This window comes from Gracilinanus agilis, chromosome 1 (genome assembly GCF_016433145.1).
Source record: "Gracilinanus agilis isolate LMUSP501 chromosome 1, AgileGrace, whole genome shotgun sequence".
NCBI lineage: Eukaryota > Metazoa > Chordata > Mammalia > Didelphimorphia > Didelphidae > Gracilinanus > Gracilinanus agilis.
Genome location: NC_058130.1, coordinates 263,014,254 through 263,086,342, shown reverse-complemented (window position 1 = coordinate 263,086,342; position 72,089 = coordinate 263,014,254).

Genomic DNA, 72,089 nt, shown 5'->3' with positions numbered 1-72,089 from the left:
AGCTATGGATCTTTGGGATTTGGGAGACGATTGGAGATACCGTCTATCAAGGCAAACGTAGGTAGAGAGAAGAGTCTGCGTCTGGTGGACAACTTGTAGACAGCCTTCCCTCCGTAGCTACTGTTCAGTGGATTACTGGCTGAGCAAGAATTTGGTTCCTGTACCCTAAAGTCATCAACAGATCAGCCTGGAACAGTTGTGAGAATCCCAATATCCCAGCCCTCTCTAGCCTACAGCCAAGGTTGCCTGCCTGCCTGAAATTAGTTTAGCAGAGAAGCAGAAAGCCAGCTCAATCCTTAAGATTCTAACTGACAATTGGCTGTTCCCCATGTTTTAGAAATATCTTATCCACTTCCCTTACCCTGAAAACATTAAACCTTGTTTTACAGACTTCCTGTTTATTCTTCTTCTTAGCCACTTGAACCCACATTGAAATATTTGTCATCCCTTGTGTCTCTAGCAAGTTTGGGGACAGTTAAACTGTCAACTGACATTACCCATTTTCCATATCCCTTGTATGGTTTAGTCTGTGTTAGCCTGTTGTCCTGTCCCTTGTGGGGTGTGGGAGTGTTCCCAGCTTGTGTGATTCCCTGGCAGGCACTTGTTTGTCCCCTATCCTCTGTTATTTCTCCTTCACTAGCAAAACTGATTAGTACAGGTATCTCTGTATCATTTTTGTATATGTGAAACTCTCAGTGTTTTGCATGTGATTAATGATCCCAAAAGATGAAAGTATGTAATGAGAGGCTGTGCTTCTATTCCTAGAGAACCAGATCCAGATTAACCTATTGAGTGCCAAGTAGGATTCTATAGAAACTAGAAATTGTCAATTCTCAGGTGAGATCAAAAGGGAGAATGTGGGTAACTATATCCCCATATATATGTTTCCTTTTTTTTTACCTATACTGCTTTCTTCATTCAGCTAAGAGAATATGTCTAAGAAAACTTCCTAACTAATATTGGAGAGGGGAAGAAACACTAAGGGGTAAAAGAGGACTTCATTAGAATGACTAGAAATAACTGCTCTACTTCAATTAAGCCCTGAAAATGAGATGAGACTGTCAACTGCTCATATTCGAACACTTTTTGTCCAGAAAGCAGCCTCAGTACAGGCAGAAGAAAATATAGTAGTTGAATTCACCTCTCCTGAATCCCATTATATATCTTTCAAATTCAGACTAAGTTGTCCATAGTGTCTAGACATGGCCTGTTTTAATAAATCTGTCTCATCAGAGGCTCTCTCCCACTTTATATTGCAACATTGATATCCCATGAGTCACACAATCATGACAGTAATTATGATATATGAAACTATGAAATAATTGTATTCCCCTCAGAATGACAAGGAAAATAATTCCCTAGAGAGGAATTGCTTTTTCAGAAACAAAGAAAAATATAGTATATCTTTTTTTTAAATCCCCACACAAAAAGTAAAACACGTGCTTCAACAAAACTAACTTGAGCAGTCTAGTGAACTAAGTTCAAGGAACTAAGACATAGCTCCATACTCAGATTGTTCTAATTATTGAACTGCTTTTTGTTTGTTTCTGGATCTATGACTTTATTGTCATAAGAAGCTCCCAGTAAGGAAACGCTCTTTAACCAAGTAGATCATCAACTATTTTGCAATTTATTAATCTTAGTTGCTACCTGGGATTATGTGGTTTACCCATAGCCACACAGCTACCACATTTCAGAGATAAGATCTGGATTCATATCTTTCAGAAACTGGTTAGTTCTCTATTCACATCACCATACATACATATATATATATATATATATATATATATATATATATATATATACACACACACACACACACACACCAAGATACAAGAAGCCATGTGCTAATACAATTAATTGATAATTGATGGTTTTGCAAGATGTTCTGAGAGAGGAAGTAAATGATAATGAAAAGTCCTGTGAATTGTTTTTACCAGAATTGTAGGCTGATTCTGATCAACACCCTTAAGGTTATGACTAGCAAGTACCGTTTCATACCTAGGAAAACAAAGGGAAACATTTACAAATATTTCAAGAATATACCCTTGACAAGACTCTTGATACCTTTAAATGAACTAATTATGAGTAAGCAAGATAGACATGTACACATTAGTAACCATGAAAGGGGTTACATTTATATAATTATCCATTATTCTATTTTTTATGTCTTTATATTCCCATATCCCCTATATGGGAGGAAAGGCTCTAGTCTGAAAAGACCCATAGGTAAATAGGTAAAAATAATCTTTCTAGAGGCCATCCAATCACTTTTTTAAAACTTCAATAAGGTAAATTAAGAAAAAGAAACAGCTCTTGTACTTATCTTTCCTTAGAATCCAGAAAGGATTATGATAATTTTATGAGATGGTTAAAGCCTGAAATATTTCATATAATCCCAGCTTTTCTTCCAGTAAAGTCCTATTCCAATTCCCTATTGAAGTAAAGAAGTGAAACTAGATTCTCAAAGGCTATTCCAGCAGAACATAACCTCTAGCAGGTTCTAATAAGCTAGGAAGGCTAGTTAATAAAACCCTTGGCTTCAAATATTTCTATTCAAAAGCACAGAGAATACATAATAATTAATGTAAGCTAGAAATTCTAATACAGTGAGGCAACACCCTCAGAAGTTTCATGGAGACTGGTGACATGATAACTACCAAGACTAACTTGACCTCAGAGGTATTTTTGAGATTTTGTAGCGCAAGAACTATTAAGGTCAACTTGACTTCAGAGGGTATAATTGAGACTTGGTGGAGTAAGAACTATGGACAATCTGGAATGAAGCTAGGATAGCATTCTTTATTCAAAAGAAGAAATTATGTAAAATGGAAATTAAGCAACTAAATGCATTAAGAATACTTATTTGTGAAAAGAAATTCAGGAACCAGAGTGGAAGAAAAATGGTGGAAAGTATTTAGGTAACTATCAAGGGAGGTAGAAATAGAAGTGCATACAGACTAATATGGAATTAATGACCAAGATAAGTAAGGAGATATAAGGGAGCATCTAGCTGCCCATGATGAGTTAAAGTCACCAGACTTACCTGAAGTACAGCATAGGGTCCTGAAAGAATAAATAAATGTGATTACTGAGTCAATGTAGGTAATCTTTGAAAGATCGTGGGGGATTGAAGAGGTACTTCAGGACTGGTGGATAATTGTTACAATTTTCCGAAAAGGGAAGAAAATGGAGTCTGGAGACCAAAAGTCAATGAGTTTGACTTTGACTTTAGAAGTATATAGCATGTTATTTAAACAATGGTTAGTGAATATATGGGGGAGGGGGAAGCAGTTATCACAGAGAGTCAACATGATTTTATCAAGAACAGATCATTTCAGAAGCAACTAGTGACCTAGTAGATAAAGCCCCAAGCTTGGAATTGTGAAGACATGGATTCAAGTATGGCCACAGACAGTTCCTAGTTGGGTGACCCTGGGCGTGACACTTAACCCCATTTACCTAGCCCTTTCCCTTCTGTCTAAGAGTTGTAAGATAGAGAGTAAAAGTTTTTAAAAACTCAGATGTTTTCAGACTAAATTTTTTTTAAAGGCTTGCTAAGCTAGTATACTCTAGGAATACTTTAGATATTTGCCTTAAATTTTAACAAAGCACTGGACAAAGTGGATCTCACTATCTTTCTCCCGAAATTTTCCCCTCTTCACACACACACAGAGTAAATTCCAATGGCTCTCCATCACCTCTAGGATTAAATATAAATTTCTCTCTTTGGTGTCCAAAGGGCTTCATAACATACCCTTCCACACACAGACATGCCTTTCCAATTTTCTTAAACCTTATATTACTCCACTTACTCAGTGATCCAGTGACACTGGCCTCCTTGCTCTTCCTCAAATAAGATACTCCCATATATCCCTGGTTCAGACTTATTCACTGGCTATCTCCTGTAACTGGAATTCTCTAGTAGGCTATCTCCTATAACTGGAAGGCTTCTAGTTCCTGGCTTCCTTCAAATCCTCAGCTAAAATAATATTCTCTACAGGAAGCCTTTCCTGAATCCTTATAATTCTAGTATTTTCCCTCTATTGATTATCTATCATTTATCTAGTATGTAATTTGTTTTTTACATAGTCATTTGTATGTTGCCTCTTCAACTAAACTCCTTAAGACAGGGACTGTCTTTTTTCTTTCTTTGTATCTCCAGGGCTTAGCACAGTGCCTGATAGTGGTAAGTACTTAATAAATGTTTATTGACTGATTGGCTATTGTTATGGAAAAAATAAATGGGCTAGACCATAATAGTTAGGGGGGATTCAAACCTGGATGGATGTCCAGTGTTCAATGGTTCAACAATAGGCAATAATTCAGTATCATTTTGAAAGGAAGTCTCTAGGAAATTTATGTCTACTATTGCACTATTTAAAATATTAATCAATAATTTCAAAAAGACATAGATGCCATCAAATTTAATGATGAAATAAAGCTTGGAGAGATAATTAACCCATTGAATGGCAGATTTGGAATCCCAAAAGACTTGAGAGGCTGAATATAAAAAGAAGAAATTTAATACAGACTAAGGAGACTTACTTTTAATATATACTGAGTTGTCTCCATATTAGGGTTTAGAATTAGAAGTTCAAATTGTACTCTAAGCCTTTGCTCCACCCAGAGAATTTTCCCCATCATAAGTAAAATAGGAAAGTGAGATCATGGGTGGCATGTGAGATATGCCTTATTCAATAAATAGACCAAATGTGTCCTTGAGCCACTCATTAAGAATCACTGGAGAAGGAGATTTATGATTAGGCAGACCTAGTTTTGCCTCCCGTTAGTTGAGGAGCAGGAAACTTATATGTGACTGGCCCACAATCAGCAGGGGACAGGGAGGATTTGAGTTTTGATGGACCACCTTCTCATTGACTGTTCACCAATTAGAAATGTCTTGAAATGTCCAAAGGAAGTGTTGACCAATGAGCTCCCAAGTTGTATTTATGGACCTGCACAAGGGGACTTCTGGGTCTTTCATTATCAAGAGGATCATAGACTATTAATTTATTGGTTAATGTTAGCCTAATCTATAAATTGATTTTCTTACCCATAAGCCTGTCTCTCAGAATTTTTATTTGTCACAGGACAAATGTAAATGGGGGTTTAAATATCAACTTCACAAGTACATGACAAAAAAGATATGGCTAGATAAAATTCATCTAAATAGAACATCTGAAACACTAAGTGATCTGCATTCTAAAGGTGAGTCAGTTATGGCAGCTGAAAAAAAATTCATACAAACTCGGACCTCATTAAAAGGCATAGAGTCCAATGCTGGGGAGGTGACTGACTCTAAAGAGAATTACTCTGCCCTAATTAGAGAATGTCTGAATTATTCCATTTAGTCGTAAGTCCCCTAAAGAGCATTTAGAAGCAACTAGATTGATAGTTATCCTGAAATCATGTCATATAACTATCCATTGAAGGAACTTGGCATATTTAGCCTAGAAAAGATTTAGGCAAGAAATGATAGCTTTTTTCAAATATTTGAAGAATTGTCCCATGGAATCGTTATTCTAACTTGCCCCAAACGGTTGAATTAGAAGCAACAGGTAGAAGCAAAATGTAATCTATAGACTCCGTCTAAGGAAAAACTTTCTACCAATAATTGCTATCCAACAAGTTGAATGGGCTGTGTTAGGAAGAAATGAATATCTATTTCCTTCAATGAGGCCTTTAAGCAAAGACTGGAGAACCACTTGTCAATTGTTATTGAATGAGTTCTTATCCTGCTGGGGTTAGACTAGCTGACTTTCAAATTCTGAATTTTGTATTCGGTATGGTATTCTGTATATTGAATTGCATTGATAGACAAAGTGAGAGATAGTTTAGGCATGGACCTGCCTGGAAGGAAGACATTAGCCTATTTACTCTGAAGATCCCTCCCTACTCTTTAATTCTATGCTTCATCATGTCATTTTCCTTCTTGCTTTCCCCTTGGTTTTATGAATACTCTGAGACAGGGTTTGAATTAAGACTCAATTTTTTTTCACTCAGTATTTCAGAAACCATTGCATTGAATTTCAGTGAATGGAAAAAGTCATAGGATGATGATTACTGATCCTTTTGTCACCCTGGGAAGAATTTGTGCTTATTGGCTGCAGACTAATCTATATCCTACTTCAGAACTCACAAGACAAATAGTCTCCTCTGGCCTTTTACTAAATAGACCTCAACTCGATAGTCTAGCCAAGACTTTTTCAATAGCCTAGTGACTAGCAAGGAATGTAATCTAACCCTGCCGTGTTTAGTCAGCATTCAGCTTGTAGGTTCAGTTCCCTCCTCCTCCCCCCTCCAGGAAAACATATGGTGAGAGCTGGATTGTTTTATTTTATTTTATTTTTTTGAGCAACCCCTTAAGGAAAAACAAACTTTTCTTCTAAATTGAAGACTTGCAGCAAACTCTCCTTACTGATCTCTGAGAAACCACTTCCGAGCTCAACTTCATGTATCCCATAGGACTAATCAATTCTATAAGAGGAAGAACTGCAATGGCTAGATTTTCTATTTTGAACAGTCAGCTCTTATGGCCTTGTGTGCCAAGATGTGTATTTGGAAGGGAGAGAAGTCAAGGGTTGTGTGCATGTGGGTATATGTATGATTTTAGTCATCAATAATTTATATACCAAAGAATCAACAACTCTTTTCCCAAACATGGCAATATTATTAACACTATTGAAAAGAGAGATGAAACTTTGGGCCCCCAAAATGACAGGTGTTTGTTCTTATATCTTCTCTCATAACAGTAGCCCCCAAATACTAAAATTGGCTTCAGGGAGGTAGGTCAGGTTAGGATTGAGAAAAGGATAGGGGTGGGTGGTTATAGTGTTTCTCTGGAACAAAAGGAAATAAATTCAGAAAGGGCAATCAAATATCATGCCTGAGAATATGTATACATTTGTAATTAGCATAACTATTAAATATGCAGAAGCAGAATTATTGACCTCACTTTTGTCCTGGGTTTTATAGGGGATTTTTTGTGTGAAAGTGAAGTATTTCTGCCATATGTCAATCACCCATTTTCTTTTAATACCAGTAGAAACTCTAGCAGATATTTTTGTGCGTTTGAAGAAAGCTAGAGTTAAAACACTCTCCCTTTCCCTGTCCCTCTAACTTCTTTCCAAAAGCCTGTGAATAGTTCCATTTCTGTTGGCTACTACTTTAATTTGACTTTTTAAGATATAAAAAGTCAGAATCAGATTTTCTGTCTCAATGAAACTAGCCAGAATTGTGCCCCATTAATTTGCTAGAAGTGAAATTCAGTCTTCAAGTTCACTCTCATTTTCTTTCAAATATCTGATGGTATGTCATGTGAAAGAAGAATTAGATTTTTTTTCTATTTGGCCTTAAAGGGAAGAAAACTAGGGGCAAGGAATGAAAGTGTCAGAGGCAGATGTCAGTTCTATATAAGGTAAAACTCTGATAACTAGAGTTGTCCCAAAAAGGAATGGGTTGTCTTGGTATGTAATGAATTCTCCCTCACACTTCTGGTTTTGAAGAGGCCAGATGACCACTTGTCAGGTCCGATCTATATTGGACTGAATGACTTTTAGCTTTCCTCTGACATTCTAGGATTCTATATTAGATAGATGGGCAGTTAGGCGATATAGTGGATGGAGCACTGGGGCTAGAGTCAAGGAATACTTGTCTTCCTAAGTTTAAATCTGGCTTCAGACCCTTACTAGCTATGTTACCCTGGGCAAATCACTTAATCTTCCTTACCTCAGTCCCTAATACATAAAACAAGAAGGGAATGGCAAACCACTTCGATATTTTTGCCTAGACAGCCTAGATGGGGTCATGAAGAGTCAGACACAATTGAAATGATAGAACAACAAAAATAGTGGATAGAGCCTTGGAACTTGAAAGATGTGAGTCTGAGTTCTGCCTCTGGCCCATACTAGCTGTAGGGCTAGGCAAGGCTTCTAACCTCTTAGCACCCCCTAAACAACTCTCTGAGATTACAATTTACTGCATTGGTGAGGGATTTCACATGAATCAACCAAATTTATTAAGCATCTACCACTAAGAATCAGACACTGTTAAGTACTAGGGACTCTCTCTCTCTCTCTCTCTCTCTCTCTCTCTCATACACACACACACACACACACACACACACACACAAGTCCCTCTCCAGTATTCTACTTCCACTATCAATTCTCTCTCTTTCTCTCTTACACATAAACCAGTCCTCTTAGCCAAACTCTACTTCCACTTCCTTAGCTCTGCATCAACAAACTTTTCCTGGATTACTCTTTCCTCTTGAGAACACGCTTTGCTCTCAGTTCTTCTTGTCACATACACAAGGGCAATTCCACATGGTACCTCTAATACCACCAATGCAGAGAATATTTTTCAATGACCCTTGAATGTGCCTGGGGACATAAGTGGTAGCTGCAACCAGCTGGGTGACCTTGCTGCTTTCACTTGCAGCTGTTTGCTTTCCCCCTGCATTCTCCCACTCGAACACCATGTTATACAAGAGAGATATGTTCCAGGGAGGCCTGAATTCAAACCATAAACACATAAAATTAGTCTTTACAAAGACATGGAACCATAACAGAGAATCAAAGTACCAGCCCTGAGGTGAGTAGAGTTGACTGGGGGTGGGGAATTCTGGAATCGGTTATGCTGGCTGGGCTAGATGGGTGGTCTAAGGGATTGTTACAGTCACCTGCAAGCTAAAGCCCTAGAGACTAGGAAACGGACAGACACATTTTGGAGAGAGGGTTTTGTTTGTGAATTCCATCTACCTCTTCTGGCTTGGCAAGAAGATGAGCCCCACACAAAGGAACAGGAAGCCACAAAAGCAATTGTGGAGCTTCTCACCTTTCTAGCACCCAGGCCTTGAATCTGAGGAAGGGCAGAATGTGGTCAGGTTCTCAACCACATCCCAGAACAGGAGGAGAGTCTACAGAGGACCTTAGCATGCAGGGTTCTGGGGCAGGCCAGTGGTGGCATTTAATTTACTGTCAGAATTCATCAGGACAAGTATAGGTAAGTTAGAATTCTCTCTACCAAGGGACCACCCCAGTTTCTTCTTGATTGAAGAACAAATGCACTTTATACTTTCTTTTTGAAAGTAATGATCCAGTTTCTGTCTCTGGCATTAAGCTGGCTGTACAACATCATAGTTAGCTAGTTTATTATAATATATTGCTGATGTTATTTTGAAACAAAATTTTGGGAACAATGTTACAAGGGCTGAGCTGTTACTGTTTTCATGAAAAGATTGTGCAACTACATATTTATTTTCCTTTGTTTTAGTTATCGTCCTGATAGAAGACTTCAACTAGCAATAGCTAAGGTTGACAAAGAGTTAGAGAAAGTAGTGCTCTAAATACAAAGTTTGGACAAATGGTGAGGGCTACCATCTTGATAAAGGCTCTGTTCTTCTGACATAATTCTGTAAAGATTAAAAGTTGTCTTTAGATTTGGGATTTTTTTCTTCTTTTTTTATGTGGGATCTTTTTCTAATAATGTGAGGATCTAATGAGATAATGTATGAACAATGCTTTTGCAGACTTTCCAGTGCTATATAATGGCTATTATTTTTGGCCAGCCCTCAGACAGGCTGAAAGCTATTCATTTGCTGTTTGACATTGATTATTTGCTAGCCAAAAGTTCACATTTAAGAGTGACAAAGCTTTTCGCATGAAGGCCACTGTCTCACTTTATCTGTAGCCTTTTCTCATGGGAACAAGAGCTCTCTTCATTACTAAGGTATATGTTGGATAAAAAAAAAACTTTTAAAAATTACTTCAAATCAAATTTCCTTATGAGATGCATGAATCAGAAACTAGTCTGCCAGTCATTCTCTATTGTTTCCTCTCCAAGAGCAACAATCAAATATTATTGGAAATGACCTATCTAGTTCAGATTTATTAGCATCCTTTTGCAGAGCAAACTCTTATTTTCCTGTGGCGAATAGCTCCAAATAATTAATTTACTTGCTTATTTTAAAGGTTTCCACAGCGGGATGCTCCATGAGAAACATCTTGTTTTCGTGAAGTGCCCAGAGACAACAATAGGCTTTCCTCAATCGTGGCATAATACAAACAATCCCTACTCCTAAACAGCAGAGGTAAAAACAGGCATACTCGATTCAAATTAATTTCTCTCTGGTAGGGCTTCTTAAAACCAAAGATTAGAAGAGAGTTATCTTTAAGCCAAACAATCTTTATGTCCATTTCATTGGACCTGGAAGCTAAAACCAATACAAGCCCCAAAAGTTAATGCCTCCCACTCTGACTCTGAGCATCCAACACCAAATTCTTCAATACAAATATACTAGTTTCAGCACAGAATATTTTTTTGCACTCTCTCCTGGGGAAGTAGAGGGAATGAATATGGCTATGTAGCTGTCAAACTACAAAGACCTTTATTCAATGTGGTGAACCAAAGACATTCTTGCCCAGAGCAACTTGTCTAATTATTAAGTCAATTGTAGAAGCTGCTCCAATGAATCTGACTTTTCAGACAATACAATTTATGCTAAGCCTAGGCTCTAATATCAGCTCCCAAGAGTTCTGTCCTCATTACAGTTTAAAATGAAGTTAAAGACCAGCTGTTATCCACACTAAGATGGCTATAATCAGGTTTGTGTGCACCTAACATGAATTATAAGCATGTTATACAAATTAACCCAACGGCTATGTTAAGAGTTAAGCCTTAATATATTTTCCCTTAGAACTATGCGAGAATAATCAGCTTTTTTTCTAGGACTTCAGTCCTCTACTCTCTCTAGCATTTGTGAACACCTGTGAAATGTAATTCCCTGAGGTTTTGTTGCTTGTACACTTCTATGGCAAGACCATAGTGGAATTTTCTAAATGAAAGCTCATTAGATACCCAGATCTCATGTTCCATTCTCTCTTTTTTTAAAATAATTTCCCATAGTTACATGTTTCATGTTCTTTCGTTCTCCCCCAAATCCCCTAAACCCCCTTAGCCAATGCACAATTGCACTGGGTTTTACATGTATCATTGATTAAGACCTAATTCCATATTATTGATAGTTGGACTAGAGTTATCATTTAGTGTCTTCATCCACAATAATATCCCCAAACAGCTCATGTGTTCAAGCAGTTGTTTTTCCTCTGTGTTTCTCCTCTCACGGTTCTTCCTCTGAATGTGGCTAGTTTTCTTTCCCATAAGTCCCTCAGCCTTCCTCTGGATTCTTGCATTGCTGCTAGTAGAGAAGTCTGTTATGTAACACAGTGTATTAGCCTCTGTGTATAATGTTCTCCTGGTTCTGCTCCTTTCATTCTACATCAATTCCTGGAGGTCATTCCAGTTCACATGGAATTCCTTCAGTTCTTTATTCCTTTGAGCACAATAGTATTCCATTACCAGCATGTTCCATTCTTAATCTTAAAACTTTTCAGCAATGGTTGAATAAATTATTACAAATCTCCAGCAGTATCAATAATTGTTATTATTGATGCCCAGTAATTTGACTTTCTGAGTAAAGTTGCTTTTCATTTATCTACTTCTATCTGCATTCTGCTCCATTTTGAAATATGTGGAACTTGTGAACTAGAAAGACCTCCAGGAATTGATGCAGAGCGAAAGGAGCAGAACCAGAAGAACACTGTACACAGAGACTGATATACTGTGGTAAAATCAAATGTAATGGACTTCTGTACCAGCAGTAATGCAATGACACAGGACAGTTGTGAGGAACTTATGGTAAAAAACACTACCCACCTTCAGAGGAAGAACTGCAGGAGAGGAAACATAGAAGAAAAACAACTGCTTGAACACATGGGTTGAGGTGGACATGATTGGGGATGTAGACTCGAAATGACCACACCAATGCAACTAACAACAATTTGGAAATAGGTCTTGATCAATGACACATGTTAAAACCAGTGGAAAAGTGCATCGGCCATGGGTGGGGAGAGTGCGGGGTGGGGGTGTGAAGGGAAAAGTAGGATCATGAATCATGTAATCATGTTAAAAATGAATATTAATAAATGTTTAAAACTCTTTAAAATATATGGAACTACACAAGTAATTGTTTCTTTGGGAAAATAAAATATCTGTCTGTTTATAACTAATGCGGTTTCCCAATCATTGGTCTCTCTTCTTTCAATATTCCCCCCCCACAGTCCATTCTCCATACTATTTACCTGCCTAAACTTATTTGTCTTAATATATCAATTTTGTCATGTCACTCCTGTGATTACAAAGATGAAATCTTATAATAATTCTAAATTGCCTACATGAAAAAATCCAGTCTTGAACCTGGTATTCAAGGGCCTATACCTATGCATCCAAATTTATTTCTCCAATATTGTCTAGCTAAATTTCCCTGTCTAGTACTATGTAATTTGTTTTTATAAAATATAGAAATTTACATTTATTCCTATAAATTTCAACTTATTCTAGTGTTTTTAATGCTACTACTATTAGTAGTGCTTTTTTTTTTAATACATGGGAAATGTTTTGAAGTTTCTACTGGGAGAAAAATAAAAGTGTAACTTTACCTTACTTTATTTCATCATTCTATCTCCCTGAGTTCCTGACTCTGTCATCTAGTAAGTTAGGTTCCCTTTTAGATTCATGTAACTTGATAAATACATCATCTATTCCTTCATGTAAGTCATTAATAAAAACTATGAAAAGACTTCATAGGCAGTATGCTATGACACTCTACTAGATAGCTCCATCCAATTTGCCATTAATCATCATTCCTTTGGACCAGTTGTTAAACCACTTCTGAATTCATCTAATTGTATTATCATTCATCTCATTTCATTCCATCTCAGTATTATGTACAGGGAGGACTAGCACCTCTTGTATAATAAGAGCTTGCTGAACCCTTTGCAGTGCTACTCCTCTACCTTTAATGTCCTCTTTTCACCCAACTTGCTGTGATTCCAAAAAGTTAAATTTTTTGCAGCAACCATATCCAAAAAAACCATCTTGGCAAATGGGGTAAAGCAAGTTGAGGGTAACTGACAGGCCTCAGATCCATTGGTAAATTAGGGGGGATGTCTACCCCAAGCATAGGAAGTGAATGGGAATATGAGAACACCTTGTTCCAAAGACCATGAAGGTGGCTGAAGCAGGCCCTATGCAGGGCTTAGGGCTTGGTCAGACATAAAAAAAAGTAATCCACTGCACTGCAGTTCATTGATAACCTAATTTTTTTCTTACAACTGGACTTGAATGACTCTGAAAGAGAGAATGAGGTTATAACTGTGCAACTCTGCCTCACTTAAATCTAATTTGTGTGGAAGTCAAAACATCACCCTATGATGATGGTCCTCTTCAAAAATGGGCAACACAAGAGTAGGAGCTTTAAAATGTTTTTTGGACTAATTAATGAATGATCTGCAAATTGAATATATTATCAGATTTCTCTGTAACCATGCTGTTTGAGGTTATCAGCTGCTAAATCCTAGGGGAGATGTTTTATTATAACATTTTTACAAAAGAGGAACTGTGAAAAATGCCCACAAGTGCAAGAACTGTTCTACTATCTACACTTCTCCCCACTCTATACCACATTAATGTTCTTTTTGGTTGTTTGTTTATTTTTCTAGGCTGTTTCTTGACTTTTAACTTTATGCTAAAATAAGGCTCTGCTCTCATAGTGGAGAGGGCTTTGTCTGAAGCTTCAGGTTTCATATCTAGTTCTGCAGGTCTGTAAGTTTTCTATTCTTCTAGAGTGGTGAGATCTAAAGAAAGGTGTGTGTAGTCATTGCTCTCCTAGCCTATGCTCTGGTCTGTGATTGGCCACAAGCACTTCTCCACCCTGGAACTGTGGCCAATATTCCTACTAGTGATCCCTTTTGCCTTGGGAGTGAGACCTGGAATTACATATAGTCAATGCAACTGAGTCCTGCTCTAAATGCCAGCAAATACTCCTCTGTAATCTCCATCTGAACAACTGTCTTACCACATGACCATCTGTGGGCTGAAAGCTCCAGAAGCTACTGCCACCAATTTAACTTAATTATTTATTTAAATTCTAAATTAATTTAATTGATTTGGAATATTTTTCGATGGTTACATGATTCATGTTCTTTCTCTCCCCTCCTCCCTCCCAGTTCCCATAGCCAACGAGCAATTCCACTGGGTTTTACGTGTATCATTGATCAAGATCTATTTCTATATTATTAATATTTGCGATGGAGTGATTGTTTAGAGTCTACATCCTCAATCTTGTGATCAAGCAAATGTTCTTCTGTGTTTCTATTCCCACAGTTCTCTCTCTGGATGTGGATAGCATTCTTTCTCATAAGTTCCTCAGAATTGTCCTGGATCATTGCATTGCTGCTAGTAGAGAAGTCCATCACATTTGATTATGCCACAGTGTATCCGTCTCTGTGTACAATGTTCTCCTGGTTCTGTTCCTTTCACTCTGCATCACATCCTAGAGGTGTAGAAGCAGCAAGACTGCAGACCTTCATAAAGCCCTTCGCCACCAATCTAGGACAAAGGGCTCCAAGGGAACAGAAAACCAAATCTGACAACACAACAGAGCTGGGGGAGGTACTTGGGAAAAAAAGAGAGAGAAAAAAAGCCTGAATTCTTGGAACTCTGGGGTGGGAGGGGAAAGAAAGGAGGAAGATCCCGGATCCCCTCCTCCACCTAATGTGCCGAGTCTCCTGTGGATCCTGGAATCTCTGGGTGGGCTGGGACACTAGTCTCAGGGAGTGCTTTGTTGGCACAGCTGTGCCAAACTTAAGGATCTGATCACAGACAGCAGAGAGGCTGCTGGGGGAGAAATCCAGAGAGGGTGAATATACACTCCATCTTATGGGGGGGGGGGCGCTTCTCTTGTGGTTTTGACCTCAGGGCTCTTGGAGTTTTGCAGATCAACCCCACCTGGGCTTAATCCCATCAATACAGCAGACAAGAAGTCTTCAGAGGGCAGGGTAGCTCCAATACCTCTCCTCCACAGACTACAGGGAAAGTAGCCCAATTCACTTCTGTAGCTTTTACTACCAGCTGGGGAAAATCTGGCCTCAGGTCCCACTAACCTAATTAATCAACAAAACAGAGAAGAAGCCTTCCAAGGGCTGAATAGCCCAAACCCACAGATAGAAATAAATGATCAGAGGATCAAGACTATAGCCAATTACAGGGGAGAAGGAAGGAAAAAATATGAATAAACAACAGAAATAGAAAAAAGAAACCACAATTGACAGCTTCTATCCAGAAATTGAACAAAGAGCAAATGGATCAGAAGAAGATAAAGGAACACCAAGAAAAACATGGAAACTTTAGTGAAATGGACACAGGCTTAGGAAGAACTTAAAATTCAATTAACTCAAGAACTCAAAATTCAATTAACTCAAGAACTTAAAACTCAAATAATTCAAGAACTCAGAAAACAACCAACAGAGGCTGAAGACAATTGGGAAAAGGAAATACATGATCTAAAACAAGAAAATAATGTCTTAAAAGCCCAAATTGACCAGCTGAAAAATGAGGCAAAGAAGGTGAAAGATGACCTACAAAGAAAAGCAGACCAGAAGAGAAAGCCAGAAAAAAGCCAGGGATGAAATTCAGTCTTTAAAAATTTGAATTCCACAACTAGAAGCAAATGACTTCACAAGGCAGCAAGAATATATAAAACAAAATGAAAAAAATGAAAAATTTCAGGAAAATATGAAACACCTCATTGACACAACCACAGATCTGGAAAACAGAAAATGGTATCTTGAGGCAATTACTATAGTTTCAAAACTATAGAATAGAATAAAATCTTAGAAGTGAAATATCTCTTGAATATCTTCTCATCCAATGTAGGTCTTCTAGTGCAGTGATGGGCAAACTTTTTAAAGAGGGGGCCAAAGGAAAGGAAATGCTCATCTGTCAATCTGTTTCTAAGGCAGCTCTTTCGAATTTTCATTGTACTGTATCCTACTCATTGTATTTGTCAGATTAGGAATAATGTCACTCTGCATCTGGCACAAGGCCTGTAATTTGCCCATCCCTGTCCTAGTGTAATCTATATCTAAATATATTTTTCCATAACATACTGGGCACCTGGGCACCCACTCCTCCACTTTACTAAAGTCTTGTGTGGTTACTGATTCCACTGTTGGATTGCCCTTCTTGTTATGAGGTTTCTCTTTGCATTAAATTGAAATCTCCTTCTCTATAACTTTAACTGTGGCTTCTAGATTTCCCATCTAGGATGGAGCAGAACAGATCTTCTACATGACAGTATTGAAAACATTGACAACTGGGTGGTTCAGTGGATTGAGAGCCAGACTTTTGGGAGGTCCTGGATTCAAATATGACTTCAGACACTTCCTAGCTGTGTCACCCTGGGCAAGTCACTTGATCCCCATTGCCTAGCCCTTACTATTCTTCTGCCTTAGAACCAATACACAGTAATGATCCTAAAATGGAAGGTAAGGGTTTAAAAAAAATTTGAAGACAGTTGTTTCATTTAGTCTAGAACATTTTAAGATCAATGCCAATATTAGAACTCAGTATCAGGCAATTATGAATTTTCGAGGATGGCAGTTGAGGTGTCTCGGGAAAAAATATCATGGCTCTTTGACAATCATACCAGCAAGCAATCTGCCTCAACCAAGAAAGCTAATTTCTAGTCTTTAAAAGAAATAATTAGCATTACATAGAACTTTAAGGTTTACAAAATACATTACAAATATCTCATTTTATCCTCACAACAACCCTGGTAGTTAGGGATTATTATAGTTCCATTTTACAGATGAGAAAACTGACAAAAAGTTAAGTGAAATGCCCAGGTTTACACACCTCATAAACATATGAGGTAGAATTTGAACTCAGGCTTCCCTTACTTCAGATGTAACCTCTCTATCCATTGAGCTACCTGTGAACAAAGTACATTTCAATATGAGAAAAAATACAGGAACAAAAAAAAAGAAATATGTAAAAGAAAAAGAAGTAAAATAACCCATATTTGGCTATGGTTTTTATAAATATATTTATATATGTTAAAACTATATATATATACATGCACATACACATACATATATGCATATACGTGTACTATTATATATATATATATGTAGTAGTGACCTTGAATGTGCAGGAAGATATGTTCTAACACCTTCCATGGATGACTAAACATGCCTATAGCACTGAACTCTTTGTAGACAGTTCTTGTTTTAACTTTGAACACCTAGGTTAACTTTTTTTTAGCTCTTACCTTCTTGTTTAGAATCCATACTAATCATCCATTCCAAAGCAGAAGAACAGTAAGGACTAGGCATTTGGGGCTAAGTGACTTGCCAAGGGTCATGAAACTAGGAAGTGTCAAATTTGAACATAATACCTCCTTTCTCCAGGTCTGACTCTATCCCCTGAGCCACTTAGGTGTCCCCTACCCATGTTAACTTTATTGTATAGTATTGTGCTCTCTGTCTCCACTCCTGCCTTTGGGCTCAGTGTTCTATGGCCTTCCATTCCTGCTCCCCCCCCCCAACACACACACAGTATTTTTTAAAAAGAAGAACTGACTCACAGAGAGACCTCCACTGCAGGTAGACCTCCAGCGTAGAGAGAGGAGACCTTTGCCCTACTCCTCCTACCTGGCCTCTGGTTCTCATGTCTATCTTCCATCTGTACAGAATTGGGTACCAGCATCTCCTCCCAGTCTTCACATGTCCTTGAGCACTGTACTAGCCCTCTCCTTCTTTCAGTGGCAGTCCCTTTCTTTCCTACCTTTTCCCCCTGGAATTTGAGGTTGACTGTGGCTAACTGAAACCTCTGAAAGCAAAACCATGTATAAAGGTGGGCTATTGTACATATATATATGTGTATATGCAACTAGGTGACAAAGTGCATAGATGTCAGGGCTGAAATCAGGAAGACTCATCTTCCTGAGTTCAAATATGGCCTCAGACACTGAGCAAGTCAACCTGTTTGCCTCAGTTTCCTTATCTATAAAATGAGCTGGAGAAGGAAATCTAGTGTCTTTGCCAAGAAAAACTCAAATGGGATCATGAACTAAATAGGACACAACTGAAATGAATGGACAACAACAAAATGTGTATGTGTACACACACATATATCTGTGTGTGTGTGCATGTGTATATATATTCTTTCATGACTGTTTTTTGAGATTGGCATCATTTTTACAACTTTCTCAATGATACTTCATTGTCTGGGGCTGAGAGTAGGAATGTGGAAGATGCTCACTGATATCACTAGAATGTGGGATAAAAGAAGTTAAAGCAAATTACTGATAGGTGTTGAACTTTTTGCCTCATAAGGACCTGGAAGCTTCAGACATTATATGTCATATACATCACACTCACAAGTTTATAAACATGAAGTAATTTATCCCCCAAAAAGTTTTTTTTATAAAAATATAATAGACTAATGAAATATGGAAAATTCAGTGTGTAAGATGTCTAGAAAGCCTAAGCTATCACTTTCTATTCATTTACCATCTATTTAATATAGATTACATATATTTAGTATATTATATATTTAATAAATTATTTATGCATACTGAATCAAATTTAATCTGTTTTTGATTGAGTCACTTCATCAGGTAATTAGTATTCCCCTATCTAGATAATAGCAATACAGTATAATCTTTGGTATATGTTATAGACAGGGAATAATCCATGGTATTGGCAATGACCTGAGTTATCTGGTTAAAACCGTCACATTTTTCTCTCTTAGTTTTAGGAATAATTATTTCCATGTGTATCTCAATTAGAATTATAAGAATAGCAGACATTCTGGCTGGCAGCTATTTATATTCAATTAATTTTCCTGAACTTCTTTGTAGAACAAATTCAGTATGGAGAGAGTAATCCTTCACTCCAATACAGATAATACTTCTCATGTGCAAAAGTGTGAAAATAACTCAGAAGCTTTGAGTCCAACATTAACATTTCAATATAGCAACCTTTTATTTTATTATTTTATTTTTTCCATGGTTACATGATTCTTGTTGTCTCCCTCCCCCACCCTGGAGCTGACAAGCAATTCCACTGGGTTATTCATATATTATCACTCAAAGCCTATTTCTATATCACTCATTTTTGTAATTGAGTAATCTTTTAAAATCAAACCCCCAAATCATATACTAATATAAACAAGTGATAAATCATATCCATTTTTCCTTCTATGTTTCTACTCCCACTGTTCTTTCTCTAGTTGTAGATAGCATTCTTTCTCATAAGTACCACAGAATTGTCCTGGATCATTCCATTATACAGCAGCAACCATTAAAAAAAAGTTCCTGCTGTTGTTTCTAGTTTCAAATAATTCAGTCTCAATTTCAATTTTTGAAGATTTTAAAATTTTTTTCACATGTTGCTAAATATATTTTAAGAATCTAGCATTTGTAAGACATTATTCTAGGTCCTGCAGAAGACTCATTCATTCAGTCAATCTATCATTCATTTATGTCACAAAGGCAACACCAGAACATCAGACACAATGTGTGTCTTTCTAAAGGGAGTTTACAGTCTATTTGGGGAGATGATATTCAAGTCTACCTAAATGCTATTTTTGTTGTTACAAAGTGTCCTGGGGTCCGTAATGTCTGTGACCTAAGAGCACAAGCTCTGGTAAGTCCAACCAGCATGGAAAGGATTTGAGTCTAAGTTCCACAATCAGTATATTGTCCAGGGTTTGCTCTAATTAATTGCTCAGAGGTTCATTAACAGATGTTTGCCCAATAGATAACGGAGAAGCAATTAAAAGAGTTCTGTCAATTCATTAAACAGACAAGCACATTAAACGTCAAATAACAAAACAGTTTGAAATAACATTTCAAGGCAACAATAGATGTCTCATTCTTCATAGGCATCTTCCTTCCCACCAGGCCTGACATGTAGACCTGCCTCCAATACAGCTATACTCTCCCAACTAGACCTTCAGCAACTATCCCAGTGGCAGGCTCTCTGATGGGTGAGGCAGTTTATTATGCTTCACAGATATATCTCATAATGATGCTGCAGAAGGAACCACCCCTGCCCAACCCTCTTCTACTTCTTGCTCTTAAAATTATTATCAAATCAATTCTACCATTGCTTCTGGAAAGGGTGAGTCAGTTAATTGTCCTATGGCTCTACTATAACTTCCCAAACCAAAATACCACTGGTCACCACTTCCTTACATATGTTGTCTACCTCTATTAAAATCTAAGCTACTTAAAAATAAATCTAAGGTACTCAGAAACAAAGATTACCTCTCTTTTGTCTCTTGTGCTCACTTTTGTTTCTTGCATAATACCTTGTCTATTATGAGTGATTTTTTTTTACATTCATTCAGAAATTTATGTCACAAAGGCAATACCAGAAATAATTAATTAAACCATCTGGGCTAATTGGATAACACAAAAATCAACCATCAGAGGAGGGAATTAACTCTCCTACTATTTTCCTGCTTATACTGCCCAAGCATCCCAGAACTCATACAGAATGCTTGACTGTTTACATTACTGAGATGATATAAGAATCACCGAATGTATTCCTTCTGATGATTTAGGACCTCTGTGCCTTCCCATATTCCCTAACAGTGAATCCAAAGGACCAATTATCATTACTATCTTCTTTGCCTATCTACACCTCCCAGCACTGTCATCTGGAATGCTGATGCTAACATAGAGCTCCCTAGGCCTTGCCATCCACTCCACTGATGTACCTTAAGACTTTTTTGGCCTTTCCATCTTCCCTGTGGCTGAATTTTTGTTTATGTGTGATGTTCCCCAATTAGAATGTGAACTCCTTGAAAACAAGAACTTTCTTGCTTTTTTTCTATTTATATCTTTATTACTTAGCACAGAATAAGTGCCCAATACATATTCTTTCTCATTCATCTCTCCATCTATCCATTCATTAATGATCAAATAACTGGTAAAAAACAATTAAGTACTTTAGGAGTTCCAAGGAAGGAAAGAATACTTCAAACTTTGGTGGCAAGGGAAGACTTCTCTGAGACAGTGTAATCTATGTGCATTCCAAGTAGGAAAATAGCTTAAGAAAAAATATGGAGACAGGGATGCAGAGAATGTTTGGGACCAAAGGAAGAAGCCAATTTAGGTAATGATAGGTAACAAAACAGGGTTTTAAAGGCCAAAATAGCTAGCTGTATCTGCTCCCCAACTTTTAGAATTATTTCTGCTTTTCAGTAAGTGAAGTGTGGTGAGAAGAGAGCCATGATTCCAAGAGAAGGAAGAAGTTTAAAGGAGAACTTAATAAGTGATGGCTTATGTGCTTCGTGTACCCTCTCCCAAGCAAACCCAAATCTCTCTTTTTAACTGCCCCTGTCTTAAGCAAAAAGTAGACAAGCCCCCCCCCCACAAAAGTGTGTGAGGTATTTTTGAGGAACTATTTTTGTCAAGGAGGAATTAATAGAAGATGAGCTAGTCAGAGTTGAGATTCTAGGAAAGGGAAACTAGAATCTTGCTCTGAATTCCATAGGTCAATGATGATAACAGTTATTTATATATATAGATGTGCATTAGGCGCTAGTGAGAGAAATTTCAACCAAAAAAAATCTAATCTGGGGGGAAAGGAATCATTCTGTGTGAAGATTTTTTTAAAATAAAGAAATAAGGTCCCTCAAACTGAGAAGGAAAAGACAAGTGGAAGAAAGAACAAAAGGATTCGCAAAAAGTTGCATTTTGTTTCTTCCTGGGTCCCTTGTTTCTCGAAAATGACAGGGTTCTTAGAGTCCCCCCTCTCAATGACATACAACACTGTCTGGAGTCAGGATGCTGCGGTGCTGACACCATTAGGACAATGATTATTGGAAAGTTAAATCTTAGTGGGTGGCATTGGATCTCTCCGTGAACTTTTCCTTGTCGCTTTATTTGGTTCTTCTCCCTCCCTCCTTCCCTTCACCAGCCCCTCCCCCACCCCAATCTTGGGAATCGGGTTTGTGGAAAGGGGGCGGGGGAGTTGAAGAGTAAGAGGTTCGGGCATTCATCGCTAGCCTGAGACACTGCTCGGTTTATTTATTTAAACAACAAACATCCAGCCTGCCGTGGGTGCAGTGACAGAGGGCAGGCAGTTCATGAATGGGATGAGACACTGTGTCTTCACAGGAGGCCACCCACGTTGCCATGACTTTCATAGCCCTAACTCTATTGGAGGAAATGACAGGCTGTGTGTTCAGAGACGTCACAGGCTGCCCAGGAATGTGCAAGATGCCAACAGCTCAGGAGGCTTTTTTTTTTTTCCAAAAGGCTAGAAGCAAAGTACACACACACACACACACACACACACACACACACACACACACACACACCACAACCTTGTCTTTTCTATTTTCTTTTCTCCACATCTAGTCCCTCTTTATTTCATTTCCAGAGGGGAATTCACTCTAAAGGGAGAAAAATTTTTAAATCTTTTTTTAAATCACTCTACAGAACAGAGACTTTTCTTTTAAAGAGGCTTTCTCCCTCAGAAAGAGGATAAAATAAACAGACTGTCAGTGAAAAGACAAACAAAACAAGAGACTGAAGGAAACAGATGGGTATCAAAACAGCCTTTCTAATTTGAGGCAGAGTGTGGTATGTTAGAAGCAATATGTGGTGAGAGGGGATGGTTTATACCAGGAAGAAAAGGGAGGGCTGAGGGGATTTGTGGGAGGTAGGCAAGCCTACCTGTTGCTGACTGATTTAGATCAGGATGCTAGATCCTGCCTGGTCCTACTGTAAAAATTGTAGTCGTCTGTGGTAACTCCAAACCTCACTGAAATGAAATGAAACAAAAACATGCTCATCACCCAATGTAGTTCTAATGTATCCCCAAACTTTACATTCTTCCTGAATGATTCGCAAGGTCTTGCTTGAAGAACTGGTGACAAGTTTACTTACTGTGAGGTTGAGAAAGGAAAGGGATATTTGTTCTCTCATTTTTCTCCAGCTTTCCCTAACTTATCCAAAGTGACAATCAGAGTTGGATACATCATTTTCAGTAGTGTTTTCCCTTGATCTGTTTAATCTCCACATTTTCTCCATAATTATGACTTTCAAAATGATTTGCATAATATTCAGAACACTCCTTACCTCTGACCTATATAACTTCCCAGCTGTAGGGTATGATATCATATTGTATTTATCATAGAAGCATATCATATTTATCATGTTGTTAAAATAAGTTCTACCTATGAGACAACCATGCGTTAATATATTTGTATGTTGTAGTATCAAAGTTGCATAAGTAGAAGAGATATTTGTGTTTGAGCATGGGAGGTAGAGGGAAGGATTAAGCATCTAATATAGGCCAGGCATTGTGCCGAGTGCTTTGGAAATATTATCTCATGATCCTCACAATGACCCTTAGAGGTAGGTTATTATTATCCCTATTTTATAGGTAAGGAAACTGAGGCAGACACAGTGACTTGCCCATGGTCACATAGCTAGTACGTGTCTCCAGGCTCAGTGTTCTGGCATAGACAGAATGTTTATCAAATTTGCAGATAACACAAAGCTAGGAGGCATAGCTAACATGCAAAATGATGAGGATTCCAAATATCTTTCTTGCCTACAACACTGAGCCAAATCTAGTGAGATAAAATTTAAAGAGGAATAAATGTAAAGTCTTACACTTGAGTTCAAAATATCAATTTCCTCGGTGTAAGAGAGATGAGCCTAAGCCATTCATCTGAATTTCAGTGGATGGAAAACTCAGTAGAAGTCACCAGTGAAGAACCAGGAAAGTTGAGGCAGTTTTGAACTTCATTGAGAAGTATAGTATCCAGAAATGAAGTGGTGATAGTCTTCTACGCCATCCTGCTCAGACCACATCTAGAGTGTTGTGTTTGGCTTGACATTTCCTGACATCACATCTAAATTATCTAAACTGACTCTGCAGTATTCAAAGGGTCATCATTACAATCATAAGAAGAATCAAATGAGTTAAGTATATACTTTGTATATTCCCACACATGTACGTGTTGTCTCCTCTGGATAGATTGTAAGCTTCTTCTAGGGCAGGAACTGTTGACTTTGCATTTGTCTTTGATCTCTAATGCATATACAGTGCCTGGCACATAAAGGTCACTTAATAAATGCTTGTTGAGTAGTTGAACTCCAGGGGAAGAAACAGAAGCAGTGAATGGAAGCTGCAGAGACAGATTTAGAAGTCATATCAGGAAAAATCTCCTAAAAGTTAGAGCTATCCAAAGTGGAATAAGTTGTCATTTTCATGTTGGCATATTGTTTTCATTTATTTTGTTTAAAGTATTGAGAAGTTATGTGATTCTTCCCAGTGTCCAGAGTAAATAAGGTGAAAACTCAACCTGTATCTTCATACTCAGGATAATGACAGATCACTGAACTAGATTGCCCCCTATATTCTTTTACCCATAAATCCCAATTCTGAAAGATTTTGGCTTGGGGGCTCAGAATTTAAATTTAAGCCACTCTTGTATTACAACATTATGTCCAAGAACTACAATAGTCATTGAACACATAAGCTACCCAAGAAGCCCGTGGTTTAGAAGGAGAGATAATAAGTCAGTTAGGGGAATGATCAATTGCCTCTTTACAAAAACCCAACAATCTCTCTTCTCCCACCCAAGTGGTATCTTAAACACCAGTGCCAGAACTTTTTTCCTTTAACTCTTTGGTAACCTTTAAAATGTAAATACCCCTAGGAGGAAAACACTCTGCCCTTATTAATTGTTTACACTGGTACAAATTAAATGTGATTTTCTAAACAACAGATTTTAAAGTTAGGGGTGGGATATGAAGCATCACTTTAAAAGGAAGGAAGGGAGAAGATAAAGAACAGGGAAGCAAGGCTACCCAAATTTCCTTTACAATTTTGCCTGTGGCCAGTCTTCCTTGGAACAGTAAGTAGAAATCTCCCTGTAGTAATTGGACAAGGATAAATCCTGGATGTTGGCATTAAGTACTATTTTGGTTGGGAAATTTTCAATTAAAGGAATGATGTCAAGAATAACCTCATTATCTTTCAAATGACTCTGTCTTAATACTTCTTTTTTAAAAAGGAAACCATAACTATGATATAAGTGCAAATCAAGGCTTATATCACCTACTCAGAATCTTACCAAGTTTTAAAACTTAAACCTTCACTATACAATAAAAACTGGATCATATTTACTTTTTTGATAGTTATATATGGAAAGAGCCATCAGATATGCCCTCAGTTTTCACAAAGGAAAGAAGTTTGTCATTTATGGTAAATTATTTTCTATCATAATACTTCCATTATAGAACGTAGTTAGAGTAGAACTCCAGTTCTCAAGGTGTGGCCCATGTATGCCTTAGAGATCTCTAAGACTATTTCAGGTGATTTGTGAGGCCAAAATTACTTTCATACAATATTAATATGTTTCCATTTCTTCTTTGATGTAGATGTAGGTATAGGTATAAGTGTAGAAACAGACATAAATGTAGATGTAGATATATTTTAAAGAGTGCTAGAGATATCTCAGACCTGCTCACTCACAAGAGCCAACTGTTAAATTTTCATTGTGAGTGTTTACAACTTGGAAATCATCACATGCTACAAATGAGGGCTTAATTTATTGTTTTCTTGATTTCTAGATATTAGAATAAAATGGTGAAAGCATTAATAATGCAGATTTTTGAAATGTGTAGTGGACACATTTTTTTTCCCCAGAGAGTTGATTGTTGAACATCTATCAGTATACCCCAGTATGTAATATAAACCAAAACTCTTTGGGGTTTTCAATAGTTTTTGAGAGAATAAAGTCTTTTTTTTGTTTAACCCTTACCTTCCATCTTGGAGCCAATACCTCCAAGGCAGAAGAGTGGTAAGGGCTAGGCAATGGGGGTAAAGTGACTTGCCCAGGCTAACACAGCTAGGTAGTATCTGTGGCCAGATCTGAACCTAGAGCCTCCCATCTCTCCACCTGGCTCTTAATCCATTGAGCCACCTAGCTGCCCCCGAGTATAAAGTCTTATTAGCAAAAAGTTTGGGGACTGCTGGGGTAGAGAAAGGAAAGAACCAAATTCTCATAATGGCTTTAGAGATGGTATCATTGTTAAGGAAATAAAACAAAACTCTAAGATTTCCTCATATTTTTCCTAATTTCATTAGGCACTGAAATGTTTTCATGACACAATTCACTTTACAGTTTTGGATTTTTTTGTAATTTCTGTTTGTTGATAAAACAAACAAACAAACAAACAATAACAGGCTCTGTAGTATTCCTGTTTGGGATATGCTATTCATTCAGTTGGGTACAAGATGGTTGAGGCTTGATTGTCTTTGTCTCAGGTTCTCTCTTTTGTCTTTCAAATACTATTATAAGTTTTCTAATATATTATACCTTTCCCTTCTCCTATGATAGTTGGTCCTCAACAAGGATGGGAGCAGAAGAAGGCAGTGATATAGAATAGGGGGGGAAAAGCATTGGATTAGAGATCATAAGATTTGTGCCCTAGACAGTCACTTCACAAACCTAGGCTTCAATTTTCTTATCCATAAAATAAGGAGGTTGGACCTGATCATCTAACGTCCCTCCTGACTCTGAACAGTCAATAATTATTTCCAGGGCCAGGTCAAATAGCTAACCTTACCCTCATTTCTGAGGTCTGACCAATCCTATTTGGCCACTTTATTTTAAAGCTGAAGATTCTGAGTCAGTCAACTGAGGTTTAGTGGCTTGCCCCCAAAGACCACCCTGAAAGAAAGTACACAACTCATAAGGCTCCAGTTGGATCTTATAACCCTACTTAAGGGGTGTACTAGCTCATCATTTGGCCCACTGCCTTTCCAAAGAGTGTTTGGCCCTTATACAGTACTCAAGTTCAGTTACCTAATGGATGTTAAGCCCTTCTTTCAACTGTGGAAAAGCATGGTGACCTATTAATGTCTGTGGGTGGCAGGGAGGGAAGCTAAGTTACCCAAACATAAAGCCCTTTCTGTACTAAAGTATAGAAGACTATTTTCCTTGGAAACTGAGGCTAAAAGTTGGCACTTTTGGTCTGCCTCTCAGTCGTGCCAAGATAGAACTATCTTCCATTACTCTGTTATCACACAGCTGCTGCTGACAATATCGGCCACAATATCTGGACTAGAATGGCACTAGAAACCATGTTAAACAGTCCAGTCTGGGGAATAAAACTAGCATCATGAAGCCTGCAGACCTGAGCCCTGGTAAACCACTGTTATCAATAAATACTTGCTGCTAGGTATTCAATAAACACTTGCTGATTGATTGACTACCAATGTTTGTGTCTGCCTCTTGAATCCAAGCTAAGTCACAAGGAGGGGAACAAAATGTAAGCCCTTAGAATTCTTGAAATAAAAGCTTAGGAACCTTTCATGATAAGGAAAAGAAATTAAACTGGTGTTTAGTGATAATTCAAGGATGGCATCCTAAAACTAGGTCTATTCATAATGCTTAATTGGATCTTAGGAGGATAATTGGGTGTGGGGGAGGTAGTAAAGAGGAAGAGAGGAAGGGCAGGTGGGGAAAGCTACAAAATAGAAAGCCATCTAAACAATAAGAGTATTTACTGTGTTCTTGCCTTCCTCATAGAGTGAGTGATTTTGTTTCTTATCACTTTCTCCACTACCTTGGGACCACTCAATGCCAATAAAACAGAAGGCAAATTAACGAAAGAGAATGAAATCAACTTATCTTAAAAGGACATGAGTGAGAAGCAGTATGTATCATAAGGACCTTTTGTTTTCCTTCTTTCTTTTGGTCTACTGAAACTAAACTGCTGCAACTTGAATAATTTATTTTGATTAATCAGGGAGGGCTTGGCAATTCCCTAGACAATATGCCAGAACAAGAATAGTTTTGATCTGAAAAGAGAAAATGTTTCCCAATGTGCAATTTTGGCTCTAAAGGACTGATGATATCTGATTTAAAACAATCTGTAAATGTCATTGTAAAGCAAAGATGATACCTTTCTCCTCTCAGTAGAGAGGTAGGTGGTGGATTGCAGGTACAGAATGTTATGTATACCATTATGGTCACTCAGTTGGCTGGTTTTGCTTTACTGCTTGTTACAATGAATAGTTCTATGCCATAAATTGGTTGTTCATTGTGTATCCCCTGAGTATTCTTTACCACAGGTCTACAAGGCAAAGATTTTGGCAGGGGCTATCCTTGGAGTGAATAGTAGTATGATAATGCCCAAACTAGCTCCATCATTGTCTTCATCTTTGTTTCAAAATATTTATTTTGGCCTTATTAGGTGAATTTCTTTTTCTTCCTATGTCCAGAATTGATGTGAGAAAGAGTCCAACCAAAGGGGAGTAATGAGTGCTTTATGTGCCTTGTCAGAACTCATACAGTAGCTTTCCATGTTAGATGATTCCAGGTTAATGCATCAGTTCTACAGGGGAGAATTATGAGGGGAAAGAAGAATTTGAGGACTAGAGAGATCTTCTTAATATTTTCTTTCTTTTTTAAAACCCTTAACTTCTGTGTATTGGCTCATAGGTGGAAGAGTGGTAAGGGTAGGCAATGGGGGTCAAGTGACTTGCCCAGAGTCACACAGCTGGGAAGTGGCTGAGGCCGGATTTGAACCTAGGACCTCCCGTCTCTAGGCCTGACTCTCAATCCACTGAGCGACGCAGCTGCCACCCTCTTCTTAATATTTTCATACTAAGGACTTTTAATTTTTTATGAAGTCTTCATTAAGTCCTTGTGTACCTTATAATTATAATAGCTGAGGTTGTAAGTATGATAGAAATAGCCTGAAATGAAATGTTATAGCAAATATATTAAGACTTAAGACAACTGATTAATACAGTTCCTGTTTCCCCTCAAACACCTGCTATATGTTCAAAGATTGTAGAGTTAGGGGGCAGCTAGATGATCTGATTGATGGATTGAGAACCAGATCTAGAGATGGGAAGCCCTGGGTTCAAATTTGACCTCAGACACTTCCTGGCTATGTTACCCTGGGCAAGTCACTTAACCCTCATTGCCTAATCTTTATCATACATAGTATTGATTCTAAGACAAAAGGTAAGGCTGATTTTTTTTATTGCTTTTTAAAAAAATACTAGTAACATTTATCCCAATTCCTATTCACTCTGGGAATTCTGGTTCATGAAAGGCATACATATATCTCCTCTTTGGTGTTCTAGTAGTACCCCTGAGAGATAGTGGGATTCATCTAATGCTGTGAGCTTGAGTCCCCATTCTTGAACATTCATGTGTGCCAGTTAATATCTCCACTATATAACTGATTGATCTAGTGATTAACATCTCAAATCTTTTCATTAATTAACAACAGTTGTCTTTTCCAAATGGATATTTACCAAAAAGATGTAGCAAGAACAAAAGTATAAACATATTCCATAAATGAGGTCATTTGTTCTACCACCTTAATTCCTGGAGAGAGTGAGCTAAAATTTAAAGTGGTTGCTATAAAAGCATTTGCTCCACCAAGTTTACTTCCAAATGTGACATAGCCTCTAGATGAGTCATTCCCTTGTTACAGGACATGACATTCAGCTACTGGCTACCAACTGGATCCACTCCTAGGCTGGGTTAAGTTGGTCATTCTTTAATGCTATGCCAGAGTACCAGGGCTCAGCTGCTAGCAAACTCTGGTTTGAACTCCCATCCCTGGACTTCTGCTCCTCCAAACTTTTGAAGTCTCATAATGCCTGTGCTAAAGAAAAGAAGGCACAAACAGGAGGCACTCCCATCCCATACCACAGGCTTGCCTACAAGGTAAATGGTTCACAGTCAATACCAGTGAGGTGAAGGGCATTCAAGAGTCCTCCTTGTACCTCTTGGCTAATAAAAAGGAAAGAAGCTGAATTTCTCAGTGGGGCTGCACTCTCACTTCTGGCTCTACAGCCAACAGAAAAGCAAAAGCCTTCACCAGGCAATTAGTGGACAGGAAGCAGTCGAGATTATTGTGCATTCTCTAATGTGGAAAGTTGGGTCCCTCAATTCAGATAAACACAGACTCCCAGAGGAAAGCTTACCCTACCTTCCACATGGAGGGTTGTGACAGGCATGTTCCTAAGGACTGTGTTTTCATTGGCCTGTCCCCCATTGGAAGTTAAACTGTAGGGACACCTTAGTGGATATAGAGCCAGGCCTGGAGATGGGAAGTGTAGTATGTAAAATCTTGCAGCCATGTTCTAACATGGCTGCAAGATTTTACATACTACAGAAGTCCTGGGTTCGAATCTGGTCTTAGACACCTCCTAGCTGTGTAACTCTGGGCAAGTCACTTAACCCTATTTTCCTAGTCCTTTACCATTCTTCTGTCTTAGAACTGATACGCAGGAGCAGGATACTCAGAAGGTAAGGGTTTTGTTTGTTTGTTTTTGTTTTTTAAGTTATAATGTATCCTCAGAGAACTAAATTCCCTTCACCTGGGAGAAAAAAAATTAATTTTCTTTTTTTTAAGAGGGTTTTATTGGTACTTTTAATGCCACATTTATTTTCCAAACTCCAACCTACCCACAGAATCTTCTTCTTATAGTAAAGACAGTTAAGTAAATCCAGCTGATAGAGAGGCTAAGTCTTAACAACACATGTAATATTCTATATCTGCCTTCTATCCACTGTGTCATCTAGCTGCTCTTAGTCATGTCTTTTATAGTTGCTTTTATTTATATCATCATATTAATTGTGTATATTTTTATCCTTCACTTTCTTTACTCTGCTTGTGGGTTTCCCAGGTTCCTCTAAATTTATATATCCATCATGTCTTCTGATACAATAATATTCCATTGCATTCATGTGCCAAGATGTGTTTAGCCATTTCCCAGTGAGGGAGTCCTACTCTTTTTCCAGGTTATTTTTAATTTTTACTATTTAAAAAGCATTTTCATTCATGTTTTAGTTTATATATGCCTTTTTATTATTTATATCTTTCAAGCATATTTCCAATCTCACTAGCAATAGCTCCATTAACAGTGATTCACCAGTTTGTCATAGTCTTTCCCCAAAGTTATGAAAGTTTTAAAGCTTAAATTATGAAAATTTTAAATATGCACAAGGTTTTTTATGTACTGCTGTACATTTTTATTTACACTGCTGTAAATAAGGTTCCAAATTTAACAAACTCCACAGGATTATATCTTTGTTTCTTAATACTTTGTTCTTAGGAAATAGACTAATAGCAAAAATGGTGATTAATGTGAAGAAATTATTTTTACTCTGCTGAACTGCCTCCGAACATCCTACTTAAATTTTTGTTTAAATCAAGTGCAAATATAGCTAATGTATTTTTTTCAAATTCTCACTTTGTTTGCTAAATTTTTCCCACTGTGGAGTGCTAGGCAATCAACCAATGTTATGATGCAAGTTCATGATATTATGATGGGATTTGGTTATAATTTATAAATGATGTTGTAGAATAAAAATGGAGTAACACTGTGGAACATACTAGTAAGTATAAACATTGGTGTTTGTACCGGTTTAGGAAACATCTGGATCAGAAAATTTTTTCCAACAATACAAATCCATACCTTCTCTGTAACTTAAAATCTTTGAATGTTTCCCAGAATGCTGAGAAGCAAAGTGACTTACCTAGGGTTCTAGCCAATATGTGACAGAGTCTTTTGGCTCCAAAGCCATATCTCTATTCAGTGAATCATCCTGCCTCTCAGAGTGTGCCCATGTCATCTTTTTAACATCACATAGTAAATGACAGGATGTTAGAGCCAAAAGGATCTAGTCCATCATCTTATTTTACAAATAAGGAAACTGAGGTAGAGGTAACCTGGCCAGTGTCACAAAGGACCAGTGGACAATATGATTTCCATTCCCCCAGGAGCATTTCTGCAAAGAATTTCCATGTTTATTAAATATCTGTCCCAGTGTTGCAGTTTACCAACAGACCATCACATCAGGGAGTGATCTGCCCTGCACTTTTTTTTGTTTTGTTTTGTTTTTTATCAGAACTATGATTTCATTGTTATAGATAATTCTTTGGGTGGAAATTCCTTCCTTCCATCAAGGCAGATAGGTTACTCTTTTATTACCTAATGTCTTAGAAAGTTGCTTGGGAGTATTAAATTAAATTACTTCCCCACAGTCACATTGCAATTATACATTATATCAGAAGTAGATAGGTCTTCCTAACTGCAGGATTGGCTCTCTCTTGACTACATCAAATTACCTCACTTTCTTGCCTGGTAGATAAGATGAGAAATAAATGTTTGCTGAATGGATGAATGAATGGATTTCACCAAGCCTTTTTTCTATTGCAAATAACTAAACTCCCCTGTTGTAGCAATTGAAATTCCTTTATTTCATTTCAGCAGTTCACTGTAGTGTTCTGCTAATAGGTATAAGAAAAAGGCAAACACCCAGCTATAAATCCAAATGTCTTGTTTATTTTGATCCTACTCTCTGATTGATTTTTTTTAAATAAAGAAAAAGAAAACAGTATTCACATCTTTCAGTGAGCCGGATTCTAATAAGAATGACCAGATATATTTGGATGAAAACTCATTGCTTAAACAAAACTTTTAAAATCTCTCTCCTCATTCTTTCTAATGAGCAGCATGATGAATAGACCAAGAAAAAAAAATTGTCCAGTAACAAATGAAAACAAAATTGGAGTCAGACAGACAGACAGATAGACAGAGACCCACAACAGAGTATATAGAACAGCTGCTAAATCTATAGAGCCCAGACTGTTTCCTGCCCTGACTGTTCCAGGGCCTGAGCTTATTGAAGCCAGGGCGATTTGGAACAGCTTAGAGGGGAACTATTGACTGAAGAGCCCTTTTGTGTGAAAAGCTATTGTTCGATAAAATTTTATGACTTCACAGCTTTTTAACTAGAGGAATTTTAACAAGGAAACTTTCCTTCGAGGTTTCTTTATGAAGTGGGTGAGCTGAGTTTCCCATTTCTCCCCCAGATTAAGCTCTACTCTAAGAAGCTTTCTTTCATACACTTGAAAAAAAAAACACAGTATCAGCTTAGATTTAATTGGGACAATTTTTTAAAAGAAGAGATTGTGTTTGATTACAAGTACCTCCTCTATTCAGGGATGTTCCCCCAAAAAACAATCCCTGAAGATATAGAGGACTCTTTGAAATAAAAATGTTTTGTTCTAATAAAAGTTGTCTTTATTGGGTATATTCCATAATATGTTCACGTTCCCCTTTTTTCCCTTCTCAGATTCTTTTGGGTGACGATTTGAAAAACTCTACAGATATGTACCAGGACACTAATGAGCCCCAGACCAGGTGTGAGTCCTCTGGCATCTTTTGACATCACCAAGCAAATGTACAGACTCAGCAGAGAAATCATCAAGTTTTAATCCGAGATCCAGTTCATTGGAATCTAACCCCAAGAGAGCATGGAAGAAATCTGTAGCGAAATAAATGTAACCCACTGGTCTAACTCTTTTGTGTGTTTCAATGATATAAGGTAATGTTTCTATAATGAGAAGACCTAATCTTGGTTCTATGACTGCTCTCTTGAAAAGCAAATTACCTACCTTTTCTTGTCCCTTGGATCCTCATTTATAAAGTGAGATATGTTTCTAATGCTAACAAGTAAAAGCAAAAATGGTAAGAAAAAAAATTTCTCGGTCCAAAAGTGCCAAATACTCAACAATGTCAAATTGTCTCAAATACAGTTTGGAAAAAGATAAAAATCATCCCTTGACTCCAAATCCTCCTTCTTAATCTTTATTCTTCTTTTTATTGTGATAACAGAAACATTTATTGATGACCCACTCTGTTACAAACACTATTCTAGCAACTTGGTGGGAGGAGAAAAGATAGTTCACAAAACAGAAGACAAAATATTTGCCTTGCAGGCTCACAGTAGACATTATTGCAAAGGAGGAAAAGTTATCTTTCTAAAAATTGGGTACCTTTTCTCTCCTCAGGTGAGAGCCTATTCTTATCCCTGGTGCCACCAAATAATCAATTAATTGCCTACTATTTGCCTATATGACACTCTTCCAGGCCCTGGAGATATAAATGCAACAAGGCAGTCAGGTCCGCCTTATCCTTTTTGCCTCCTATGAAAAAATTACACTTGAATAAGTTTCAGAATAATCAGAATAAGATCTAAATGACTAAGAGTTTAAAGGGTTGCTTCTATCTGAAATATATGCATTTTAAAAGTCAATTAAAAGAATAACTTCCTAAGGTAAAGTTGCAATTATCATGTGCAAGCAGAATCTCTCTACTCTACACAGCACATATAAAGTTGCTAGCCTGTGTTAAAATGACAACTTGAAGGTAAGGACATAGAGGTCACAATTTTTAATTCCTGCCTCAAATGTGCAAATGAATCCATGATTTATTATTGTAGATGTTTCCTTGGACAATGCAGATCTTCAGTCATCCATGGTTGCCATTCTTGAGAGACTCTTTTCCATGCCCTCCCATAAATTTACCACAAAAATGTTCTCACTTTCTCTTGACATCAGGAGGATGTCAATGGAGCATGGTTAACTCGACTTCACATGTGACCAGTCTGCTTTTTCAATCATACATGTCTTTAATGATCTCACTTATGATTGGTCTACAAAGATCCTTGATTGTTGCTTTCTGTAACTTCTCACCTCCAACATGTGCCTCTTAGACTCCAAGCTTGCTTGTGGTAAACAAGTACCTTCATCTAGGAGACATTTGGGACAGATGGAACAAAGTCCTTCTAGAGATGCTGAAATCACAGTATATATGAATATCTGTTTTGTTCACATGAAAGACCAGACTATGTAAGGTGATTCCTTAAAAAAATTTCACTTTCTTTCTCTGCATGTACCCACCATGCAAAGGAAATAGTAGACCAAATGTGAGTATCCACAAAGAAATTGAAGAGAGACAATAAATGGAAATGTGCCACATTAAAATAATTGTACAACTAAGTGAATCTCTTTATGACAGAGGGATACCAAAAAGGTGAGGTTCAAAGGTTCTGTATTCCCCTACCCATCTTGTTGTATCTTTTCTCTCCAACTCTCAGAATCACAGAATCTCAGGGTTGGAATTAGAGACCATATGATATATAACCCATGCTCCACAAAGAATCCCCTATGTGAAATACCTCAAAAGGTATCATCTATCATCTGCTTGAAGACCTCTTCAAAGAAGGAAAGCTCAACATGACCTCTCAATGTAGCCATTTCTCTTCTGATTGTTGGAATTGTTAGACAGTTGTGCCTTATATCAAGCCTAATTTTGTTTAGAATGTTTATTTGTTATTCCTATGTACTTCTTCGGGGGCCAGTCAGAAAAAGCCCAACCTCTCTTCCACATGACATCCTTTTAAATATTTCAACACAGCTACTGACCACGTCCCACTGAGTCTTCTCTTTTCTAGGATAAATATCCCCAGTTCCTGTAAATAATCATTCTATAACATTGACTCGGCACCCTGTAGTATCCCAGTTGTCCTCCTTTGGATACTGTTCAATTTTTCAATGTCTTTCCTAAATTGTGGTACCCAGAATTGAACATAATACTGGGCTGACTGGGGTAGGAGACAACAATTCTGTATTCCTGGAATCTGTGCCTATCTTAGGCACAATGTCCAGTTTTATTTTGTTTGCTTGTTTGGGCTCATCATGACCCAAATTACTTGTGGTCCACTAAAAACCTCAGATCTTTATCAGATGAACTGTTATGCAGTCATATCTCCCCTATATTGTAGTTGTGAAGTTGATTTTTTTAAACCCAAGTTTAAGACTTTATAAGTATAGCTATTACATTTCACCTGATTATATATTATCCAACCCCTAACCATAGGGAGCTAAAGCTGTAACAACAATCAACCTCAGTCATATAGTCCTTTTTTTTTTAACCCCTAACTTCTGTGTATTGCCTCATAGATGGAAGAGTGGTAAGGGTGGGCAATGGGGGTCAAGTGACTTGCCCAGGGTCACACAGCTGGGAAGTGTCTGAGGCCAGATTTGAACCTAGAACCTCCCGTCTCCAGGCCTGACTCTCAATCCACTGAGCTACCCAGCTGCCCCCCATATAATCCTTTTTAAAAAAAAAAAGATGGGGAGGGAGGGACTAGGAGCTACCTCTGACCTTTTTTTTTTTTATCAGTCAGCTAATATTTACTTAGTACCTACTCTGTTTGAGGAACCATTCCAGATGCTGTGAGAAGCATAAAAAGATATATAAATAAGATATGAGAGTGTATAACCGATGTTCCATATTATATAACCAGTTGAAATATAAGTATTCATGTTATATGATTAGAATAAATAATATGCTATATAAATTAATATAAGGTAAACAGCACATACAGCTAAGCTGGGGTTATCTTGGTTTGAAAAAAAAGGTTTTAATTAATCCTTTGAAGTTGAGTGGAATTTCAATAGGCTAAGAATGATTTTTGGTTTTGAATTTATTTTAAGGAAGATAAGTTTTATCATGGAAGGAGGTGGATTTGAAGTGGGTCTTAAAGGATGGGCAGGATTTCAACGGGTCAAAACCAAGGAGGAAAGCATTCTAGATAAGGGGAAAGCATTAGCCAAATCACACCTAACTCCATACTAGAGCAACAAATGTAGAGCTACAATCCAGATCATAAGTTTAGAAAGTAACAATTGAACTTATTCTTCAGTTAGGAAGTTTGTTAGCAAGAGTAATTAGTAAAAATGGGAAACTGCCATGTAGCACACTTCCTCACATAGGATGACCCCAACCCAAACAAGCCATTCTGCCACTTGCTTCCCTCCACATACCCATTTCCAATGGCAGCATTCCCTGGTAGTAACCCAAAACATCCTAGGACCTCTTCCTATAGGGTTAAGCGAACTGATAACTGTTATTTCTTCTTTCACCCAATTGACACAGGAGCCAAAAAATGCTAGTTATTCCACTAATCTTAGTAAAGGTAACTGTGGAGAGCACTCAGGCAACAGTGATCAGACCTGTTTGACTAAAGCAGAAGGTTTATGCAGAGCATAGTGGTAGACATGTTTGAAAAGTCAAGTTCCCCCAGCTGCTTTGGGGACACAGTCAAAATAGTCATTTTTGGAGTGGGCCAGTGTGTTTGTATGTGTCAGTCATCAATTCATGGTTCACATATAGTGTATATATTAGTCGGTCTACCCTTACCACCACCCCCAATCCCAACCACAGGAAAAGCATAATAAAATAAACAAAATCAATATCCTTTCTCCTGAGCAAAAATAAATTGTTACTGGCCCCAAGCAAATGGTTATTAGCAAAGCTATGTTGGCCTTCTCAGACAAAAATTTTTTTTAAAGAAAAAATGGACGTTAAACAGAGGTAAACATAGAAATGGGGGATTGGTCTTCTCTAGAACACATTTATGTACTGAAATCCATAATTTTAAAATCTATCTTTTAGTTCCAGTTCTTAATATAGGGCAGGTTTCGTTCTCAAGTTCCTCTGACTAAATATTTAGGTCTGTGAATTCTGCCCAAATTTTTAATGATAAAAGTTATTTTCCCCATATCCTCCCCAAACCGATTTGTGTCATGGAGTCACTGCTTCAAACTACTAAGAAGATAAGTAATTAGGGGGCCAAGAAAAAGGAAACCAACCTGGTGAGCAATGCAAAGCCCTAAAGGTCAGGAAATAAAAGAAATGAATAGTGGCAGTGGGGAGAGGGGAACAGCCACTGCCCTAGCCGATGAGCGACACCCAAAAAATTATACTTGCCTGGCTTTTCTAAAGTATGGGATGCATTCTTTTTTTGGACTTGTGTTTGAGGTTTGGGTGAGATTTTGTGGGGAGACATCTTTTGGAAGAGGAAGAATGGAAAATACTTTGCTGACGATTTTTGGTTAGACCTCCTGGAGTTTTTCCCTCTCTTCCACACACAGCCACTCCTTTGTCATTTGGAAAAGAGTGATTACAAGTAAGAACAAAACTCCCCAAACCTGTTAGTTTGCTAAAGGGTTCTCCTGGGCTACTTGGTGACTAACGGTGGCAACAATCTCAGAAGCAACAACAGCCGCAGCAGCCTCCCCCCTCCCTCCCACAGCCCCCCACCCCTCCCCTCAACTCTTCAGGCTGTGCAGCTGCCAGATTAGATCCCACTTGCTTTGCATTCTGGATTCGATAAATACCATTTTGGTTAGAGAGCTCTCTATGTGTGGTCTTAAAGCTGCAATGCTCCCTCTTGGCTGCCCTACTTACATGTTTCTTACACAAACTGCAGAGGAATACAGTGAACTTTATTACTTGAAAAGGGGGTGGGGGGACCTGAAAAAGAAGACTAAATTATCTTCCTTTCTTTATAACCTCTGCTATTGTACAACAACTAGACCTTGAAGGCAACTGTTAGTTTTTTTTCTTTTTGATTTTATTTCAAAGGAAGTATTTTCTGTCAAAATACACATAGATTCAGCTCTTTTGACATTACTTTTTAAAGACAGATCTTTCAAGTATTGACCAGAAACTTGTGAATTGCCTAACATGGCATGGAAAAATTTAGGAAAACTGTCATGGAGCAACCACACTCTAATTTTATGACCCAAACTTTATTACCCACACAGAAGCAATAAAGACAAATAATAAACAGAACAGCAGGCTAGAACCCCAGAGACAGAGGTCACATGCCTGTCTATCACAAATGAAATTTGAACAAATCTCTTAACTTCTCTGTTCCTTGATTTCCTTTCATTGCAGAAAAGGGATGCTCATATCCTCTTAAACACAGGCTTCATGAGGATTAATGAGGAGATATGGGCAATAGACTCCGAGCTTTGTGGTAAGATTCTGTACAAGTTCAAAGCATCATAATTAATAAGGCAAATGAGAGGATATATATATAATTATGACCAGGTGCCCTAGAATATTGAAAACAGATAATATAATTGGTGGAAGTAAAAGTAAATAATCTGGGAATATGATTTAATAAATAAATAAAATGGTACGGAATGATTAGACTGTCAGAATTCATTCTTAGAACTTTCAAGTACTTAAAAAACATGTGTATCACCAAAAAAAAAGTTTACCTTGAATAAAAAGATTCATCTGATTACACAGAAAAAAAAAAGTCTGTCCACTTAAGAATATGTGTATTGGACCATTTTGGATTCCTCATCTATGAAACCAGGATAAATATATTGCCTTCAAAAAGGAAGTAACCATCCAAAAGACCAAACATATGACACTAAGGTCAGATTTACGCATTAATGATTAAATACATATAATGATTTATATTTATTTTTTCCAAGACAATTTTTCTTTCTTTAAAAAAAATGGGGCAGGGAGGGGACATCTGGGTAACACAGTGAACTGAGAGCCAGGCCTAGGGATAGGAGGTCTTAGGTTCAAATCTGGCCTCAGACACTTCCTAACTGTATGACCCTGGGCAAGTCACTTAAACTCCATTGCCTAGCCCTTAACACTCTTTTGCCTTTGAACCAATACATAGTATTGATTCTAAGACAGAAGGTAAGGGTTTAAAGAAAAAAGAAAAAAAACAACACCTATGTACTGCTATTGAAGAGAGACAGTTGAGATATAGAATGTTGGGTTTAGAGTCAGAGAAACATATTCAAATCCAGCCTCTGATACTTATTAACCATGTGACTATGGACAACCTACTTAGTTCCCCCAAGTCTCAAGAAAATCTTTGCCTGGAATTATAGTTGGAGATAAATCTGAGAACAAATCAAAGGTTCATTACTTTCTTGACTTGTAACACCTTACCTCACTCCTTTAAAACCACTGGTAACTGTGTGTAAAACATAATGTGATTGAAAACATAAAATATATCTGGTTCACAAGTATGACTTCAATATGTATTTTATAAATATGGCATCTGGGATATTAGGGTGGGGGAAATGTTTTATGACATGAAAAATAATTTAGATGTATCTATCATTAATATTCATGAATTGTTCATTCCAGCTCAAGGCAAATCATTTGAATTAGAAATGTATAACAAAGAGACAAAAAAGAAAATATACAGATATGTTTCATATGTCAAGGAAATGTGCCTTATTAATTATTAGTTATTAATATTATTATAGGAAAAATTAAATTCAAAGACATATCCTGGATTTTGGTCAATTAATGGCATAGTATAACAGAAAAAAAACATTCTATTTAAATTGAATCAGAGGACCCAAGCTTGAATCCCGGTTCTGTATGCTACTACCAAAGTGACTGTGGAGGAGTCGCCTAGACTGTCTGAGCCCTAAGTGTCTGATGAAAAAGTTGGAGTGGATCAGGAATATGTTGGTAAATATTTAACAACCAGTTATCCAAAACAAAACAAAATATGGATAAAATAACTTTAAGTTTAATCTGCATTATTAATATTTTCTCTATCACTTTCAAAAATCTACACTTTAGAAAGTTAACAAAAAAATCAAGAGATGATTGAGAGAATTTGCCCATTTCGAAAGTGTAAATGCTCATATTGAAAATTTAACAATTGGATTCCATGTCCGGTAAGAGCTGGCTCTAGTACACCATTGGAATAGATGATCTCCATGGGTCCTGAGCCCTCTATATCTTATAATCTGATAGAGTAAGAGAAATTAAAGCTTAATATTTTAAATCCCATTAGGGAATTTAAAAAGATTTATCTCTCCTAGTTTATATCATTCCCTGGCAGCAAATGAGGTTCCTAGGAAAGTGTATTAACTCTTTCAAGCCTCTAAGTTGCTACAAAATCTAGTGCAATGGAAAAAGAATAATATGAGAAGCATGATAGAAAGGCTAGATTTTGAAGTCAGAGGACATGGGTACTAATCCTAGCTTTCCTGTATCCTATATAAGTGATCAAACAAATTGCTTAACTGTTTAGTTTATCAGTTCCCTTATCTGTAAAGTAAAGGAGCTAGGCTCACCTCTAATACTATGGTGCTATGATTCCTAGTGGACTGAAAGAATTAAAGTATAGTACTTATTCCTCAGATACTTACTAGTTACATGACCCTGAACAAGTCACTTAATCCTATTTGCTCAGTTTCCTCATCTGTAAAATGAACTCGAGAAGGAAATGGCAAACCATTCCATTATCTTTGCCAAGAAACCTCAAGTGAAGTTACGAATAGTTGGACTTGACCAAAATGACTGAGTAACAATTTATTCTGTTACTAGATGGTGATGTTTATGAGACAAAGAGAAGATTTGAACTCTGGGAGTAATGCTCTAAGTTCTTCTTACTTGCAGTATGACTGCTTGTTTTTATGACTCAACCTCCCCATTTCTGAAAGAGATATGCATGCTAATTTATCTCAGAAGTCTAATTATAAAACACAAATATTTAAAAACCAATCTATGCATTTTACCAATAGGAAGATCCAGATAAAATTTCCATAGCTCGTTGTTGAGAGGAAACAGTTTTATTCTAACATAATTAATATCCTAAGGTGTAAGGGGATTTTTACAAAGTAATTGATTTTAAGCTCATTATATAACATGCAAAAGAGATACACTGGCTGGCCAAACCAAAGGTCCCACTGCCAACACAGAGGCTTGGTCACAAGGCTGCTTCCCCTCCCCACCCTTTTGGTTCGGTTTTACAAAATATTGTTCTGAAAGGAAACCACAGATCAAGATGCCTTTTATTTGGAAATACTGCACTACATTTCTCGCTTGGAATGAAAACAGTTCTCAAAGCTGAGATGACACAGAAGCCAGAACTAATTGGGATTTTGTAGCAGCTCTAGACTTGATTTTCTGTTGTTTTTGATTTGGAGCCTAAAGAATAGCCTCTGGAGGTGGGTGAGAGCTTTTCAAACATGCAGAACTATGTTTTCAGAGGGGGCTAGTTCCTTGAGGAAATGGTCCTTAAGATCCATTATTACAGGATGCTTAATGACTGATCAGCTGCTAACATTAGGTGAGAGAGTCCCCCACTTCTGCATTATGAATTCACCAATATCAAGTAAACTGATGTCCTGGCCAAAAGGCCAGACTCATTACCGAGAGAGTAGAGACGAGTGTCCTAGACCCTAAGCTTCGTCACATAGCTGGTAAGTATCTGAAGCAGAATCTGAACTCCAGTTTTTCTGACACCAAGTCTAGAACTCTATACAGAAGGAAAGAGATACAGGGAGAGGAGAAAAGAGAGGACAGTAGAGGAGAGGAGAAGAGGGAAAAGGAGGGAAGGGGAGGCAAGGGGAGGAGAGGAGGACAGGAAGAGTCAAGATGCATTCAAGTATTTAAAAGGTTATTTTATGAACTCATATTGTTTGATCTCAGAAATTAAAATCAGTATCAACAGGTGGAAGTTATAGAGGAAAATTTGGAATTGATATCAGGAAAAATGTTGCAACAATTAGAGCTGTCCAAAAGTGGAATGACCTGCTTTGGGAGACAGTGGGACTATTAGCCATTAGGAAGCTTCAAGCAAGCCCTAGATGGCAATCCATTGGGTATATTCTAGTAAAGATTTAAGCCTGGGTTGACCCAGATAGCTTCATAATCCCTTCCAACTCTCAAATTCATGATACTGTGACTCTGTCCGGAAACCACTGAAGTACCTTGCCTTCTCCAAGCTCCAAATGACACTCTGGCTCTGAGTAGCTTCTCTCAGACCTTAGAGTCCTATCCTGCATTAGTCAATATCTAAAGAAAATTGGGGCAGCTGGGTGGCTCAGTGGATTGAGAGTCAGGCCCAGAGATGGAAGGTCCTGGGTTCAAATCTGGTCTCAGACATTTCCTAGCTGTGTGACCCCGGACAAGTCACTTAACCTCTTTTGCCTAGCCTTTACCACTCTTCTGCCTTAGAACCAATACCCAATATTGATTCTTCTAAGACAGAAGGTAAGGGTTTAAAAAAAATCTAGAGAAAGTATGAGTAGGAGTCAGGTATAGAAGAGAGTGTTTTGATCTTGCAGCAATAATGAAGGAGTCAGATGCCACAATAATCTATTTTTATGAGTTCATTTATAGATAAAATCAGAGACTGAGGAAGACTTATTTTTCAGGTTATTAAATATGCTCTCCACACACTCCTCTGCTGTTCACTAGAAAGCTTTGTGGCATGTCGGCAGATTAATGCAAGTCTTTTTTTTAATGAATAAAATTTATCCACAATTATGTCCCAACCCCTCCTCACTCTGCCTGCACCATGGAAGGTATTGTCCAAGAGACAGGCATGTTCATACAAATTAAGTCCTTCATGTTTCCACCTTTCAGTTCACTCTCTGGAGGTAACATTCACAATGTATTGTTCTAGTTGTAATTCTGTAGATGTCTATGATGTTGATTCTACACATTTTGTTGCTCATTATCCCAGGTAGTTCTCTAAATTTTTTAAAATAACTTGCTCATCATATAGCTCAGTAGTATTTCATTACAATCGAATACCAAAATTTGTTAAGCCATTCTCCAAATGACGGATATTCCCTCATTATCAATTCTTTGCTACCACAAGCTGCCATGAATATTTTGGAACATATAAGATCTTTTCCCTTGATTTCATTGGGAAACAGATCTAGAACTATATTGCTGGTTCTAAGGTTATACAAAGCTTTAGAATTCTCTGAGTATAATTCCAATTTGCTCTTCAAAATATTTGGATCAGATCATAGCTCCACCAACAGTGAATTAGTGTCCCCATTTTCCCACACTCCCTCCAACATTTACCGTTTTTTCCTTTCATCATTTTAGCCAGTCTGGTGAGTGTGAGATATGTCAGAATTGTTTTGGTTTGCATTTCTCCAATCAACAGTGATTTAGAGTATTTTTCCACATATCTATATATGGAATTGATTTCTTCCTCTCAAAATTGTCTATTCATATCCTTTGTCCATTTATCATTTGAGGGATGGCCCTTATTCCCATAAATTTGACCAGATTTTCTATATATTTTAGATATCAAAGGCTGTCTATAAAATTCCCCCTCCTCCATTTTCTGTTTTCCTACTAGCTTTGACTATATTTGTCTTATTTGTATAAAACTTTTCAATTTGGTGTACTCAAAATGATCCATTTTACATTTCACAATACTCTCCATTCTTGTTGACTAATAAAGTTCTCTCCTATTGACAAATCTGATAGGTAATATGTTCTTTATTCTTCTAATTTACTTATAATATTTCCTTTTATGTCTAGATCATGTATCCATTTTAACCTTACTTTAGTGCAATGATGGCAAACCTATGGCACATATGCCAAAGATGATACAAGTGTTCTCTGTGAGCACATGCACTCCCTTCCCCATGAGTTTGTTACTAGAAAGGCAGAGCTGTTCCCTTCCCCCTTTCCAATGTGCTTGATGACATTTTTTCACTTCACCCACCCCTCTGCCCAGCAGCCCAATGGGAGTGCACAGGGGGTAAGGTGGGTGGTTCACAGGCAGCAGAGCTAGAAGGGAACAGAGCTCTCAGGCCACTCCCCTTCCCCTCTTCATCAGCACTAAGGACATTTTTTTCATTTCACCCACCCCTCCACCCAGAAGCTTTCTCTCTCTCCTGTGTGATTTAAGGGGGAGCAGGGGGTGTCTCACACTCAGTGGGAGAGCAGGGCACAGCACATGGTCTGGGGAGTTGGGGCATGGCACTTAGTCTCTAAAAGGTTTGCCATCACTGCCTTAGTGAATGGTGTAAGATATCAGTCTATACTTAGTTTCTGCCAAACTACTTTCCAATTGTCCCAGTAATTTTTACCAAATGTTAATTTCTTATCCCCCAAACCTGGATCTATGCTTTTGTCAACTACAAGGTTATTATAATATTTTGCTGCTGTTTATGTCTGTTCTTTTCCAGTGATTTAGTTTTCTATTTCTTAGCCAGTACCAGATAATCTTGATAATTATTGCTTTATGATATAATTTAAAATCTAGTACTACTAGACCTCCTTCCTTTATGTGTTTTTCATTAATTTTTTTTTATATTTTTGATCTTTGGTTCAGGTACTCACAGGTATTTTATTCTAGTGGTTGTTTTAAAAGAAGCGTCTTCTGGGGGCAGCTGGATAGCTCAGTGGATTGAGAGCCAGGCCTAGAAATGGGAGGTCCTAAGTTCAAATCTGGCCTCAGATACTTCCCAGCTGTGTGACCCTGGACAACTCACTTGACCCCCATTGCCTACCCTTACCATTCTTCTGACTTGTATTGACTCCAAGACAGAAGATAAGGGTTTTAATAAAATTTTTTTAAAAAAGCATCTCCTTCTATCTTTTCTTGCAGGATCAAGTCTTTCTTATTCTAAGATCAAGATTCACTGCACCACCCTTGGCCCAAGAAAGCAGGTTCTTAGAGATGAACATTTTCTTGATCTGATTGTTTTACATCACTATTTTGCCTCCATGAGCTGGAACTCTTAAATTCTGCTCTCACAACTCCTATTCTTCTATCCCTTCTTCTTCCTTATCCCTCTGAAACTTAAACAGTCTCCCATTCCCCTCTATTATCCCAGTCCAATCCATCATAACATTAACATATGTTAAATATATGTGCATAAATAATAATAGGTAGCATTTACATAGTACTTTTAAGGTTTGGAAAGTACTTTACATATATTATTGCATTTGTTCCAAATAATAGTTATATAAAGTAGGTCCTATCATTATACACATTTTCAGTTGAAGAAACTGAGGCTGAGAGATTATACTATTTTTCCAGGATCACACTGCTAGTATATATCTTAGATAGGATTTGAACTAAGGTTTTTCTTACTCCAAGTTCACTTCTCTATCTACTCTAATACGGAGTTGCAACTTGGTCATGGCCTGTTTGTTTTTTCACCAGTACTACCTTGTCAAACTCCAATCCTGGGTTACTCATACCATCCACTTTCTCAGCTGAATTTTCCTGGCAGAAGTTGCATGTTTTGCCAATTACATGCACTACAAATTTATGATATCTAATGTTACCTAGACCTTCACTGTTGCAGTTGTTCTTTTATTGTTCATTCTCTATTATATCAGTTTTTTAGTGTCTATCCAAACTCATCCTGCATTTATTTAAATATATTGTATCCATTCTTGAAATATAAGCAACATGAAGACAGAGATTATGCTATTTTTTTAAAAAAATTTTTATCCTTAGTATTTATCATAGTACCTGACATAACTGGCATTTAACAAATGGTTTTTGATTGATTAATTAAAAAAATAAGGAGTTGCTTATATTTCACCTAAGTTTCTTGTAATATTTCCTCATTCTAATGGGAACTTTGTCCCCCGGGTCAATGATCTGAGCCAAAAGGGTTGCTAAGCAATTATTTCAATTACTTCCAGGGTGATATAAAATCTTTAGGATACTTGTTCTCCCTGACCAAGACCAAATTAACAAACTTTGTTGAAATCCCCAAGTGCCCCATACCGAGGTTCTGAATGAAGGACTCTGAAAACTCTATCCCAAGGGCTGGAAGACTTCAAGACTTTGATTCCTTTCTTGTGGCCCATTACTTAGATGCCAGGCACCATAGTATTTGAAGTAATGAATAAAAAGCCATGAGTAAATGTTAACTTCTTTAAAGAGTCTATAGCATCCTTTAAAATCTTATCTTATAAAATATCTTACTTTATCCTCACAACAATCTTAGGAGATAAGTGCTATATTATCTCCAATTTACAAATTTAAAAAATTGAGGCAAATAGAGGCTATATGAATTCCCCTGGGTCATACAACTAGTAAGTTTCTGAGGTAGGATTGAACTTAAGTCTTTCTTACTCCAAATCTAAGCTTCACTTGACCACTTACCTGCTTTTCACTCAAGAAAGCACATCCCTAGTTCTATAAGATAAGGTCCAATTCATTTACAAAATCAACCAGAGGAAGAGTCAGATTTCCCCCCACCTCTTTCTTTTTGTCCTTCTTTACCCTTTGAACATTTGGGCATTACAGCACTCTAACATTCTAAAGCATAGATCTTGGAGCAAAGTTAAAAGCTAATACCTTTGTTTCCTAACCAATTGCTGTTTTAGAAGCACTTGGAAGTAAGGAAATCTGGAGGACCATCCTCAACTCACAGAAGAGCTAGCCCTCTCTTGTATAAAAAGAGGAAGCTGGGAAACCATCGTGATGGTTGCTCACTGTCCCTGACTTATTCTAAAAGCTGATCCAGAACTATAGAAAGTTACTCAGACAGCTAGTGAAAGCCTACCTAGAGATAACAACCTTTGTATCATCTCCCACCTCCAGCTCTCCTGAAGCTTATAAAGAGTATATTTCAATAAATCTTCTTTCAAAATGTAAGTTCCGTGAATAGGTTCTCTTTTTTCCTTTCATAGGGAAAATGTTAATTTGCTACACATAAAGAAATCACTAAGTTAGAGCAACATTTGCCACTAATTTTGGAAGCAAAATAGGTAAGACAACAAAGAGCAACAGAAATAAATAGACCACACGATAAAATATGTGTTGTGGTCAATCTGGGGAGATAAAGTTAGGCTGTGCAATGGTCTCAAAGTCCTTTTATGTATGCTAGAAATCAATCCAATATGTGAGTAGTTCCTTGTCTTGTTGGAATTCCATACCCAGGAAGGAGAGATGAGCTAGACACAAATTGTCTGTATTGGTACACTTGCTATTGTGCAACCACTCTTAGCAAGTGAGCTGAGAAAATATTGGCCAGGCTGACAGAAGTTTGGCAATGACTAATGGGAGAATCTCAGTGCACACCGATTACAGGAAAAGTGCAAGCAAGTCAGTAGTTGTGTCCTCCTGTATTAATTTATTAATCAAAAATTGATCCACAAGAGCAGGGATATTCCATGCCATGGCTTAATTTAGGATCTGAAGGGAGATAGTGTATTTTCTATCATGGTCCTTCGTCTCTTGGTTAATAAAGCTGCAGATTTGCAATTTCAACTTAAGAGGGCAGAGTTGAGTGGTGGCAAGGAAAGAAGTTTCAAAATTCTCAGGTTCTGGAAAATCTTCTCTATCTTGATCATGAAGGAACTTGATCAGTGAAGAGGCCCAATAAGTACTGGGTCAAGGTTCTCCATCCCACCAAAAAAAAGTCAGAAGTGGGGCATGTCCAGGTATAATCTGGAGCCAGAACAATTGCTTCTCAGCTCTAAGGTAGAAGTTTTAGGTCTCCAAGAGGCTCAAATGAGTCTTGCCCTTATTTGCTAGTTTATTAGAGGTCTGAGACAACTAGTATTTGAGCTATGTGGTCTCTGGATCCCTCTACTGGGAGCCTTGCAATATGACAAGCAGGTTATTCATTAAATGGCTGTCTGAGAAAGCTGAAGATGACACTATTACAGGGCCAAGCATGAGCCAATAAACAGGAAACCTCAAGGCAGATCCCCATCTGGAACTGAGGAGGCAAGATCTGAGTTGGGAGGTGACCAATTTTTTTTTTTCTAATTAGGTCAGACTGTGTATGAAACACAGAGATCCAGGGGTTAAGATAGAAGAGACGGGTTGCCAGGCAGAGGTTCTGCACAAAGGAAATCTGCACAAGATTAGGAAGCCAAAATGTGGAAAATCCAAGAGAGATGACTTTTTTATGACTCAACCTGATTTCCCCAAAGCTTCATTTGCTGTTTTGTAGCTGCTTGTTTTCCCTGCCCCTAAATCATCAAGGTTATCTTGGCATGGCCACAGGTGGGACTCTCCCAAGTTATTCTCTTTCTCAGTCATCCCTTTGGATGCAAACACAGTGCTTAAGAGATTCCTGGTGTGTGTTTGATTTCTTCTTCTTTCTCTTTACTTGGCACCTAACTCCTAATGCCTATGATTGTATGATGAATGTAACTTTCATGGTACTTATTAATGTGTATTAATGTGTTTACTTCCTATTAGATCTCTATGTTCTGAAATTAGGAGCATTTGCTGCTGATCCACTCAGGATGACAGTCAAAGCTCACCCCATTCTGGCCATATTCTACACTGGTTCCCTAATCTCTAAATATTCACTTTTCTGAATCATCCTTAGCACAATTGCTTCATATACTCTTTTTCCTTGACTCATACTTTCTCATTTATGTGCTTTGGCTAGAAATGTTCCACCTGTTGCCCCCTTCCTCTACTTATCCAATTCCTACTCCTCCTTCAAGATGCAGCTCATATCTTGTCCCCTTTGCAATTTCTTTCCTCACTCTCCCAACCTAAATCAATCCACCCCCCCCCATTTTTAAACTCCCCTAGCAATTCTTGTCTGTGACCACTAATTTGCCAATTTACCAAATATTGTCAAGTTTGTACCTGTCTTCCAGTAGGGCATCCTTTAAGACAATAGTTATTTCAGGGTTGTGTCCTTATGTTCCTAGAGTATAGTGAAATGTATTCTATGTGAAAGAAGGACCTTTCTTATTACTTATTTTGCTACATCATTGGAAAATGCCTTTTGCTGATGTTCTAGTAAAAGTAAACATATTGAAAAAAAGATGAAAAAAAACCACACATGTATATGGTGTTACTATGTGCCAGGTGTGATGCTAAGCAGTAATTGCTAACTTACTTAATTCTCACAACAACCCTGGGAGCTAGGTGCTATTATTATCCCTATTTTACAGTTGAGGAAACTGAGGCAAACAGAGATTAAGTGACTTGTCCAAGGTCACACAGCTAGCAAGTACCTGGCGTCGGATTTGAATTCAGGTTTTCTCGATTCCAGATTTAGTGGATAGAGGTCACCATGGTTCAAGTACCAGATCTGTTACATTCTGCCTTTGGGACTCTGCTCATGCCATTTTTAACCTCTATGTGCCCCCAAGCAATACTCTCAGCCTCTAAGTTACAGAACAGTGCCTGGTCTGCATTAAAAGAAAGAATTTCCTATCCTGATGAAATCACAGATCCAAAAGACAAAAGCAAAACAAAACAAGATAATCAAAAAACCCAGCACCTTGCACATACCAGGTGTTTAATAAATATTTATTGAATTGAATTCACTTGACTAATGACATTCTTTCTATTGTTGCCTTGAACAGATATTCAAATCCTTAACAATTATTTAATTTTCACGTGTTAATATCTCATCTGCCTTTCTCCCTTCCTTCCTGGCACTCAGGACAGCTTTACATTATTTTGCATAATGCTAAACAAATATATGGTGATTTTCTTTGATTTCCAAATTTTATTTGCCCAGGAGTTTCTGAGACATAAAGAAAGTAAGCTCAGTCCACAAGAATCTCTCAAACTATGTTCACAATAAACATAGTGTTTGTGATAGTAGGTCACTACCGTCAGACTTTCTATCTTTAAATTGAGGCTATGTTTTTCAAGTTCCACAAACTCAAGCCAAGAAAAAATTGTTTTCAAACTACCCTTCCAGTACTGACCCCTAGAGGAGAGAGGCAGGAAAAAAAAAGAAACAAAAAATAATAGTTAACTTCTTAACTCTGGGGCTGGACCCTTATTTAAACTCAAAATCAAAATGGTAATAAGTCTATGACACAAATCTTTAGAAAAAAATTATAACTGCCTCTGATCAGAGGATTCAATAGTTGCCCAGGAAGTAGACCTCAAATTTGGGAGTCATTATGGCTGACCACAGCTCTGTAGTACTTGGTCTGGTTAGAGAATATTCTCCATTTAAGGCCAAAAGAGACATCATGGACAACAGTAGTAATGTTATCTTAGAAAACTTCATGCTAATGGACTTCCCCTGGGTAAAACAGGGGAAGACTTTTTTTTTACTAGAAATTATTTTCAGTGGCCTGAAACAACCAGATATAGTCATTGCTGTCTTCATTTTGGCAAGACACTTTCCTTCTTGGCACCATAATCTCACCCCTAAAACACTCTTTGATGGCCAAAAATTGTTTTCTTTAACAAATTTTCTTTCCTATAAATCAGCTTATGGCAGGAATCCTATTTTATAGGCAATGATGTACTCACAATGTATCTCATTTGTTGTACTAAGTTTAGGGAAATATCTGAGGCACCAAAAAAATGTATAATTCCTAGTAAGTTTTCTTTCTATATCTGCCCAATTTATTCATCCTTCCTATAAAAACTCACAATATTTTGTCCTCTTAGCCAGCTCAACCCCATTGCTAAAGAGGTAAAACTATGTCTTTCCCATCTCCTAACTCTATAGTTTCTTTTAAGTTAAAAAGAAAGAGGATCCACTTTTCTGCCTTGTGAATGAAATGTGTTGCTCTTGTTTCTCTAATAAATTATACAAATTTACATATAGTAGATTTCTGTAAGTGTATATTATAATATTATATTTTGAATATTATATTTAAATCTGGCCCCAGATTTAATAATTTTTAATAATATTAATAATAGCTGAGTGACACTGGGCAATTCTTAACCATATAACCTCATATAACCATAACCTTAGTTTCCTCATCTATCAAAAGGCCTGGAGGAGGAAATGGCAAACCATTCCGGATCTTTGCTAAGTACATCCCAAATGGGATCACAAAGAGTAGGACAGGACTGAAAAAATGACAGAACAACAAAAATCTTTCTTATTATTTTATGTATCTATAATTTAATAAATGTGGATATTTCGAAGCCACGGGAATGACTTAAATTGACAAAGAAAAGGATGTAGATATCACATGGTATATTGGAAAGAGTTCCAGGCTAGTGGTATGAAGAGTCCTAACTCTGCCTTTTACTACCTCTGTGATCCCATGCAAATCACTTAATCTCTCCATGCCAGTTTCCCCCTCTGTAAAGTGAGGGAATTAAACTCTGAGATATTCACCAGCTCTAGATCTAAAAGATTTTCTGTTTTTTCTAGCTCCAATACTGTATGCTCTCTGACAAGAGAAAAGTGAAACAAGTCAAAGACAAGACTTTGAGAAATGACTTCCATTCTTCGGTAAGAAAAAAGAGGTAAATATGGATAATGTCATGGAGGCTGGAATGTATCTGGAATTTCTACTGTAGAAAATGTAATAGAGAATCAACAAGAAATGAATAAAAGGATATCATATAAAGATTTGAGAGGAAGTATCCCATACTTGGGCAGCTAGGTAGTACTTAATAGAGTACTGGGCTCAGTCATGAAGACCTGAGTTCAAATCTGACCTCATACCCTTAATGGCTGTATGACCCTTGGTAAGTCACCTAATCTTTTTGCCTTAGTTTCCTTGTCTGGAAAATGAACTAGAGAAGGAAGTGGCAAACCACTCCAGTATCTTCGACCAAAAAACCTCATTAAGGGTCTTTGAAGAGCTAGATAAGACTGAAAATGAACAACAACAATAACAATAATGCTGAACTTGAAGTGAGGAAGACTTAAGTTCTATTCTCAACTCAGTCACCTAATGACTGTGTAACCCTAAACAAATCACTTGATTCCTCTGGGCCTCCATTTCCTCAGCCATAAAGTCCTATAAGGTCTTTTTCAGCTATGAATATATGATCCCAAGATTTCAAAGAGGTCATAAGGATTCAGTGTGAATTTGTGGTGGGATCTAACGGGAGAGTTTGGTGAATTCTTTGAGTAAAACTCAATAGCTTTAGGGATAAGAGCACAGTAAATGCATGGTGGAGGTTATCTGGATTGTGTATTGGCAAGGATGAAATGGAGAGAGGTCCAGAAGATGAGGGATTCTAGGGTGCTAGTACATACACTAATGAAATTACCAATCTAATTAAGCAAATTTAAAAGGTAGAAATCTTGGAGGTGAAGAAATTTCAAATGATAGTAAAATATGAAGTCTGACTATTCCGGTGGGTAGTTGAAAAGGAGAAGAAACATAGGTCATTGGAATAAAGGTCATAAATATAATGTTGATATATGGGCAACGAGAATGAAAAATGAGTGTAAGAAATATTGTGATAGTAGGAATTTTAGGATATCATCACTGATTATATTGGATTGGGATGTGGTAAATTAGGAAAGCAAGGGAGAAGAGGAAAAGGTGACTCCAAGGTGTTAAGCCTTGGTAACTAGAATAATTTTTAGCATTATGTGAATTAGGAAAGCCAGGAAGAGCAGATTTTGGGAAGAAAGAAGGTGAGTCCAATTGTGGGTATATCAAGTATGAAATGTTAGCCCTAAGTGAGGTTACCCAACAGACAGCTGGAAATGCTAGTATAAAGTTCAGAAGAGATAACCTCATATAACCATATGTTTCCAGCCATGTTGGCTGGAAATATAGATTGAGGTGTCTTTGACATGAGGATGACACTGAAACCATGGCAATAGATAAGATCACCAAGGGGAAAAGTTTAGCAAAAGAAACGAAGAATTTTGGGGATGCCCACCTTAGGGAGCAAGAAAAGGAAGATAGTCTAGGAGAAGAGCTTGAGGAATGGTTTCAAAGGTAGAAAGAGAACAGTGCCATGGAAGCCAGAGGAGAAGAGTGTTTCAAAGTGGGGTGTTTAACAGTTAGTTTCAAATGTAGCACAGGGCAAAGGAAATGAAGACTGTCACGTGCCTTCTACTCTTCTACATTCTCTATCCCTAGCACTGGCCTGCTTTCCTAAAGGAGAAAGGGAATCTAGTTGGATCAGTATATGTCCATTTGGCAATACTGGAAAAAAATGGAAAAACTAGAGTGGTTATGGGATGGGGGAGATTAAGGAGAAGAGAATGGCAAACTCTCTAGTATCTATCATCTTCTACATGAAGGACACATAGTAACTCTTTCCACACTTTTCTTTCTACAATCCCATCACTTTGAATGCCAAGGATCTATAATTTTGTTAGTGTGGAAATTCACTCTACCTGTGCAGATGACAACTTGTCTATAACTCTTAGAGAGTTGCCTGAGGTTCAGCAAGCTTAATAATTTGCCTAGGATCACACAGCTAGAAAATGTCCAAGGTAGTATTTAAATCTTTGTCTTCTTGCCTCCAAGTCCTATCTTATAGGCATTTTATAGAGGCTATATAAAGTTTCTACGCTATAACTTTGTAAAGTGACTATATAAAGTCTCCACTTTATAATTATCAAAAATTTATTGTTTTCACAGGACAACTTACGTGGCTCAATGTATAGAGAGCCAGACCTAGAGATGGGAGGTCCAGGTTCAAATCTGACCTCAGACACTTCCTACCTGTGTGAGCCTGGACAAGTCATTTAACTCCAGTTTCCTAGCCCTTACTGCTCTTCTGCCTTAGAACCAATAGATAGAATTGATTCTAAGATGAAAGGTAAAGGTTTTAAAATATATGTATTGTTTTCTTTTCTATTGTAATGCTTACATTGCCATATTGTTTTTTTGTTTTGTTTTGTTTTTATATTTTTAAACCCTTAACTTCTGTGTATTAGTTCCTTGGTGGAAGAGTGGTAAGGGTAGGCAATGGGGGTCAAGTGACTTGCCCAAGGTCACACAGCTAGGAAGTGTCTGAGGCCAGATTTGAACCTAGGACCTCCCGTCTCTAGGCCTGACTCTCAATCCACTGAGCTACCCAGCTGCCCCTTTACATTGCCATATTATTCCTCACCCTTAAACTTCTTTTCTGTTCTTTTCTACTCGTCTCATTCTGATGTGTTCTGGCTTCATGAGCCCTTCACCAGCATCAAATCAAATACTAGTGTTGAAATCAAATAACTAATATTCTTGCTTTGTAATTAATATTGTTAGCATTTTGCAACTTAATTACAGTAATTATTATTCTTGCTAAGATCATGTAAATACCTTTTGAAGAATATTGTTAAGAAAGAGCATCTTTGACTGGAAGAAACTTTAGATATCAATAAAAAAAACCTCTAAGTCTATAGATAAAGAAATTGGGACCTAGAAAATTGAAATGACAGGGCAAAGCTCACAAGCTAGATGTAGCAGTGCTGGGATTGAAACCCAGGTCCATTCATAGACTTTAAATCTAATATGCTTTCCACAATAATATACTGCCTTAACCCATTACCTAAAAATCAAAAGGGAGAAGAAAAATGAAGTTTTAGGATAAGGATCTTGTTGTCCCTCTGGGAACTGAATAAGGAGGGAAAAAATCTTGGGTCCATTAGTGACATGAACGGGACTCCTTCGTGCAAAGTCTAGCTAATTCTTTTGGGACCAGATATCATTTTTATGCAAATTTATTTCTGGAAAGGAAAAAAAGACTTATTTATGACTTCTTGGATTTTCTGTATTAACTAAGTCCACCAATAGAAACAATTGCTCACTGTTAGTTTAAAGGGGTGGTGGAAAAGGAGGGGTGGGAGGAAGAAGCCAGAGTTGGTTCTACATCCTGCCTGACTGCTGCCTGACTGCTGACTTGCCTTGTGACATGTTGGACAAAGGAGTCACTCTGACCTCCTTCTGCTTCAGTCCACCCAGCTGGAAACCTGGGCAAAAGAACAAACTTTCCCCGTACACCAAAAATAATATTATATTAGAGTGGAACCCTCCTAAATTAATATGTTAAACCAAAGGGAAAAAATAATTTGCCAGAAAAAAGCATCTTGGGTCAATCAATGACTTGGAGGGGGTGCTGCAAAGCCTGGATAGTCTTCAGAAATCAAAGAAGCTGCAAAGAAAGAAATAAAACAGACAAGAATTATGAAAAGAAAGGAGAAGAGACAGAGAAACAAAGAGGCAAAGACAGAGACAAGGGATGCAGAGAGAGACAGAGACACAGACAGAGACAGAGACAGAGAGTCAGAGAGAAAGAGAGAGACTTCTAGGGATTTCAAAATGAAAAGAAAGAAGAGAGAGAAATGACCAATAATGGCTATAATAAGAGAAGGGAAAGTAAGAGAAAAAATAAAAAAAGAATAATTAAAATGGAATTATAGAGGGTTATTGAAAAGAGAAGCCAAAAGAAAAATGGGAAGAAGTGTTTTAGATCAGTTTTACTCTTCCTTTAACCTCTAAAAACTGTAAAGAAAGTACACCTGGGCTAACCTTCCATTCTGCCAGCAGCATTGTCCACGAGAAAGAATTTCCTGGAGGATTTAGTTGGATATAATTTTTCACAGTTCGGTCCCATGAAGATATTAATTGAAATAACTGATCTGAATAAGGGAGAGAGAGAGAGAAATTAAAACCAATGAGAAGAAAAGTCATTTGGAAGAAGGAATTCAGCAAATGCAAAAGTAGTATAAATAAAAGGAAAACCAATAAACAGCATGAAAATAGACTTCATATACAATGTGTGGGAAAACTTTATGGAGAGCTGGTTTTGTTAGTGTTTTAAAAAAATAATAATTTGTGCAGTTCTCTGGAAGATTTTCCCTGTTGGCTGCAGAATGTGACAGATGGACACTCAGATGTTCAGTGCCTGGAGTTTGCCCCTGGGAGTAAACCATTCATGTGATGTCTAGAGCTCTACCCCTGAGATCCACCAAACTGCTTATGAGAAGCTTCCACTGATTCCTGGAACCCCCTAGATCAGCTTACCTCCTTCATGATTTCTTATACCTAGGTACATATATAAATACCAGCTTTGCTTGGTAGTGACTACTCACTGTAAAATCAAACCCCTAAGATCAGAAATGGGAAAAAAAAAAACAGAATAAAAGTGATTTCAGAGAATAACTAATGGCTAGAAATTCCAGTTAAGATGGAGCAGCACTCCCCTTTCCCAAAAATAAACAGCTATTTAATTTTTCTATTGTATCTTAGCATTCTTAAATTGAGCTAATTACTTTACTGTATAATTTCACATTCAGTTTGCTGCTTTTATGCCATTCTCTTCAGCTTCTCATTCATTACATTTTTTCCAGACTATGGCAATTGCCTGTTAACTGGTCTCTCCATCTTATCTCTCTGCCCTCTAATTTATTTTGTATATTAGTTACTACTCATTGGTTACCAAATAAAGTCCAAATCTTAAGTACCTAGTGCATAGTAGGTGCTTAACAAATGTTAATTGATCAATTGATTAAAATTCTTTAGCATTTCGAAGTCCTCTACAACTCAACTCTAATATTTAAACTCCTTAGTATTTCTTACTATTCTATCATGCATACTATGAAGTCTGGCATAACTAGATTAGCTGTCATTGCTCAGTTGGAAAAGAAAATGAGCTGTGATTTAAATATAAAGATTCTAATTCCTTTGTGAATGATTTGGTTGAATTCCTTACTTGTGTGGGAAGAGTTTGATCCTATAAAAAGGTAGGAAAGGATCTTTATTTATTAAAAAAAAAAAAAACCTATGTTTTCCCACTACTGCATCTTGGTCCACAATAGAATTCCCTCCTCTCACATTTCATGTGTTCAATATTGCTAATCCTTTAAAAGCTAGCTCATTTACTATTTCTTCCATGAATCATTCCCTCATCTGCCGAGTTGAAAGTAATCTCTCAACTCAGTTCAACTGAAGGAGCCTTTATTAAGTACCTACTATGTCTTAGATATTATACTGTTTCTGGAGACACAAAGACAAAAATAAAATTTTTCCTGACCTTAAGCATATCATATGGCAGAAGCAGGGTTCGAAATATCACCATGTATATAGATAAGTAGAAATCAATTTATTGAAAAGATGCTAGCAACTGGGGGAAGTGAAAGAAGATTCTTGTAGGACAGTGATGGGCAACCTTTTGAGCTTGGTGTGTCAAAATTTGCCAAAAAAAGAGCATAACTCGGGTGGTGTGTCACTTCGAGAAAAAAAAACAAAATTTCATGATATTTATAGTTTAAATAACAAAAATGTATAATTTTAAAATATAATTGTATTTAATAAACCAAAATAGGTAAATTAATATAGGTTAAATTGTCATCTATAGTGCACAGAGTGTTTACACTACACTACAACAAATGTTTCGTCTTCGGCATGTGACCCCATACTTCTCTGTATGTGGCCGTGTGTCATCGAAAATGGCTACACATGTCAGTATTGACACACATGTCATAGGTTTGCCATCACTGTTATAGGAAATTATATTCAGTGAGCCAAGAAGGACTTCCAAGAGGTTGAACAGGAATAAAGGATATATAATCTATGCAAAAACCTGGAAGCAGGGGGTAAAATATTTTATACAATACAGCAACAGAAATATCATTTGAAGAATAACTCGTGAATGTCCACCTCCAGAGAAAGAACTGATAAACAGAAACAAGTAAGTCATAGTTGTATATATACATATATCTTTTTCATCAAATAATGCTTTCTCTAGCACAGGGAGGGAGATATCTGGGAATTTTAATGTAATGAACAAATTTTTTAAAAATAATAATATATGTAGGATTTAGTAAGTATAAGTACACTATTTCTTGAAAGTTTTCATATGGAACAGCTTAGTGATGAAAAAGTATTTTTGTGTAAAGAAAAAGATTTATATAAACTGTCAAAATATATAAGATATTACTATTGTGATAGATGAATATTTTTATACCTATAAAAATTAGAAAAAAGAAAAAATATGTGTACAGAAGAGGGGACAGTTTTCAGGCAGCATTTGAGCAGTTTGAGAGAGAAAACAATGTGTGATTTAAATACAAAAGATTCTATTCTCTTTGTGTATATTATAGCTGAATTTCCCACTTGTGTGTGAAGAGTTTGAAGATATAAAAAAGACAGAAAGATCTTTTACTCATTAAAAACTAGAGAAATATGAGCAACAGGAAACACAGTTTCAAGGACACTAAAGGAAGAGAGTATCATTGACTTAAGAGGTGTGGAACATTAATTGGGCTTCAATTCATTTGCATAAAGCTGCTTTATGACTAAAAAGTCTAAAACTAAAAAATGAGAAGAATAAAACACTTGGAGAGTGAGGTATAATTTTAAATGGACTATAGATTGCATAGGGAACTTGAAAGAGTTGTAACTTTTTAAGGGAAAGGTGAGCCACTGAGGATCCAGACAGAACCAGATGAGAAAATAGTGTAGGAACCAGACACAGGAATTTAAGAGAAGACTCTAACATGGTTCTGTTTTGTACCTATTGGGCTTGAGGTACCTATTGGAAATCTAGATAGAACTGTCCACAGGCAACTGGAAATGTGGAATTGGAGATGAAGAGAGAAATGAGAAGTGGATTTGATAGTTATCTGAATATCTGAGAGCAGATGAGGTCACCAAGAGACATAATTTAGAGGAAGAAGAGAAGAAAACCCAGGACTGAGTCCCAGAACACATCTGCACACACAGAGGGTAGAACAAAGATGATGCACCTCTAATGGAAACTGAGAAGGATTCGTCATACAGATAGAAGAGCATAACAGGCATGTCATGACAGAAATGGAATGAAGACCTTCTCAGAAAAAATGAGTGGTTACCAATATCCACCCTTGCAGAGAGGTCAAGAATGAGGAGGATTTAAAAAGGCCACTTGATTTAGGAATGAAGAGATCATTAATAATCTTGGAGAGAATTGTTTCAGTCAAGTGGTAAAGATGGAAGTCAAGTGATAAGATGCTTAAAAATCAGTAAGGACATAAACAAGTGGAGTTAATGAATATAGGAAGCTTTTTGTAGGAGCTCGACAGTAGCTTGAGAGGATGATAGGAAATTTACCACTTAATACTTTGGAATTTGTATAGTTCATCATACATGCTGATCACATACAGTTTTGTTTTGCATCTATTTACATATATTGTGTCTCATACTCAACCATAAGTTTCTTGAGGACTAGTGATAACCAGGGTTATTATTTTTATTTATTTATTTAATTGATTAATTAATTAAGAATATTTTGCCATGGTTACATGATTCATATTCTTTCCATCCTCTCCTCCCTCCCCCATCCTGGAGCCAATGAACAATTCCACTGGATGTTACATGTATCATTGTTCAAAACCTATTTCCATATTATTATTTGCAATAAAGTGATCATTTAAAGTCAACATCCCCAGTAATATCCCTATTAAATTATGTGATCAAGCAAATGTTTTTATTCTACATTTCTACTCCCAGAGTTCTTTCTCTGGATGTAGATAGTGTTCTTTCTCATAATTCCCTCAGAATTGTCCTGAATCATTGCATTGGTGCTAGTTGAGAAGTCCATTACATTTGATTGTATCACAGTATATCAGTCTTTATGTACAACGTTCTCCTGGTTCTGCTCCTTTCACTCTGCATCAATTCCTGGACGTCTTTCCAGTTAACACGGAATTCCTCCAGTTCATTATTCCTTTCAGCAAAATAGTATCCCATCACTATAAGATACCACAATTTGTTCAGCCATTCTCCAATTGATAGACACCCCCTCATTTTCCTTTTTTTTTTTTGCCACCACAAAGAGCACAGCTATAAATATTTTTGGACAAGTATTTTTCCTTATTATCTCTTTGAGTTACAAACCCAGCAGTGATATGGCTGGATCAAAGTGCAGGCAGTTTTTCAAAGCCCTTTGGGCATAATTCCAAATTGCCTTCCAGAGTGGCTGGATCAATTCACAACTCCAGCAGCAATGCATTAGTGTCCCCATTTTGCCACATCCATTCCAACATTTATTACTTTCCTTTGCTATCATATTGCAATCATATCATATTTACTAAATGTGAGGTGGTATCTCAGAGTTGTTTTGATTTGTATTTCTCTAATTATGAGAAATTTAAAGCACTTTTTCATGTGCTTATTGATAGTTTTGATTTCTTTTTCTGAAAATTGCCTATTCATGTGCCTTGCCCATGCCAATTGGGGAATGACTTAATTTTTTGTACAATTGATTTAGCTCCTTATAAATTTGAGAAATTAGACCTTTGTCAGAGGTTTTTGTTATAAAGATTTTTTTCCCAATTTGTTGCTTCCCTTCTAATTTTGGATGCACGGGTTTTATTGTACAAAACATTTTTAACTTAAATGTAATCAAAATTATTTATTTTACATTTTGTAATTTTTTCTAACTCTTGCTTAGTCTTGAAATCTTTCCTTTCCCAAAGATCTGACAAGTATACTTTCCATGTTTACCTAATTCATTTATAATTTTCGTCTTTATTTTCAAGTCATTTACCCATTCTGAATTTATCTTGGTATAGGGTGAGAGATGTTGATCTAAATCTAATCTCTCCCATACTGTTTTCTAATTTTCCCAATAGTTTTTGTCAAATAGTGGGTCCTTGTCCCAAAAGCCAGGGTCTTTGGGTTTATCATATACTATCTTGCTGAGTACATTTACCCCAAGTCTATTCCATTGTTCCTCCCTTCTGTCTCTTAGCCAGTACCATATTATTTTGATGACCACTGCTTTATAGTACAGTTTAAGGTCTGATACTGCTAGGCCCCTCATCCTTCACATTTTTTTTCATTATTTTCCTTGATATTCTTGATTTTTGTTCTTCTAAATGAACTTTGTTATAATTTTTTTCTAATTCAGTAAAAAAACTTTCTTGGTACTTTGATAGCTATGGCACTGAATAAGTAAATTAATTTGGGTACTATTGTCATTTTTATTGTGTTAACTCATCCTACCCAGGAGCAATTAATGTTTTTTTGCAATTGTTTAGATCTAGTTTTAATTGCGTGTTAAGTGTTTTGTAGTTATGTTCATATAATTCCTGTATTTTTCTTGGCAAATAGATTCTTAAATATTTTATATTATCTAGGGTAATTTTAAATGGAATTTCTCTTCCTAACTCTTGCTCCTAAGTTGTGTTGGTAATGTTGTGAGGGAGATTAGATTAGGTATTGATTAGGTATTGATTAGGAAGTACATAGCAGAAAGGAGCTGGAGCTGGTAATATATAGAAAAGCTATGATTTATGTGGGCTTATTTTGTATCCTGCAACTTTGCTAAAGTTATTGATTATTTCCACTAGCTTTTTAGTTGATTCTCTAGGACTTTTTAAGTAGACTATCATATCATCTGCAAAGAGTTATAGTTTAGTTTTCTCATTGCCTATTTTAATCCCTTCAATTTCTTTTTCTTCTCTAATTGCTACAGCTAGCGTTTCTAGTACAATGTTAAATAATAGAGGTGATAACGGGCATCCTTGCTTCACTGCTGATCTTATTGGGAAGGCTTTTAATTTATTCCCATTGCAGATGGTTTTAAATATGTACTGTTTATTATTTTTAGGAAAAGCTCATTCTTCCTATTCTTTCTTGTGTTTTCAATAGGAATGAGTATTATATTTTGTCAAAAGCTTTTTCTGCATCTATTGAGATAATCATGTGATTTCTGTTGGTTTGATTGTTGATACGGTAAATTATGTGGATGCTTTTTCTAATATTAAAGTATCCTTGCATTCCTGGTATAAATCCCACCTGATCATAATGAATTATCCTCATGATCACTTGCTGGAGTCTTTTTTGCTAGTATTTAATTTAAGATTTTTTGCATCTGTGTTCATTAAGGAGACTGGTCTATAGTTTTCTTTTTCTGTTTTCGATCTGTCTGACTTTGGTATTTGTACCATATTTGCATCATAAAAGGAATTTGGTAGAACTCCTTCTTTGCTTATTTTGTCAAATAGTTTGTGTAGTATTGGGATTAGTAGCTCTTTAAATATTTGATAGAATTCACTTGTGAATCCATCTAACCCTGGGGTTTTTTTCCTTAGGGAGTTCTTTGATGGCTTGTTCAATTTCTTTTTCTGAGATGGGATTGTTTAAGTATTCAAATTCCTCTTTTGTTAATCTAAGCAATTTATATTTTTGTAAATATTCACCTCTTTTACCTAGATTGTCATATTTATTGCCATATAGTTGGGCAAAATAGTTCTTAATAATTACCTTAATTCTTATCATTAGAGGTGAAGTTGCCCTTTTCTTCTTTGATACTATTAATTTGATTTTCTTCTTTCCTTCTTTTTAAATTCTTATATATTAATTCAATAGTTCTTTTACTTTCAATTTTATTAATTTCTCCTTTGATTTTTAGGATTTCCAATTTAGTTTTTATCTGGGGATTTAAAATTTATTCTCTTTCAATTTTTTTAATTTGCATGTCCAATTCACTGACATCTTCCCTCTCTGATTTGTTACTATATGCACTCAGGGATATACATTTTCCCTGACTACTGCTTTGGCTGAATCCCATTGATTTTTATATGTTGATTCCTCATTGTCATTCTCTTCAAAGAAAGCATTAATTGATTCTATGATTTATTCTTTAACCAAGCAATTTTGGAGAATCATATTATTTAATTTCTAATTAATTTTTTATTTGCCTCTCAATGTACCCTTACTAATTATAATGTTACTGCATTATGATCTGAAAAAGATGCATTTATTATTTCTGCTTTCTTGCATTTGTTTGCCATGTTTTTATACCCTAATACCTGGTCAGTCTTTGTGAAAGTACCATCTGCTGCTAAAAAGAAGGTATATTCCTTTTTGTCCCTATTTATTTTTCTCTATATATCTATTAACTCTTATTTTTCTAAGAGTTCATTCACATCTCTTCTCTCTTATTTATTTTTTGGTTTGATTTATCTAGATCTGCTAGAGGAAGGTTCAAGTCTCCCACTAGTATAGTTTTACTATTTATTTCCTCCTCAAGCTGCAATAGTTTCTCCTTTAAAAATCTGGGTGCTATATCATTTGGTGCATACATGTTGAGTACTGCTATTTCTTCATTGTCTATGCTACCTTTTATCACGATGTAATTACCTTCCCTATCATTTTAAATTCAGACCTATTTTTACTTTGGCTTTGTCAGATATAGTGATTGTGACCCCTGCCTTCTTTTTCTCAGTTGATGCTCAATAACTTTGGGTTGTCTTATGAAGATTTAATGTAGGGGGTGATCTATGGACTCTTTCAATGTCTATTTTGTCCTCTTGTTCAAATACATTAGGGCAGTTTTATTGGATAATTTCTTGTAATATGATTTCAAGGATTTTGTTTTTTTCCAGGCTTTCAGGTAGACCAATAATTCTCAAATTGTCTCTTCTGGATCTGTTTTCCAGGTGAATTGTCTTTTAAATGAGATATTTCATGTTTCCTTCTATTTTGTCATTGTTTTGACTTTGGTTTATTAATTCTTGCTGTCTTGTGAGATCATTAGCTTCTACTTGCCCAATTATAGTCTTTAAAGACTGATTTTCAGCTATGATCTTTCGATTTTCCTTTTTTATTTGGTCTATCCTGCCCATGGTTTCCAGCAGGTCAATTCTGGTCTCCAATTTGCTTATTACTTCATTTGACTTCTGTGCCTCTTTTTCCATGTGGGTAATTTTGTCTTTTAATCTCTTATTTTCTTTTTGAATTACTTTCATTTCTTTTTCCCACTTTTCTTCCAATTTTTCTTCTATCCTTCTTACTTTGTTCTTGAACTCCTTTTTTGATTTCCTCAAGAGCTTGTGACCAATTTCCATTTTGGGATGGAAAGTTTGGATGTATTTGCTTGTTTGTCACTCTCTGCTGTTGCTTTTCTATTTTGTTCTTTTTCTCCATAGAAATTATCCAGGGTAAACAACAAATTGGGAAAAAATCTTTATAACAAAAAACTCTGACAGGGGTCTAATTACCCAAATATACAAGAAGTTAAATCAATTGTATAAAAAATCAAGCCATTCCCCAATTGATAAATGGGCAAGAGACATGAATAGGCAACTTTCAGATAAAGAAATCAAAAGTATCAACAAGCACATGAGAAAGTGTTCTAAATTTCTAATAATTAGAGAAATGCAAATCAAAACAACTCTAAGGTATCACCTCACACCTAGCAGATTGGCTAAAATGAAAGAAGGGGAGAGTAATGAATGCTGGAGGGGATGTGGCAAAACTGGGACATTAATGCATTGCTGGTGGAGTTGAGAACTGATACAACCATTCTGGCTGGCAATTTGGAACTATGCTCAAAGGGCTATAAAAGAATGCCTGCCCTTTGATCCAGCCATACCATTGTTTGGTTTGTACCCCAAAGAGATCATAGATAAACAGACTTGTATGAAAATATTTATAGCCACACTTTTTGTGGTGGCAAAGAACTGGAAAATGAGGGGATGCCCTTCAATTGGGGAATGGCTGAACAAATTGTGGTATATGTTGGTGATGGAATACTATTGTGCTCAAAGGAATAATAAACTAGAGGAATTCCAGGTGAACTGGAAAGACCTCCAGGAATTGATGCAGAAAGGAGCAGAGCCAGAAGAACATTGTACACAGAGACCAATACACTGTGGTAAAATAGAATGTAATGGACTTCTGTACTAGCAGTAATGCAATGACCCAGGACAATTCTGAGGGATTTATGGAAAAGAACGCTACCCACATTCAGAGGAAGAACTACAGGAGTGAAAACAGAAGAAAAACAACTGCTTGAACACATGGGTTGAGGCGGACATGATTGGGGATGTAGACTTGAAACTACCACACCAATGCAACTATAAACAATTTGGAAATAAGTCTTGATCAATGACACATGTTAAAACCAGTGGAAATACACATCAGCCGGGGGGGAAGGAGGAAGTCAGGGGGGTGGAGAGGAAAGTAAGAGCATGAATTATGTAACCATGTTAACTTTTCAAAAAATAAATATTAATAAATGTTTTTTTAAAAAAAGAAATTATCCAGGGTCAAAAGATTTTTTTGCTGCTTATTTCTTTTGCTATTTGTGGATTGTGGTCCAGTAGTTATCAAATTACTAAGCAATTTAGAGTTTCCCTGGCTTTTAATTCTAAGCTTCATCCATTCTCATATATAGATGATTTGGCATGGAAAAGATGTTGGAACATGCTAAGCACTTCAAGTAAGGTCAATGTCTCTTTTCTCTATTCAGATCCATTCTTGACCATTCAGTATGTACACCCAGTCATATAAAACCCTAAAAGGAACTTTGAGGTATGCTTTTATATACCTAAGAAATGATTAGTCTTTGCTTACGGATCTGTAGTAAGAGAGAATGGGGCGGCCATTTCACTTTTGGATAGTTCCAATTTTTAGGAGGTTTTCCTTATATTAAGCCTAATTCTGATTTTCTGAAGTTTCTATAAATTTGCTTCTAATTCTGTCCTCAGGGTTCAAGAAGGTCATTTGGTGGAGGACTTCATCCATAGTTTTAAAGACAGAGGAAGATAGAGAAATACAAGAAGTGCTTGTGTTTACCAGAGTCAGTTTTTAAACTGTTTAAGTGCCTAAAATCCCAGGGTCACAACAACATAGTTGCCTTTTTTGAATTTCTGAGATAGCAGAGTACACAAAGACACATTGCATCAATAATAGTAGTAATAACAGACATGATGAGGGTAAAGCAGATAAAAAGAATTTTCCTTGTTGTATAAATAGCAGTCCGAAGATATGTAGAGGTTTTAAAGAGACTGAGTATCACAGTCCACTGTTCTAATAATCAATATGTCCAATTATACTGTTGCTTTGCAGCATAAGACTGAGTCACTAAATCTTGTTTCAATCATCAAATAGAGCTTCCTGCCAGAGTTTGATAGCTTAAGACAGAAATGAAAGTGATAGGAAATACTCACTCTAATCTCTAGACTCAATCTTTGGAATATCAGGAGGGGCTACTCTTCCCAAACCAGATCTTTATCCTCCCACCCTGTGGAATAATACCCTACCCACCATTCTCAAACTGTCAATATGTTCAAGGAAAGTCAAAGTGATTCACCAGTTCCTATTCTATGTTAGTCATAGCAATTATCAATGACTTACCAACTCATTTTAGTTAGAGAAGCAGGAGATCCTGGACCCAGTTTAAATATTGCTTTTTAAAGGAAAGTTTGTCAAAACAAAAAATCAATCAGAACCATAAGATTCTTTCCATTTGGTTTAGCTCCCATCTATATTCAGGGAGGAAGGTCCCCAACTCTGGTATTTTGGATCAAGTTTAAACCTCTGTCCTGTTTTTTAATCTGTAGATTACAAAGCATTCACTAGTTCTCTCTATTATTTCCCCCACCTGATTAAATTTTGAATTCCATCCCCCATTAGATTGTAAATTCCTTGAGGCAGGAACTATCTTTTGCTTCTTTTTGTATACCCAGTCATTAGCAGAGTACTTGGCACATAGTAGGTATTTAACAAGTATTTATTGATTTATTAATTTAAGAACAAACACAAATCACATAGCAATTATGACCAGTCATAGTCATAAACTAAAGGTAATGAAGTTTTCAAGTTACTATGAAAATAAAAAAATTATGACCAACAAATAGAGAAATTGCACAGTAAATTTCTGCTGACTACAGATGGGAGAGGGGAAATCAGAGCTTTGCTACCCTCACCCATACGTCATTCCAGCCAGGAGTCTAAATAAGCAGACATCAAGTAAAAAGCAGACCAGGAGCCTGTAGCATATATTCTCTAGTGGATGCACATCTCAAAATAATCTGTTTATTAGAGGTAGAGGGGTAGAGGAGGAGGGCAGTTCCATTCTGTCTTATAAGTATCCTTTTGTGGTTCCCCTAGTGTCTTTTTTATATGTCTCTCTCTCTCTCTGTCTCTGTCTCTGTCTCTGTCTCTCTCTGTCTCTCTCTCTGTCTGTCTCTCTCTTTTTGTCTCTCTGTGTCTCCAACTCTCTCTGTTTCTGTCTCTCTCTGTTTCTCTTTCTGTCTCTCTGTGTCTCCACCTCTCTCTGTTTCTGTCTCTCTCTGTTTCTCTCTCTTTCTCTGTCTCTCTCTTTCTCCCCATTCTCTCTCTCTATAGATTGACTGCCATTCTATAATTAACTATTACATTGCTGAAATATGGTTTGCTTTTTTCCTGGAATAATATTACCATCTACGTCACTCCCCCATCATGATCTTTCCATTCCTCCTAGCACTGGAAGACCTAACACTAGATTACACTCCTGAAAAGTCCATACACCTAGCCTTTCTCAGCTGTAGGAAAATTTTTCAGAATACTCTGTTGTTCTATGTATATTTCTCCGTCTACAATATGGATACGAATAAAATCTCATCCCTCTACCTCAACAGAATCACAGAATTTCAGGATTTGAAGGAACTTCAGAAGTCAGCCTGTCTTATACCTGAGTTGAAACCTCTATGATATCCCCAGCAGGGGCTCAACCAATCCTCAGCAACACATGGAGAGATTTTGCGAAAACCTTTTTATAGCACTTTAAGTCTCAGACTGAGAAGAGAGAAAGGGAAGAAGCTGTGAGTGACCAAGCCCAAAGAAACTGATTATCTATTTTTTGCTAGAATCACCAGACCAGTTTGCACACATCCCGCCCCCCAGGTGCTACTGTTGGATCCAATCAGACACAATAGCAAACAATAGCAAGTATAGCATCCTATCCTTTCCCCAGTGACCTAGTGATATCAGTGCTCTGAATTCCTATCCCTCCCTTGGCAGAATCTACAAACCCCCTCCTCTTTTCCCCAGGGTACCACAGACTCCCCAAAAAGAAATTCCACATTATAATCACGAGCAAGAGCAAGAAAGGAGCCCTAGCTGAAAGAGAGTGTTGAAAGCAAAGGGAGAGAGATTGATGTGGAGTGCAGGGCTGCCGGCATGTGCTTGCCATCTGTAAGGCGGAGGGAGTGTTGCCAGGCCTACATGGTTATTCAGTATTAAAAGAATATTCTTTAATTTGACTGACACTCTGGGCAGTTTCATCCAATTCTGTTGGTCTCTGTGATCCAGATGGGGGAGGGTGACTCTGCTCTCTCCCTTGGGAGATAGCTCTGGGGAGCTAGGCCACCCAGAGTAAGCAGCTGGTGACCTTCCAGGGAATAGGAAGAGATGGAGGAGTTTGGACTAGCAGGCCAAGGACTGTCCTATCATTTTGTTTCATGGCCGTACTTCAGAGGGTGGAGTGGAACTAGAAGAAAATGTTCTTCACTGACTATCTCAAGAGCCATAACTAGTGATTCTGGTAGCCAGGACAAACATCATAAAATATCCCCTGGGGAAAACAACACAAGATATGTCCTTGAATCAACTTTTTCAGATAAATTAAGTTGGTAAAGTAGTATATGGAGACCTCAGACCTTACTTAGGACATTAGGTCATAAGGAGAAAGGTCTCGGGACACCAAAGGATATGGATGTTGTGGATGGAAGGAGACTATGGAATTTGTTGGGGGATTTGGAGTAGGAGTAAGGAATAATACAACTCAATTCAACAAACAAGTATTAAGTATCTACTTGATACAAAACTATTCTAGAAAATACTGGGGGAAATGAAGGGTTTAGAAAAAATATAACATAACCTTCATGTAGCATATAATCCAGAAGAAATATTTTTTAATAAATAAGCATGCATGCTATCTTTTTTTAATATTTTAAATGATACATATTTATTTTATAATTACAGCTATTTATTATATGAGTCATTATTTTTTTTTTACACTTGTACTTCGGTGCATTGTCTCATAGGTGGAAGATTGGTAAGGGTGGGCAATGGGGGTCAAGTGACTTGCCCAGGGTCACACAGCTGGGAAGTGGCTGAGGCCAGGTTTGAACCTAGGACCTCCTGTCTCTAGGCCTGACTCTCACTCCACTGAGCTACCCAGCTGCCCCGCATGCTATCTTTTTAACATTGGTTTGGGGTTCTTTTGATGTGATTTTTTTTTCATTTTAGTGTTAGATCTGACCTTTGTGAAAGAAGCTTAATTAAAAGTAAGGAAAGATTTCACTTGGTCACTGGGAGGAAAATATCAGTTTTGCTCTCTTGAATTAATTTCAAGCATCACAATTGGGAACCTCTGAATAACAAAAGTTATTTGCATTCAGAATTCTTACGATGAAACAGGGATTAATATCTCTCTGAAACATCTCCATTGACATCTCCCATGTGCAGAGGATTAGGATTGTTCCTGGGAAAGTTGTGTTGACATATAGCAGAAGTGACTTGAACAGATTGTGGAGTTTATGCAGTCATCCAGAAACTAGTTCGTCAGTTTTTGTTGTTGTTTAGTCATTGTTCAATCACATCAAACTCTTCATGACCCCATTTGGGGTTTTCTTAGCAAAAATACTAGAGTGGTTTGCCATTTCTTTTTCTAGATCATTTTACAGATAAGGAAACTGAGTGAAACAAGATTTTAAGTGACTTGCCCAGGATCACGCAGCTAGTATCTGCAACTTGATTTGAAGTCAGGAAGAGGAGACTCTTTGCTCCATACCTGGCACTCTATCTACTGTGCCATCTAGTTGCCCACTGTAGGCAACTAGCAATATGGTAAATGGGAGGTTCTTTGACTTTAGATGTATTCAAAATGTTGTTTTCTCTATTTGAGCCATTCTGTTTGACTGCATTAGTTTGCATTCTTTGCAGATGGTGTCTATTGAAAGAAAAAGCACTCTGGAAAGAGGTCTTGGGTCTTCTTTCCTCTGAGGCCATGTGGCCCTGTGAATATAGGCATGGGTTCTTTGTCTGACTCAGGAGTCACTTCTTGTTTTAGATGAAGTGATTGAAGGCTCTGGCTTGCTAAAAGAGGGGTGGGTGGGTGGAGTTGTTGCAGTCAAATCATTACTGATACCCTGAGAAGCAAGGAGTGACCTTTGGAAGTGACTCTCAGGATCAAAATCAATAGTAGCTGAGACAAAGACCCACAGAGAAGCAACATTGACTTCATATGTGAACTTGGTGGGACCAATGCTATGTAAAAATTGAATGAAATTTGAGACCATTCTCCCCAAACACCAAAGTAGCATAAGAGTGGGTCTTTGAAGCACTGGAGATAGGAGAATATAGTTGTGTCCTTGTAAATATTTTTTATAAAATCTTGCTGTTGCTCAATCATTTCTATTGTGACTGACTCTTCATGATCCCATTTGGGGTTTTCTTGGTGAAGATAATAGAATGACTTGCTATTTCTTTTTCCAGCTCATTTTACAGATGAGGAACTAAGACACATAGAGTTAAGTGACTTATCTGGAGTCACATAGCTAGCAAGTATGACTGGTTTTGTTGTTGTTATTTTTTAAAGCTAATCAATATTAAGCTGATAAATGAACCTACGACGCTACTCAATGGCAGGTAATAGTGAAAGGGTCACAGACTGTGGAAGCTAAAGGTGACATCAATAGAAAGGTGACCCACCCGAATCTCATGGTATCTTTGAACCCTGAGTAGCAGATGTAGTTAGGCCTGGCTCCAGAAGAGTAAATCAAGGTGTCCTCCCTACCTTGACAACTGTTAGCTGGTACACAACTAAAGCTGTGTCTTTACAATATGTTTCCCATTTAATCTTTGAAAAACCTCTAGTTAAGATACTAAAAGCTGACCATATTTCTTGTAAAGGGTCATCTCAGAGTCGTGTCAAGTATATTGGTGGCTGAGATAATTCTAAGAACTGAATTTCATTTTTTCCATTTTGCTTCTAATTATCCTAAAAAGTAGGTATACCTCTTTCTAGAAGAGGTTTTGAAAAATATGCAACTGAAGAGTCATGATGAAAACTGATACCCACCTCCAGAGAAAGAACTGATGGAGTCTGAATGCAGATCAAAGCATATCATTTTCCACTTTATTTTCTTCCTGGGTTTGTTGCTGTTGTTTTATGGGAATCTTCTTTCACAACATGACCAATGTAGAAATATGCTTTGCATGATCATATATGTATAACATAGATAAAATTGCTTATCATCTGTGGGCAGGAGAAAGAGGAAGGGATTTGGGAATGGATAATTTTGGAAAACAAATAGGGAGCACTTAGGAGGCCCAGTGAACAGAGTGCCAGACCTAAATATGGGAGGTGCTAGATTCCAATCTGGCCTTAGATACTTCCTAGCTTTGTGACCTTTGGCAAGTCATTTAACCCCCATTGCCTAGCCCTTGCCATCTATCTTCCTTGGAACCAATTCAGTGTTGAATTCTAAATTCTAAGATAGAAGGTACAGGTTTTGGGGGGAGGGGAAGGAAAGAAAGAAAACAAATGTTAAAAACTGTTGTTATAAATATAATTGGAAAAAATCAAATAAAATATATAATTATAAAAATAAACTTATTAGTTACATGAGCTTGAGAAAACAATGTAATGTCTCTTAGCTTGAGTTTCCTAACCAATAAAATGAGGATGATAATTGCAAGTACCTCACAAGTTGTGGATATCAGTTAAGATTATGTATGTAAACGACTTTGGAAATCTTAATGTTCTATATAAATGTTTAAAGAAAAATATGCATCTGATTTACCAGTAAACTAATAAATCAGCATGATTAACAGGTGATGGAACATGAATTAGTGATATGATGTTTATACAAATATATAGGGATGCTTTTGTCTAAATGCCTAGAACTTTACCATTCAATTGGGAAGCAGGGATGGTAGGACTCCCATTGCTCTTTCAGAAATAAATTCTGGATAAATAGATCACTGCATCATAGCTTTCTATGACTATGACAAGGCCAGCAAATATTAAATAGGAGATTGCCGTTGAATACTGAGCTATTTACATTCCAACAGAACCACTCCTGTCAATTTCCTTTTTACTTTTCTTTCTACTCTTGGGATGAGAAGCCATTTCCTCATTCCTCATATTCCCAGCATTTCCCTTCTGCCCTCCTTAGAGCCTAGTTCTGTGGCTGCAGTGATGGTCCTTTTTTGCTTTCCTTTATTTTCAGGGATAAGAACCAACTTAGTAAAAACAATAATCAATCTATACTTTTGTTTATTTATTTTTTAATTTTTTGCTATTCCAAATTTGACAAACATTAACACACATGAACATCTCAGTAG